At 40.1% G+C, this 72,089-nt stretch overlaps 1 protein-coding gene across 1 annotated transcript; it reads right to left on the bottom strand.

Moving 5' to 3' along the window:
• Positions 1-29,871: 29,871 nt before the first annotated feature.
• On the bottom strand, positions 29,872-43,656 carry LOC145444548 (ficolin-2-like). Its single transcript, XM_080322544.1, has 5 exons — positions 43,300-43,656; positions 43,148-43,244; positions 40,018-40,114; positions 37,875-37,942; positions 29,872-30,188 (listed from the first exon to the last, which is right to left on the bottom strand). Exons 1-5 carry the CDS (start codon positions 43,507-43,509, stop codon positions 29,932-29,934), a joined length of 729 nt encoding a protein of 242 aa, XP_080178670.1. The 5' UTR covers positions 43,510-43,656; the 3' UTR covers positions 29,872-29,931.
• Between the last annotated feature and the right edge of the window lie 28,433 nt (positions 43,657-72,089).

Here is a 72,089-nt window from a genome sequence, read left to right on the forward strand (position 1 = left end):
CACTATAATACGCGAATTAACAAGTCGTACAATCTGCTTAGAAAAATCCAAATCCAAATGTGTGTAATGTAGTATTTTTATGTCACGATTCTCACAAATGCATGAATCCATAATTACAAGATATAGTGAAAATTCACGTGTAATTTTTGTCCTGCACTGTTGATATTACCCTAAGTATTATCACTAGCATTGAGTAACATCTGAAACAATATGACCGTATGTCTCGCGCGTAACATGTTATCACGAATGTTCTAGATAAGTTGCATATAGCTATTCGCTTTACAATTGAATAGTATATTCATATTGAAATGAACCCGAATATTTTCGGCTGACACTCGTCAGGGGTAATCGTCAGCAACTAGTAGATTACCCCTGACAAGTTTCAGCCGACAATATTCTGGTTCATTTCAATATGAATATACTACTTAATTGTATGCTGAAGTTCTGTACCTCTATGAAGCTCTTCAAACATAAGAATTCGTATGGATATATTATTTGTGGCCAAGTCGTTGGTTCGTACTCGATGTGTTTCATAGTTACGGGAATTTCGAAGCAACCCGTTACAATAGAGACACTCGTAATGTGATGTGCGACCGTGCAAGTTCAAACGTAGCCGGATGTCTTGTAATGGACTTGCGCATTAGATTCAAAGCGAAATATAAAGCGATCGTCTATTTAGACGGAATGGAAATAGCGATTTGCTTGATGATATTCTTCTTGCATTACGTATTCTGAATCTCCGCTGGTGGGCTTTTTAGTGTTGACTTTGGTTTCGATTCTGAATATCAAATTGACCTAACATATTGAAAGCACGATCACAATGCGAACGATATTTTACGTTTCAATTAAGCTTCAGACGCAATATGTTCCTTGGTGGAGCGTGAGGTACGTTGGAAATACATTACCCGAAATCGTACAGCGCTTTTTATCGGATTATGCAACCGCCATTGATTTGAAAATTTCGGCAGTCCCGGCTCTTGAAAACTTCAATAGCTAATCGTATCCATGTCTAATTGTGTATGCGACATTTCTGCGACGAAACTTGCACCATGTAATGATGATACTATACTGCCATCGTAATCAAGATACAAAGCTATACGTAGTTTGTCAAAGCGAGTATTCTACTGACAGAAAAATATGCTCTATAGCAGTGGTTCTCAACCTTTTTCACCTCGCGGACCGGTAAAATTTCAAAAAAGGTCTGGCGGACCGGTGAACTTTCAAAATTGAAATGAAGCCAAAATGTGAAATATGCAACCGTTTTCTGCAATTATATGGTGCTAGTAAGTGACATTTAGAAGGTTTTGATCGTCATTAATTATCTTTATGATCGCATCCATGTGATTTTATGGTAGTGAGTCTTCTGAGTCGAGGTAAAATTGCCTTGTCCAGATAAACGTGCTACCGCCGAGAGTCTTTCGCGCCGAAAACCGTGGGTTAACCGATCACGCCAACTCAAATAATATATTTATCTCTTTGATAATATCGAGAGAAGAAGCGTTTCGGAGTCGAACCAAGCACCCTGTCGTGCTACGGCTTGCTCAATGCCCACTGACTCCATACGCTGGCTGCTCTGGCAACTACGAATACAATGCGTGCCGCCGAAACACACCATACTGCAGCTATACCAGCCATCCGCAAATCCGGGCCGAAAGAGCACTTCGTCAGTCCACCCCCACAAACGTTGGCCTTGGGCCCCCACAGGGCGATAAGCCAAACTTACGGTGACTTCACCTCCTGAAGGCACAGTTGGGTGGATATTTTCACAAGTACTTGCGATCACATTCATTCTACTCAGTGTAAGCAGAGAGTTCATGTCACTTAATCGCGCCAATGGCGAAAATTTTCGATCATTCATGACTGAATCGGTTTTCTCGCTACCGAATTTATGGAACACCTTTCGGAGTCCTATGTTAGCTTAATCTTCAATATGTGTTGGTACGTCGTGCCGCGGTAATGGCTGACGCCTAAATCCCTATTTCTATGCGTATTAATTAAATTAAATTATGCGTATTTCTCGGAGAAGGACACCTAATTAGCAAGACATTTGGTGACATTCGCAAAATAATTTTAGAACTTTTTGAAGCTCGGCTCCACTCCAATTGGGCGGTTTGGTGTGCTCAGTCACGGTCCTGCACAAAATGAATTAATCGAAAACGAACGATCGCACAAATTGCACTGTTTAGCGATGATTCAGCTCGTATCTGTACTTGTCGCTCGCATGTCGCTAAATGATACGTCTTGAACTTTAAGTCACATCGAACATGTTTCTAGCCCTAATGTTACCTCGCGAAGTTCTGAATCAGTTTAAAATTGGATGTTTTATTTATTTTATCAATGGACAAGCCTTTACCCTTACATCTGGAAATTAAGGTATAGAATTGTGATATACCTGGCGGACCGGCGGGAATGTCGTCGCGGACCGGCACCGGTACGCGGACCGGCGGTTGAGAACCACTGCTTTATAGTACCCATGCATTACATTATTTTAGTTTTCCAGAAATAATATATGAGGGGCGTATACAATCAAATGGCCGTGTCTCTGCAACAATGTGGCGCATGGTGTTGTTTTGGGGTAAAAATGTGGCGTGAATAATGTCTTCTTTGCGGTCGCTAGGTTAGCGGGTCTCATATACCACCATAAGGTGCTAGTAAGCAGTGGTGGCTTGTGGGGTGGGCGAGGTGGGCGGTCACCCAGCCCCCCCCCTAGTCGAAGGGCCCCCTATTTGGATGATGCTCTTTTTTCAAGGATAATAACGAATAAACATGGAAATACGTGTACCAAGCAAGAATATGATTCCGTACAGATGTGTCAATCATCATCAAATCTCTGCATTTGTTAGAAAAGTCCCGTATCCCGATAATCATCACGTCTCTGCATGCGGTAGAATTACTTGGTTTTGATGTAGTCTATCCTTGCACACCTGCAATAATAGACATGGCCGAATCAAGCACCTGACCGAACCATACCGTCGTGAAAGCTAGATAATAATAAAATATGGTAAGGAGGGTCTGGGGGGCATAGCCCCCCCGAAATTACGATAAGATGCTTATTGGGGGGGGAGGAAGTCTCGCCCAGCCCCCCTCGTTCTTTGGGCCACCACTGCTAGTAAGGTATGTTGTCAAGTATTGTTTACATTATGTAGGCTAGATTTCATAATGTGATCACTAGGGCAATGTTCAAAAAAAGTCAAAATTATATCAAGCGTTAGGTCAAAAAACGTCATAAATGTCAAAAATGTTTTTTACAACCTGCATTTCGTTTGTCTCGTACATTTTCCACTGTCGGGGAACTTATTATTTGACATTTTATAACTTGTAGCCTACTTTATAGGACTACCGTTGTGGACGGCCCATTGTCTGCTCATTATGAATCATAAATATTCAAATAAAACAAATAGGTTGACATGGTGTTATGCTCAATGTACCGCAATATCCTAATTGAAGCAAGACTGCGTGGGCATTGCATGGTTCTTATATGAAGAAGTGCATTATGAAAAATTGTGATGTGGTTTTGACGAAGTTGTGAAGTAGTGATGAAGTTTTTCATGACAAAATTTGTCAGTTTTTGAGTCTAAAAAGTTTTTTCAGGCCAAACTACTTCGTAAAAACAGACAGATCAAACCAGAAATTATGATATTTATTACAATTGTAACATTATGTGGGAAATCACGTGATTTGCATACGCAAGGTCAAAATTTGGTCAAAATTACGTTTTTTAAGGTAAAAAATGTCAATCTTTTGATTTTTTTAGGTCAAAATCATCCGTTTTTAGGTAAAAAAATTGCCCTACAGATCACTGTAGAATTTATTTGCATAAGAATAACGAGAGTGGAATACTAGTATTAGGGTTGCATTTAAAACAACAATCAATTTAAAACAAACATGTTTAAAACAAGGCGCTTGTTTAAAAAAAATGTTTTTAATATTTGTGTTTTTAAGCCATAACGTCACGAATATTCAATTGTGACGCCATCGGCATAGTGGATTGACATTGACAATTGAAATATATGATGAATATAGCTCCTTTGACGAAATATCTGTACCATTGCTGTTGAACCGACTATTTTGAGGGTTCCAACCATCCCATATCGATATACGTCGGCTATATCTGGTGGTAATTGTCCGTAGGCTTATACAACATGTTTTTTGGAAAGTATTTACGCAATTATGGCATAAATTTACAACTTGAAAAAAACATGATTTTTTTAAAAAGGCCTTTGTTTTAAACAAAATATTTTGAATAACCAATTGTTTTGAATGCAACCCTAACTAGTTTACTGTTAAGGTTGCCTTATGAGCATTGTACATTGTAGTAAATCATGTATCTCAATAGTAGACTAGGGTTAAAATTCTTGCTGAAACTCTACATGCGCGAGGGTCGTATTAAACTAAGCAACGTTTATCAGTTGCTGCAGACAATGCTTTATAAGTTACGAATTTAACCTTAATGAGTCACCGTGCGCCCCATTGTTTACGTAGTCCATTAATGAAAGCGGGTGGGGTACAACGTGATCGTCTGTACATCGGAAAATGGGTGTTCTTTCCGGATTCAGCTATCAGAAACCTTTTCTTGGAAGTGGATTGGTAAATACGTTTCACCGGTTCGGCGTCGTTTATTTCAAAATGTAATCGCCCCTTTATTTGATCCATTCGTTACGACATATATTTCATCGATATCGCGCTTTTGTACATATTGGAACCCCATTCGACTATCGCCACATTAGGAAAATTATGTCACGGTATCATACCCCACGATAAATGCGGCGAGGTCAGAAGTTTAGAACCATAGATCAATAGAGACACGAGATGATTAAATATGTTACAATGATAGAATATGAGCCATTCGAATGTCGGCATAAATCGCCACCTTTGTGATCTATCCGAATTCATTGTGTCCTTAGTGCCGCTGGCCCAGAATGCCATGCCGTAATGGTGGGTGGAAGAGGTCAACCTTGTCATATACCGAAAAAGTTATGAATCGTAAATCTTCATTTTTTAAAAATATTTGCCAAAGGTCTACTATACGGAGTAGGCTAGTGCAACTATGATAAGCACACTTACACAATACGCATGTACTTATAATCTTTCAATGCTTTAGTACGTGCAGTTTCCATTATGAGAGGAGAGGCTTGAGAATATAGTAGTCATTCCCAATTTCCAATAATACTTTGAGTACAAACTATTGCTTCTGGGTGAAAGTTATAAATGATGATTCTCCATGTGCTGGATTCAAGTGACTATGGTGTGTAGTTTGTTCAAAATCTTTATCCAATAATGCGCAAGGTGTCATAAACTCAACGAAACACAGTAATTTTGATTATAGTCAAATATAGGCCATCAAATATTGCGTTCGGTTCGAGGAAATATCTCTCATAGCAAAACGAACAGTGAAATACATAAAATATTCCATCCGTTTAGAAATGAACATTGGATGGAATTTATAAAATGAAGGAAATATATGGGGCAAAGTAGTGAACATACCCATTCTTTATTTTGATGATAAGCATCTTTATATTTGGGAGATATATTATAATTAGGACAAGTTTTTGTTGCAGTTAAATCCTTGGAAAGTTGCATTTATTTTTGAAAAAAGTTGCAGAAGTTGCATTTTGACCACATTTTGCTCGGTTAAATAAAAAAGAAGGTCAACTTCCCAGATTGACGAAAAAAAGTCAATTTTCCGGCTCAGCTCCCGAAATACCCGTAAAAGCGTTACTTCGGTGCTGATTCACGGTGTTTCAGTCGAATTTGGCCGTAGCTGTGTATTTCAGCAAAATCGAAAATACTTTCATGAAAAATCGAGAAAGTTGCAAAATGTTGCAACAAGTTGCATGAAAAAAATGGACAAAAGTTGCAAAAAAGTTCCACTATAAGATTCTTTCAAACAGCTTAAAACGGCATTCTACATATCTTACGAGTATTTAGGAAGCTGCCGGAAGCTGTAAAAAAAAGTTGCAAAAGTTTCAAAAACTTGCCCTAATTATACTCGTTGTTATTTCGTGTCGAAAATAGTAGACATTATACAGTTAGCGCATAGAATACCTCATACTTCATTACCTAATGCTAACTTGTCGGTATATTTGAAGCGGCAGAAACCAGCATGTCTTAATTTCATGAAGGTCAATCTGTTTCATAGCCAGCTTTGCATATTGCACCTGGTCAAAGGATCAAAATCGATAATTCGGATGCTACCATGTCGAATGAAGTTATCCCTGCTGTATGTGTAACAACTCTGCGGGGTACATATAGAATAATCTATACAGTCGTGCCGGAATGACAAGGGTTATTATTCTGATTATGCCGCGTAATAGGGTCTTACATTGTAATATTTAATTGAGAGCACGTGCTTGTAATGACGATTAGCTTCCGATTCTTACAAATGCGATACAATAATACTTGACCTTGTGCAAATGCATAATCCAGAGTTCAACGTCACCATATGACATTACACCATGCATATATTAATCTACATTTTATAGTTATGCAGTTGTGCTGCCAGCGACTTCATAAGTGTGGTGGCGAATAGCACAGTGGTATAGGATACGATTCACTGCTGCAACATCAGTGGCTTGGCGGTTCGTGTCCAAGCGAAGTAAACTCAAAACGCTCCTCACCGACATAATTGCTGCGCAGGCGGTGCTTTAGAAAAGCCCTGAACGAAAGCGGCCGTGTTATGGGCCGGTAACTCATGAGTAAGGCTTGGCACATTGAATTGAGAACCCGAAACTGGTTCGAGTATTGCTGCTTGTGATTCGAGTCGCGTAATATGACAGATGAGGTTTTGGATTATTGGAATTATAAGATTCTTGCAACTAAGAAATAATTCATCATCGACAAGTATAGCTTCTGACTGTGAATTTTCTGATACCTCGGTTGGCCATTCACATAGCAACCTACGAAACATGTATATCACAAAGCTTCACGTGTTAACGGAGAAGATACTTGCGAAATATGATCAAAACTACAAAATTAATGCGACGCAAAGCAGTTATTGCATTTTCTGTGGTCGTATAAAACGCACTTATACTATGTTTACCATACGTCCTCTTTGGAGAGGATTTGTCTTCTTTTTTTTCAATCAATTGAAATTGTCCTCAGCGGACGCCTACATGTCTTCTTTTATTGGAGTTTGACTTCTTTTTCAGAAGAGTATTAAAATGCAATCAGAAAGTCGACTTCGACGCTGCGAACGTCAGAGTTTCGTTAAAAGTCGGGTCAAACGGGTGTCAAGTCAAAGCGATGACCTTGATTTTAGGCAAAACACTACTATCGGTCGAAAAGTTTTCAAAATCACCGGTTTATTTTGCGGTGCTTGAGCTTTCAGAATTTTTGAAAAGTGCGCTCTTTTTCGGAACTCAAAATAGGTTAACCCTACTTATATGAACTTTCCACTGCGTTCTAAATGTTATGACGTCATAATGAGTGATACTCGTATACTCGACTAGACTCGAAACTTACTCGATTCGGATTCGAAACACTCAGGTACTCGATACTACCCAGCCCTACTCAGGAATCGCAATTACAGTATTGGTCACGACGACGTGTAATATGACCAATTGACCGTACATGACAATACACCAGTGTTGGGATCAAGTCATTACCTTCAAGTCACGAGTCATTTCGAGTCATTGCACAGTTTGACTCGAGTCAAGTCAAGTCAATCGATTTTCGAAGGTGACTCGAGTCAAGTCAAGTCAGTCGATTTTTGGAGGTGACTCGAGTCAAATCGAGTCAAGTCAAGTAAAGTCACGAGTCAAGTCACAATTCAAGTCAAATTGCATTTTCGAGGTATGAGGAGTGATTACGTCATTGTATTTTGCTTGCTGTCTGAAATACAGATTGAGTAGTCACTGATTTTGAACCGAAGAATGAATATAGAGTTAAATATACACGCAAGTAAGGCGCTGTATCGCTCACATATAAGTAGAACTAATAAACTACGTAAGTAATTTCACAGCCTCAGTTTTTAGTTACCAGCCAAAATAGAGAATAGAGAAACGAATTGATAAGATGCAATACATTACCCTTTTGCAAATTGATATGATACAATTCGAGCCTGCCCCAATGGTTGAGGACTATATAAACTATTTTCGAATTCAATTTCAATAAAACAAGAGGTTTGGTTAAGTTAAGAACACAGAACAGAAATACAAATTTTGCTATTAAATTACTTTACTATACTATAGTTTACGACAACGTAAGCTGTAAGCTTCGATCACTTCGTTTGTGATCAATATATTTGTGAGAGAACAATCGAGGCTCAGTAAAACGCACGATCATTGAATGATTGGTCGCTTTCACGAGTTACACCAGCGTAGCACGAACAATCCGAACATATGCAAGATACAGTGATTTTTATCGACATCGATTACTTGATGACTTGAAATTGACTCGTGAATTTTGCTCCAAGTCACGAGTCAATCCACATTTCTGATACGGCGAGTCAAGTCAAGTCAATTCATTTTAGCAAAGTGACTCGAGTCACGTCAAGTCATACGAAAAATTGACTCGAGTCTGACTCGAGTCAAGTCATGACTCGATTCACCCCAACACTGCAATACACCACGATTCATAGGATAAAATACAGCTCATGGTCACATTTTCAAACACACAATTGCGCCCGCTAACTTTTCAAACGTTGTCGCGCAAACACAGTTGTACACGAAACGTGGGCTACATCGGTAGCATAGTCGCAGACATAATGGTGCACTGACTAAAAGGTAATTTCGCACCAAGACATAAGAGCGCCTTTTGTAGTTTATCTTGTCAAAAAGTCCTGTAGCAAAATGTATGTTTATTCGTTGATTGCAAGAAGATTGTAGCTTATGTAGATTGTAGAAATATTTGTTGATACATTTCATGGGGTAGCCAGCACGTCATTATCCAGCCCTGCCGGCAGTTTGTTTGAGTCAGATACCGAGATAACATTTCGACTTAATAGCGATAGCAACATTTGATTCTCAGTCAAGTATGCCATTGATAAATTGTGGCTGTTATACAGCGGCTGCAATTGAAAACTTAATCGATCTCAGGAAATGACATTACTAGGGCAAGTTTTTGTTGCACTAAAATCGCGAGAATGTTGCATTTAATTTTAACAAAAGTTGTAGTAAAAAGTTGCATTTATAATTTCTGTTGAATTGTTAGGGTATGAGATACTCGAAAGATTACGTTGTATAACCTTGTTCCTCATGCAGAGCTGTAAAATTTGTTACTGCGCCATTTAACGGTCTGACGAAACCGCCAAAAATTACATTTTTTCCCGACACACAGCAAGAAAATTACACAATGCGGGAATAGCTTTCGCCCCAAAAGTCAAACAGCATAGCGATAACCACTCTCCTTAAAACAAGTCGAATAACACACCCTAAACCTCATAGGTCTGCAAATCTGACCCAAGGCATTTGATAATAACTCACTCTTAGCGACTTTAAAAAAATCAATTGCCTGAAAAAAGTGACCCAGTGAAAATGTAATTTTCGGCGGTCTCGCCTGGGCGTTTATGAAATGGGAAACTATTCAAAATTTAAACGACAAATTTTAAAAAGCGATCTATTTACATATTGTTCCGGCACGGTCGTGCATGGCAGGGGTAGTTGAACTTCTTGCTTACAAGCCATTGTGTCACAGATAACAGTGAGATGCAGGTAAATAATCATTTATCTCTTTGTTATGCTATCGAAGACAATAGAACCATACTAGAAATAGCTTATAGCGTGTTTTCAAATCACTCCTTTACATTTGTACGCAATATTTGATAAAAGTTGCAGTAAAAATTGGCAAGAAAAATAGTGAAAAGTTGCAAAATGTTGCACTGTAAGATCCCTCCAAACAGCATAAAACACCATAGTACATAGAATCGGATTATCTAGGAAGCTGTCGGAAGCTGTAAAAAAAGTTGCAAAAGTTGCAAAAACATGACCCAGACATTACTGATTAGTTTTTTTGCGTTCGTGATCATGATTATCAACTGTTTATGCATTAGTAGATATATTGCTATAACTTTCTGGTAATCATTGGCATATGGGATAATCATTGCCATATCGGATAATATCACACTTGAGTACAATTAACCGCAATTTACTTAACTCGCGGTATTGGTTTTAATATGTCAATAATAGATCCATTTTCATTCATATAATTAATTTGTCGCTATGAAATATTTAATCCGAGCGGAGTCCAGAAATCACGCATTTGTGAAGCATAATTCTGAATCAATATATATCCAACAGCTATTTCAGATGCTGAACTGATGGCATTTCATGATTATATCCTTCTGTACTCATGTTAATGACAGACCACACGGTGATACAACGTAGTTTCTTGCAGATACAGTCTCAATCCTGTCGCAAGAATTCATTCCAAATCTCAGGCAGAACTCGCTGCTCTAAATTGACACATCAGCGCCGCCGAGCGGTTCAAAGATGTCACTAAATAACTTATTCCCGATGATCCATTGTAACGTTATCGTTTTCGAATCAAAAACTACGTCAGATTCACTATAGTTTAAACCCCTAATTTGTTAATAAATCGAATGTCCTATAGGCAGACTTCTAATGTCGCATACCAGCTGAACTCCTGCGAATTGGAAATTTTAAGTGTCTTTGCTTAGAATTTGGATTATTTGCTTTCCGAGTTGAGTGAGTGCTGGGATCTCCACCGCACAGCACTTCAAAAAGCAACATTTGTTTGCCGTGTATTGTTTCTATTCTGGAAAAGGGTAAAAAGTGGTCACACCGCACAGTAGTCTCTCAATAAGACAATACGATTGATTTAGAAAGCAAACACTCCAATAACCACCAATTTGCCTTAAAAGTAGTTACTATGTGCCTGCATCGTGGCGTGTGTTCGACCGGCTGCAGATATAAAAAGTGTCGCACATCTGTGCCGACTTGAAGAGGCCTCGATTGGTGATATTGAACACAGAGCAACATACCTCTGTATTCAAACGCCAGAAACTTATTGCCATAGGGACTGGATTAAAATACAACTCGATAGGCTACACATCGAGGAATATTTATGCTCAAACAAAGTACATATGATAACGAGTCGGGCAATCCAAAATGTTACCTCTAAGAGTCTACATTAACTGATTCGTTTTTCATTATAGCATACGTTATTATCACGTGTCAAGAAACTATGCAATAGAAATGAGGAAAGCAGAATCCTTTCGTCGAGCTGCTTTCACAATTGAGATGAGATAGAACCGTTAGGTTATCGAGTTTGCACCACCAATTTCCCGTTCCACGCTATCGGGGATTGCCGTGGGCCTATCGGGGAGGCCCCAGTTTCTCTAACCAAGTCTTTGTTCTGACCCGACCGGTACCAAGAACTAACAATATAGTAACTGGGAGCTATGCCATTACGATATCTTGTCGAAATATTTCTAAATAGGGTCGATTTTCGCTGCATATATATTCCACAACAATTGAATTGGTAAAAATATATTCATTTTCCGATTGAATACGACTATAAATTATTACTCTGACACTGACTCACCACGATATGAATATGTATATTTCTACCCTCTTATTCTGTTACATGTGATGCATTGTGGATGCTGCTTATATGATGAGAGAAATACAAGCCACTTATCTGTAAAAGAGGGCAATTTTAATGTGGCTCAGAATTATTGTTTAAGAATAATAAATCATTTTTAGTTTTGCTGATATATAGGTCACAGTAACACACAAATGGAAACGCTGTATTTTTAGAGTCCTGGAGGAACTTCCATTTTCACACGTCTTACATCGTTTAAAAGTGCGTATTCGGTGACCAACCTGCATTGTCGGGTTGATTCATAGATGTCGAGTCTGGTTATATTGTAGTACGACCACATATAGTTGCTGCAATGGATTCTTTGAACACTGCAAGTTGCAGTGTTGGGATGACTCGAGTCATGACTTGACTCGAGTCAGACTCGAGTCACCTTTTTCGTATGACTTGACTTGACTCGAGTCACTTTGCTAAAATGACTTGACTTGACTTGACTCGGCGTATCAGAAATATGGATTGACTCGTGACTCGAAGCAAAATTCACGAGCCAATTTCAAGTCATCAAGTAATCAATGTCTATAGAAATCACTGAACCTTGTATATGTTCGGATTGTTCGCGAAACACTGATGTAACCCGTGAGAGCGACTAATCATTCAATGATCGTGCGTTTTACTGAGCCTCCATTGTTTTCTCACAAATATATTGACCACAAACGAATTGATCGAAGCTTACAGCTTATGTTGTCGAAAACTAATAGTAAAGTGATTTAATAGAATATTTGTTTATCTGTTCTCCGTTCTTACTTTACCCAAACCTCTTGTTTTATTGAAATTGAAATCAAATATAGTTGATACACTCTTCAGCCATTGGCGCAGATTCGAAGTGTATCATGTCAATATGTATAAATTGGTAATGTATTGCATCTTATCAATTCGTTTCTTTATTCTCTATTAAGGCTGGCAACTATAAACTGAGGGTATGCAATTACTTACGTAGTTTAACAGTTCTACGTATATGTGAGCGATAGAGCGCCTCATTTCGTGTATATTTAACTCTACATTCGTTCATCGGTGCAGAATCAATGACCTCTCAATCTATAATTCAGACAGCTAGCAAAATGCAATCATGTAATCATGCTTCATATATCGAAAAGGCAACTTGACTTGAAATGTGACTTGACTCGTGACTTGACTCGACTTGACTCGAGTCACATCCAAAAATCGAGTGACTTGACTTGACTCGAGTCACCTTTGAAAATCGATTGACTTGACTTGACTCGAGTCAAAATGTGCAATGACCCGAAATGACTCGTGACTCGAAGGTAGTGACTTGATCCCAACACTGGCAAGTTGTACGCAGAAGTTTTCCCTTGCAGTTTTTCCTCAGTGAAAATCTAGTTACTGGTTCACATTTCTGCGCGAACTCTGCACTCCGTACGGACGTTTAGCCATTATCGAAATTTGAAGCCGCAGCATTGACGCCGAACGGTTTTAAGGTGTGATAGGAACATATTCGCCATTTGAGGCGCCCTGCAGGACTACTAATGGAATCATTTATTAAAACTTAACTTTCGATATGAGTTGGAATATACTATCATGGTTGCATTCGGGGTCGTATTTAGTCATCTCATACTTATTTGTAGGCGGTATATAGATTGTATTCCAGTGTTCCGTAGTTAACGACAGAACACAAATGGATTAGAGAGTGGTGTTTTGGCGCGTTCTCGTAGGTCCACGAACTCTGTATTGATCATGTTAAGACGCTCGTATAGCTGTTGTATTGAAAGCAATTAAATCCAGAGCGATGCTTGAATCACTGTAGGCCTACCTAAACGTCGACTCCGACCTGCTCGAAATTTACCAATACTTAACATCACGATCACGCACTGAAGGTCATCAAATTAAGTAATCAATAATCATTGAGTATGCTACGCTAAAATAAAAGTGAAAAACATGAAATACTATACTAAAATATACAACTTTACTCTTAGATCTGGATGTCATGGAAGCCGAGTATCCTGATGCGCTTCTTCATTACTTTGTAAGATTAGAAATACAGACACAACCGCCACTGTTACGCTATGGCCCATGGGCATAATAGCACGTATCATAATTGCATGTGACACTGTGGAATTCGACACTGTGGCATTCGTCTCCTGAGCATCTTGGATAAAGTTAGGAAAAGGTAGGGTCGGACGAGGTTTAGGGTTAGGCATTGTGCACAGGTTAATTTCGTGGTTACGGTTGGAATGAATGTTTGATTCAAGTTTTGGGGTCATTACATCACATGCTCAAGTGTCGCATGCTCAATTATCCATTCTCATTGTGTCGCATGCTCAATTCACGGGCACATTTTCATTATGTGAATGATGCTTGCGTTATAATATGCGGAGATCAGTTTTGAAAACGTTATTACATGCCTATTTCAGACGGAAGACACCTATTAAACATGGATTCACACAGCTCATATGTATATAATGGAATACAGTTATGTAATCTCATTGTTATTCACTAAATATCGTGTGTTATTATACCAACGAAATCGATCGATGTGAAATTCTCGAAAGTGCCCAAATCCGGTGACTTACAGCAGATCAAATCACAAAAGCAACGTGCGTTCCCAGCAAATACCGATCAACTTAACTCTGCTATTCCGCGAACACGGCGATCGTAGTTAGCCAGCGAGGCATTAGCGAAGCGAAAGTTTTGGGATAACGGAAAGAGCCCTTGTCACCACTCACCCGCGATCCCATTCCATTCCGCCCATGTCTCGCTTGCGAGTCAATCTAATAACGAACGCGGAGACGGTTCGCTTTTGAGAGCGCCGCAGTGTTTGCCCAACTGCTCTCCAACTCCCTGGCAAGGCACTTGACCAAGTACTTTCTCGAACGAGAGCTCGGAATTCCGTTGGAAAATGTCTGTTTCTCGGACGAGTTGCGCGGGCTTCGCTTTCGTCGTTGCGGTGTGGTTTGAGGAAAGTGTATTAGATCGTTTTAAGGACCATGCCGTTGTCATGAATTGCGTCGCTCTTTTTTGGTATTTAAAGAATTATTCCTCTTTTATCCCGACGCGAAAATAATATGAATGATCATATATTTAACTAAGTATTTGATGGCTCAAAGGCCAGCGGAAATAATGCGATGGACGACATGGATAGAGAGAGAATCGTTATTGGTCAATCGATAATGTACCCAACAAAATGTAATTCGAAGAAATGCGATATACAGATCGACCTTTGGCATAAACCAGAGGCTCGATATGACAGAGTCATAAATGCTGAGCCATCCAGGCAGGGAGCATTTTTCACAGTCGTTACCCTGAACACTTTAGATTAACTAATAAGAAATAGCATAAAATAGAAAATATACTGAAAAAACAGCAACGAACAGCATCGCGAAAAAATAAAAATAAAACTTATTAAATCTAGGCCGCTGGAAACACGATTGAGCGGTATGTTGAGAGCAAAGAGTCGAAATATAACTTTTTTAACTCACATGAAAATAATTTACGGACAGAGATCCTAATACTTTACCGGTTACTGTTTTTCATGTAATGAATAACAATTAACCGGGGCAACGTTAATTATATTAAAGAAATGTTCCATTTCATTGTTAATATCCCATAAAAACGTATCTACAATTTACATTTACCTATATTAGTGTGGAAGAAGTAATAGCGTATTTGATGACTGATGATAAATCGAATGATCCAGACACCGCGTGGACAAGATGGGCAAATGGCGTATGCTGTTCCACACATGGTCGAGTGTGTGTCTTTTATTTGTTCCTTATCAACCTTTCGTAGCACCAAAGTTCGGGAAAATTAAATTTTATGTATCAACCGACTTGATAATACGTGTCAATTGTTGATTGTAAGAAACTTTTTACCACATGCAGAAGAGATGCATATAGTGAAGTTAAAAATTAACCTTACATACTATATTTGAGATTTGTTTGCACATGTATCCGCGAGCATCGCGAATATATAATCCTTACAATACCCTAAACGTGTATTCTGGGACCAAACGTGGTTGACATTCAGTCATGTCAATCTATACCCTCTTCCATATTTCGGGCTCTTTGATCGTCTTCAATACGCCCTTAAGTGGAAACGAAACAAGTGTTTATACGAATTACGAAGGCATATTAAAATATATTTACTAATCTCGCGCTTATGTTGTCCTTTCACTTAAAGTAGTGATCTGTCTACTTAGTGTAACATCGTCAAAACACTTAAAACTGCGAATCCACTCGACGACCGGTTTTGAACATACCGCCCGGTACCAGTCGACCCTCGCGGGGCGGACTCAACAGCGCGCAGCCGTCTCTTGACAACTTATATTGGCTTATGAAGCATTGCTACAAAGCATCTTGAGTCGTCTCCCACAAGTTATGATTGTGTGTCACGGCGCTAGTGCGCTGTGGCAATGGAAGGAGAAAGTCTCCTTGCTGAATAGAGTATACTATCTTTTCCGTATGTTCTAATGATATATTTACAATGAAAAGTATTAAAATCCAACCATTTCGAGTTGATACTGTTCAGCAATAAACGCCGGAAAATGAGGAATTTTAACAACTTTGACATAACTGCAATGCAAACAAAACCATTATGACGTTATGGCCACAAATGCAACACGGATCGTATACAGACAGAGAGAGCAGGTAGTAACGTATGCTATACACCAGGGGTGGGCAAACTTTTGAGCTCGCGGGCCGCATTCAACATAAGAATCCATTCGCGGGCCGCACTATATAAAAATGTCCCTAAATTTATCAGAACACGTTCATCACGCTCGGTGAAAAGCCCACCCTTGACTCATCCACTTAAGCTGGAGGCTGAGCGTTCAAAGGCCATAAATTCTGCCATTGGCAAACACCTGTTGGATACTCCAGCTCGTGCGAAAAATTATCGAGACGACAGATTTCGCGTCATCGGTAGGGATCGCTCACACTTTCACCTAGTTGCTTTCGATTACCCCTGACGAATGTCAGCCGAAAATATTCGGGTTCATTTCAATATTAATATACTATTCAATTGTAATTGAAGTTTTGTACCTTCAAGAAGCTCTTTAAAATTGGGATTATAAACCAAAACGCAATATTGGTATTTGATTATATGGTGAGGACATGAAGACAATATATAAGCTTATTTAAAACAAACCAAACATTGCTTTTATGATATCGTACACGCGTCAGAAATAGTGGCGAGATTTCATAGGCTGGTCAACCTCAATAACCAATTTGCCAAAACTATAGTGATGAATGTCGGTTGTCCCGATTCTTAGAACAAGATTGAAATTGAAATATGTGAGCAGCGATCTGTTCATAAGTTGACTTAGTCCACATTTGGTTCAGTTCCAGGACACACAATGCTGACAGCATCATAACCATGTTAGCTTCAAACACGCTTCTACTATGTGTAGATAAAATATACATACTCTAATTTACGCATACGGAGAACGAATCTACCTAAGACACGTGATAATCGTTTTTTATGAGCACATCACTGAACTAATTAAAACTGGACTTACCAATCTGAAATAACACTCGTGATCCCAATTATATCAATCTCGTTTAGGATTTCTGTGATATTTAGCAGTTGAAACCATTCAGACTGCGTGGGCTTGAGATCGGGCTGTCGCGCCAGAAATTAAACATAAAAAATATTATAGGAAGTAATGACCTTAGAACAGTGGTTCTCGAACTTTTTAAGACACGCCCCCTTATAGTGGCGAAAGATTTCGCGCCCCCCCTTATCATCATATCCCAAAAAGCAACCAGGATGCTAGCAAACCCAACGGATAGTTTGATGGCATGGAAGGTTACGACTGTGGATGAGAGATTTTTAAAAATGAAATTCAGACTGAACACATAGCAATAATTATGACTTGGATGTAAATCGCGACATGCGCGATAAAAATTTTCAGTTGAGCTCGGCTGTGTGCCCCCTTCAGATGCTTTCACGCCCTAAGTTTGAGAACCACTGCCTTAGAATTATCATGATGAAATATGCTAAGAAAAATTTAGTCAAGTCCCTGCATTAATTCGATCTTTAGTACGCATTTCACAATATTTTTAACAAGTTTCTTTAGACTCTCACGGGCCGCATGCGGCCCGCGGGCCGTAGTTTGCCCACCCCTGCTATACACTATACTGGATCTGCTGTGAAGCGTCATACATCTTCAGTTTCTCCCCACGCATCTTCAATAATTATAAACTGTGTAACGACTTTGTCATACATTAAATTTGTGAATTACCACGTTCGCTGTTTGGTAACCAATACGAAGAAATCGATACCGCATCAACACAAATGCTAATTTCGACAAAGTTTTTTCAAGGCAACAGCTAGGGTTGCCCGACATATGAGGATGCGACACAATGGAAACCGACAGTTCAGCATGGAACACATCAGAATGCGTTACTTCAGCATGTGACTGTATATAACCCAAAAACTTACCCTAACCCGAAACATAGCCCTGAAATTAACCCTTATATATATCCTAACCTAAAGCCTAACCCTAACCCAACCATAAATCCAACCCTAACCTACTTCTAACCCGTGATTTAACCCACATGCTCATGTGTCGCATGCCAAATTGTCGAATGCAAAAGTGTCACATACTGTAATGTCGCATGCTCATATGTCCACGGACCAACAGCTAGACCAGGCATAATCTACACAAGGGATGGGCAAACTTTTAGCTCGCGGGCCGCATTCAACATTTGAATCCATTCGCTGTATAAAATTCGGATACTAAGCCACAATTCAACATGTCAATAATATATATGTATTTGTATATTCCCCTGTCAGCACGGCAGCACTTTGGCGCAAGATAGCGGCCTTCACATCAAATCATCCAGAATCACCAGACATTCGGTAGTTCTGACGGAGATGCTATAAGTACAAACCACGTCGGAATCGAACGATGTGCAATCGACCCGAATCCCACCTACAACCAGTGTTGGGATCAAGTGACTACCTTCGAGGCAACTTTTGCAACTTATTGTTACAGCTACAAGGAGCTTCCTAAATACTTGGAATTTATATGGTGTGGAGTTTCAAGCTGTATGAAAACATTTTATATTACAACTTTTTGCAACTTTATCTATTTTCTTCATGCTACTTTTACTGCAACTTTTACCAAGTATTGGGCATATGATGCAGAGGAGTGATTCAAAAACATGCTACAAGACTATTTCAAGTACGGTTCTCTATTTTATTTGCTATAGCTATGTGATTGATCAACTGGCGGCGCAGGAATTTTTGCGATAGGTGCGTGTATTTTGTGATATGCCGACCCGTCATATGACGAGTTGAAGTCTTCAATCCATTTCTCGCGGCATATGGATGCCATGAGCGTTTTCACTTCTGAAATAGGCAGTTTGACCGGTTCTCCAATGTTATCTGCGTGATCCGTGGATGCAGCCGCTCTTGCTAATTGGTCAGCCGTTTCATTTTGTCCAACTCTCATATATTAGTTTGTTTGTTTGTTTTGGGGTATTCATGGTGGTTAGCGACTACTATGGTCATTTATAGCACGGCCCACCTCTACGCTTTTGTAAGACACCGCTGACGCGGATGAGGTGGCGAGGAGGAGCCTAGGTAAACCTCCAACACTTAGGCATCGGAATGCAGAAGTTGACCTTGGTCGGACTCGAACCCGCACCCATTGGTGTTGCAGCCGCGGATTATACCACTGCGCTATCTCGCCACATTCATATATTAGTATGTTATTAGTAGAACCAGTGGTAATGGCTGTAAGGCCACTTTCACTGTCCGATAGGATGGCGAGTTTTCGAGAACCTAGATTTTGTTTTGCCCATGTTAAGCCACGCAGAATCGCAACTAATTCGGATGAGAATACTGATGAATATTTACTGAGAGATTCGCTGAGAGAAAACGGAATTTCTTCGACTCCAGACTACGAAGGCTGCACCATATCGATGAATAGTTTTCGACCCATCGGTGTATATTTTGACATGGTTCGAGTACGTTTCTGTGATGTAACGATTACACTTTGACTTAGCAATTGTGGGTAGGTCAGACTCGACATTTCTTGATTTTAGGTGCATATCTATTCGACAACATATTTCCTGCCATGGCGGGCAAGGAACTACTTCATGGTTCTGTAGATTAATTTGCATGAGCTTCGCGTTTCTAGTTTTCAAATTAAAGGTCATAAATAACGCCGAGTCCGGGAAAGTTTCGTGCCAAGAATCATCAATTACTGTTGCGCACGGATGGTACCTGTACCCATACCCCCACGCCAGTATGTCGTTTGTGCGCAGTCGCAATAACGATGATGAAGGATAATCGTTATTTGGAAATGTCAAATACATATTTACCATCAACTGGTTCGGAAAAACGTAATTCCGTTATGAAACATATCGCATTGATGTATTAATCTTCCACTGCGTTTGCTCCGGTACCACGGTAGCAATTTGGCGCAAGATAGCGGTCTTCACATCAAATCATCTAGAATAGTGGTTCTCAACCGCCGGTCCGCGACGACTTTTCTGCCGGTACGCCAGGTATATAAAAATTTCATACCTTAATTTAACGATGCAAGATGTTGAAGGCTTGTCGATTGATAAAATAAATAAAACATCACATTTTAAACTGATTCCGAACTTCATGTGGTAAGATTAGGCCCGGAAACATGTTCGATTTGAATTAAAGTTCAAGCTGTCTCCGGTGACGATATGCGAGCGACAAATAGGCAGAGGTGGTCAAAGTAGTCAAGAAAGCTACTCAAGTAGAAGTAGAAGTAGCAACGAAAAAATCTACTCAAGTACAAGTAGAAGTACTTTTTCCATAAGCAACCTAAAACTACTTGAAGTAGAAGTAGAATTGACCGACTTTAAATCTACTCAAGTAAGTAAGTAGTTGTGAAAACGATCCTAATTCGTTCACATGGATTGTCAAAAGGTGCAAATTGAACTATGCGAAAGGTGCCGAGCTCGATCATGGGATGAAAATGATAGTATTCATACGGAAATGCGATACTAATTCTCTGTTTTCTCGAACAGTACGTTTTAAAAAATATCATGGTATGGAGCCCGCCGCCATATTACAAGGCCCGTAGTTAAGTCGAAGAGCAATACGGAGAAGTTGTATAGGGTACGGCGTAAACACTTGGCGCGATTAGTAAACGGTAATAAAAATATGGTGGACCGTGAAATTGCCATATTGTGTAGCTTTATTTACAGAAAATAAAGACATTACTACACTTGCTTTCATACTTCAACATGTATGTTATCCAGACAAAAGAACCGATATTAATTAGAACTCAAAGTATATGATACTGGGAATAAAAAGTGAGGTATAAATACTACTTCTAAAAGAAGAACATGTATTTCATGTCTTTAGTCCAGAAAGTTTCAAAGGTGGTATGCTAAAACAGCTCAAAAACTAAAAGAAAAGTCAGAGTCCACTTTTCCAGATTAGGACACACCATGGACAATTGGGCATGCTAGATTACGATATGATATGCTAGATTGCGAAACATCAGTTTCAAATGTTGAGATGAGCCATATATACTGTAATGAAATATTTCATATGGGCGAAGGGCGACAATGGGGTGTGAACGCAACCATGCCAACCCGCTACCTAAATTATATTCACCGATACTTTCGTGAAACCATAGTGGTCACACCATATCCATTGTGCGCGGAGCGCGACGAAAATTCTGGGCTCTACTCAACTTTTATGAAGATTAAATGTTAATACACCGTGAAAACTGCCCCGAAAGTCCTCAGGCTACCTTCCTGATTAGAGGATTGAACTACTTCTACTTGACAAACTTAAAATAGCGAAAAGTAAGTAAGTAGTTCACAAAATATTATGAAGTAGAAGTCGAAGTAGCGAAAATCAGATCCACTTGAGTAAGTACCAGAAGTAGAGGAAAACTACTTGAGTACTTCGAAAAAGTAGAAGTACTTCGTTACTGACCACCTCTGCAAATAGGCCTACGATTTGACTCGGTACGATGGTAGTGTGAAATGAGCAAGATAGCTCGACAAGGTGCTCAGCCCGACTCCAGAACGTATTATTCGAGTTGTCTCGGTCAGCCAATCCACGACCTGCTTCGCGAAAGTGGGTTTATCAATGCAATCTTTTCTCAACTTAGCAGACATAGGCCATAAACTCCGGCTTCGGCAAACATCTGTTGGATAATCCCATTTGTGCAAAAATTATCGAGACGACAGATTTCGCGTCATCGGAAGGGGCCTCTCACATCTTGATCTGTATGCCTTGGGGAAGCGAGTGCCAGCGTCACGACACCAATGGCAGTGGTTCGAATCCCGGTTCGGACCAACTTCTATGTGTCGGAGGTTTCTCTGGGCTCCTCATCGCCGACCTCACTGCAGTGCATTGAAAAAGCCCAGACTGAAAGTGAGCCGTGCTAGAAGTCGGCAGCAACGACCTCGACGGGGACGCATGGGTGCGGGAGAGACTGACGTCTGGATGTGCGAATGATTGAAGAAGTCGTCCCCAAGATTACCGAAAAGACAGAGACTCATGAACATTACAAATATTCGTGTCGTGGTGCACATAGCCTGAAAAAGGCGAGAAGCACCACTGTAAAAATGTGAAATAATAATAATAATAATCTGTATACCTTGGCGTCGACCTGTAACAAAATACATCAGCCCAAGCTTTGTCTATATACAGGAGTTCGTGTACGGGAGACGTGAAATAATCTGTGGGGCGTCCGGCGCGAGTAGCCTGAGAGAAATGAAGTTTGTGATCTAGGAATAGGTATAATTTGTGCCGTAACTTGCAAGTTTTAACAACCGCAATAATCCTAATTATATTGCGATTTTAAATGTCATAGTAGTGTCGTACTATCCATGCAACAATGATATATTTTGACGGATACCGAACCTTGCACCGATTAGAAGATGTCTCCGAATTAGGATTAGCTGGTGAATGAATTCGTGCAATAGCTGTTAGCTAATGCTTTTATGGTCTGTCTATCAGTCAAGCATCTGTGCTGAGTGCATATGAGGACAAAGTTACGGAGAAATAACATATTTGCTCATAAGGTCATGTCATAGCCTATACCATGTATAATATGCCTTTTGAATCAAAGAAACAAGGATTTACATCGAAGTGGATAACGTTGAAATAGCCACCCCGAGTATAGGCCTAGACTCAATTAGGACAAATTTTGTAGAATGCCTAGGGTTGCATTTGAAACAAAAATCACTTTAAAACAAACATGTTTAAAACAAGGCCCTAATGTAAAATATTTTTTTACATTTTTTCATGTTTTTTCAAAGTCATGCTGTCACGAATATTCAATTGTGACGTCATAGTGGATTGACAATTGAAAATATAGGGTAAAATAGCTCCTTAGACGAAATAATGTAGCCTACTATTGTTGTTGAACAGACTATTTTGAGGGTTTCAACCATCCGTTATCGATATACGTCGGCTATATCGGTTGGTAATTGTCCGTAGGCTCAAACAACATGTTTTTGTAAAGTATTTACACAATTACACAATTTTACAACTTAAAAAAACACAATTTTATTTTAAAAGGCCCTTTTTTAAAACACTGTTTAAAACATGTTTTAAACAAAGTCTTTTAAAACACCGTTTGTTTTAAATACATTCTGAATGCCACTCTTTAGAACCCAAAATAATCAATTGAATTATTCTCTTGCTGAACAACAGCAGCCAGAATGAAAAATTGTTGTCACGCAAAGAAGTGCCAAGTTTGAAGGGCGTGCGGTCCGTGCCATTCGTTGTTAATTTAGATTATGGTCAGGTACGTTTGAGCCAAGCAGAATTCGGGAAACAGAAGAGATTAGACAGCAAAATCGCAACAATATGTACTATATATGCTACGTGCTACCACCGTACATGATTATTGTTTTTGACAAAATATTCAATTAAAAGGATTTTCGCGCTACACGCGATTTGCTTGCAGCTCATGATTATTGCTTTTTGTACAGGCTAGTCCTGATTTTGCATTCGAGAGGTTGGTAACGTGTCACGCCATCATACTATGTGGTGGCCTGGTGCGATTGCGAACATGCTGGTTGCTATTTTTAACATTTTTTTTATATAACGGTCCCGGTAGGCTAAGGGGGCTCGAAATTTTTCACTATCATCAAGGAGGCGAGTTTTGTACAGAGGTGGTCAGTAACGAAGTACTTCTACTTTTTCGAAGTACTCAAGTAGTTTTCCTCTACTTCTGGTACTTACTCAAGCAGATCCTTCCTACGCTTCTTCTACTTCTACTTTGTAATATTTTGTGAACTACTTACTTACTTTTCGCTATTTTCAGTTTGTCAAGTAGAAGTAGTTTAATCCCCCAATAAGAAAGATAGCCAAAGGAATTTGAGGGCTGTTTTCACGTAGTACCAACATTTAATATTCATAAAAGCCATCTTATACCCAGGATTTTCGTTGCGCTTTGCGCACAGTAGATGTGGAGTGACAAATATGTCTTAACGAAAGCATCGCTGAATATAATTTAGATACCGGATTGCGTGGTTCTGTTCACACCGCATTGTCGCCTATATCAAATATTTCATCACAGTAAGTATGGCGCCCATAACGTGTGAAACCACCGTTTCGCAATCTAGCAATTATTTATTATCCCTAGCAGCCCATGACGTGTCCTAATCTGGAAAAGTGGACTTAGACTTTTTTAACGTGAGACCTGTTTTAGCAGACCACCGTTGAAACTTTCTGCACAAAAGACACGAAATATGTTTTCCGCTTGTTAGAAGTCTCATTTGTATTTTTCTTTCAATTACGAGTATTATACGTTGAGTTCTAATTATAGTTTCAATTCTTTTGTCTGGAGAACATACCTGTGGAAGTATAAAAGCAAGCGTAGTAATGTCTTATATTTTCCGAAAATAAAGCTATACACTATATGGCATTTTTACGATCTGCCATATTTTTAATTAACTTATACTAATCGCGCAAAGTGTTAAAGCCGTATCCGACATAACTTCTCCGTTTTTCTCTTCGACTGAACCAGGGGCCTTTATGATATGGGGGAGGGCGCCATGCCATAATATTCTCTAAAACAGTGTGTTTGAGTAAACAAAGGATTACTATCGCATTTTCATATCGCTACTGGTAGGTCGTGGGTTCGATCCCCGGCTGGGTCAGAACAAAGACCTGATAAGTAACACTGGCATCCATGACTTCCCTGCTTGGCGCTGATGCATTACTGAAAAAGCATGGAGTTGAAGGGGTGGTGCAAGACTTAGAAAGTCGTACAAGGCTATATCTGCACCTTCCTTGTCCAGCGGCATATGCACATCATGCACTGATGGTATGCATATGCACAGATCGTGTGTATGTCTATCATGAGTCGGTGTATATGCCGCAAAAGACATCAAGGGCAAAAATAAACTACGCCCTTTCCTTTTTTCAATAATATCTATCATTCACATCCGATGATGCGGACAACCGCTTATTCTGTCAAAAATTGACACCTCTTGAGATGTATTATTATGAATCAAGCTCTCTACACCATCCGCATAGCACCATTTTCAGCTTTTGACCGTCCATGCGAACGAATTACGATCGTTTTCACAACTACTTACTTACTTGAGTAGATTTAAAGTCGGTCAATTCTACTTCTACTTCAAGTAGTTTTAGGTGGCTTATGACAGAAGTACTTCTGCTCGTACTTGAGTAGATTTTTTCGTCGCTACTTCTACTCCTACTTGAGTAGCTTTCTTGACTACTTTGACCTCCTCTGGTTTTGTAACCACTGCTCTAGTGCCATACGTGCAGAAAAACGGCTGCATACTGTACATTTTGGGTCCACTGATCCGCCAAGTATCATTTGAAATTTTACCGGTCCGCGAGGTAAAAAAGGTTGAGAACCACTTATCTAGATTCTAGAATCACCAGACATTCGACAGTTTTGATGGAGATAGTCAAAGCACAGACCAAGTCGGAATCGAACCATGTGCAATGGACCCGAATTCAACCAAAAACCAGCGTTGGGATCAATAAAATGCAGTTTGCTGGCCGTATGATAGACACCCCAGCATGATCTAAATCAGTGGTTCTCAACCTTTTTCACCTCGCGGACCGGTAGAATTTCAAAAAATGTCTGGCGGACCGGTGAACTTTCAAAATTGAAATGAATCCAACATGTAAAGTATGCAACCGTTTTTGCAAATATGTGATGCTATAGAGAGTGATATTTAGAGGGTTTTGATCGTAATTAATTATCTTCATGATGGCATCCATGTGGTTTTATGGTAGTGAGTCTTCTTAGTCAAGGTAAAATTGCCTTGTCCAGTTAAACGTGCTATCACCCAGAGTCGTTTATAGTCTTTCGATCCGAAGGCCGTGGGTTTAACCGACCACGCCAACACGAATAATATTCTTGTATTGGTCAATATCGAGAGAAAAAGCGTCTCGGAGTAGAACCAAGCACCTTGTCGTGCTACCTTGCCCATTGCCCACTGCCACCAGACGCAGGCTACTCTGGCAACTACGAATACAACGCGTGCCGCAAGGAAACACCTTATACCGGTCATGCGCAAATCCGGGAATAAAAATTACTACGTTAGCCCACCCCCAAAAACGTTGGTCTTGGGCCCCCACAGGGCGATAAGCCAAACCTCCGGGGGATTCGCCCCCAAACCCTACAGTTGGGTGAATGTTCTCACCTGTAATTGTGAGCACATTCATTCTAGTCAGTGTAAGCAGAGAGTTTATGTAGCATAATCGCGCCACTAGCGAACATTTTCGATCATTCATGACTGAGTCCCATGTTAGCTTAAACATCATTATGTGTTGGTTCGTTGTGGCGCGGTAATGGCTGACGCCGAAATGCCTACTTCTATAAATCATGCGTAGGTTATTTCTCGAAGAAGGGCACGTATAAGCAAGGCATTTAGTGACACTAAATCGCGCAAAGCGCGAAAAGAAATTGAAAACTGTTGGAAAAAATTTCCAGAAAATACGCTATGATTTATGTTCACTTGCAACCTAGTTTTGGGCTCTTTTCAAGCTCGGCCCCTCTCCAATTGGGCGGATTGGGGTACCCCAGTTACGGTCCTCTTTAAAATGAATGTTTCGAAAACGAATGATCGCGCAAACTGCGTCAGTTCGTATCTGTTCTGTACTTGTCGCCTTCAACATTGTTTCTTGAAATTAAGGTTTAAAATTGTAATATACCTGGCGGACCGGCAGGAACCTAGTGGTTCTCATGCGGGGGTCTGCGAAGCACTTTCAGGGGGTGCGTGAAACATTTGAATTTGCAGAATAATTGATAACCTATACTTGTATGTACAGCAGGGCTGGCCAACCTTTTCGGCCAAAGGGCCACATTCGATTGAAGAACTTTTGCGCGGTCCACTATCCGTTCATAGGTAAATAATATTGTCACTTGACTATATTGCGGGCCTGCTGTATATCGCTGGGCTAAGATTGCGAGGACTGGACTATTCGGCGCATGGACAGATCGATATCGAAAGCTGTGACCAACATGCGTCAATCATTTCGTGCCTAGGTTTCATGGTCGACGGTCTTACTGCGAGCGCAAACGCAAGGTCGCATGTGTTGAACGACACTTTGTCTCGTAATCGCGAATATAGTTAGACTCAATCTGATACATTAGGTGTTCTTCCATTTTCACAAATGGGCAACAATATTAAAAACAAGAAATCGAGTGACAACATATTGCGCTAAGCTTGTAGAAAATTTTTACCTTTGATAAATCTATCGCAAATTATTCTGCTCTATTGTAGTGTACGAAGATATACCAATATGTGAATGGCTGATGGATCTGTCAATGCGTTGGAACTGATATTTTAGTCATCACATCTCAAGTATTGCAGCCAGACTAATCAAATTTTTGGTTGGCCTTGCAAGCTCAAAATCTGTGCAATCCATTTTTGATGATATTAGAAATTTCGGAAATTACCTCGCGGGCCACTCAAAACCTTCTCGCGGGCCACATGTGGCCCGCGGGCCACGGGTTGGCCGGCCCTGATGTACAGTGTACACGATACCTAGCGACGACTCGGGCCACCTAATGCCATAATGCTGAAGTACATACTGACGTTTTAAACGTCGCCAAATCTATCAACTGGAGCAATCAAATGATATGATAATCCCATAAAATCAATATCGTTCGTCGCTTTGCCAACAATTTCGACGAGGACTTTCATGGAAATATGAGCTGACGACTTAACGGTCTAGGCCAGATCGGACAATGTATTCGGCGTCTGAGTATTGCTATATTGATATTGAGCAGAATATAAAACGGGTTTTTATACTTGCTACCGATATTAGCTAATAATAAGTTATACACCAGTAGCCAACAACCCAATCGCACGGATTTTGTTTTTATGATACAATCAACGTATCGCCTGCAAGATATATTACATCAGACAACGACATCAATTTCATTGATTGCTAGAATAAGTCTCAGAAAATTACTGAACAGTCGTTTCAAATGGAAATTCCTGAAGTTCCTCTCATAATCTGGCCCAATAAAGGAATGAAAATCTCGCCACATAATTTATTTCTCCTGTAATATACATATTCACTATTCCAGAATAACTTGAAGGTGAGCTGGTACATATAAATTATTACCAAAGGCCAAAAGTATCATCGGAAGCGTTACGCGTAAATATAACATTCGACACCCCCATCTTCGTGGAAATGGATGGCCTCTCTAACTATACTCAGTTCGGACAAATTCTGTTGAACGCCACTCTTAGGAAGTGCACTTTAAAAAGTCGCAAGGTATAGGCCTACTCAATTGCAATATTCCCTTGCCGAACACCTGCGACCTGTAGAGAAAAAATTGTTTGTCCCGTGAAAAAGTTTCGAGTTTTAATGTCACGTGGTCCGCGCCATTGGTTGTTGATTTACCTGTGAGCTAAGCTCAAGTGGGGTAATATAAAGGATTAGACACCAAAATTGCTAAAATATCTATATGCTACGAGCTACGGTCAAATCGTATTTTTTTCGCGCTACGCCGCTTTTTACCTCTAACTTATGGTTATTGCTCCACATATTGTACGAATTTCATATTTGAGAATCCTGCAAACCGTCAAAATCCACCATGCTGTCACACTATGCGTTGAGATTGCATACATTCTGTTTTTAAAAATATTTTTAATATGACGATAAAGGAGGGAAGCGAAATTTTTCACTGTCATCAAGGGAGGCATGTCTAAAAAAGTTTGATAACCACCGAACTTGACACTGCAACTCTGAGTTAGTCTTCCAGATGCGCCCTAATGTTCAGTGTTTGTTTTTGATGAAGTTCGTGTACGAAAAGGCTGATTCACTACGACAAGTTGAACCAACATGCTTGCAACCTCCATAGCTGCTGCGCAATGTGCGCATACAGCACTGTACTTTTCCGTGTCAACAAGGCATGAAATGGTGGCGAGATAACGTTGTGGTATAATCCACAGCTGCAACACCAATGGGTTGCGGGTTCGAGTCCGACCGATGTCGACTACAGAATTCCCACCTAAGAGTTGGTGGTTTATCTAGGCCCCTCCTCGTCATCTCATCTGTGTGAGCGGTGTCTTATAAACGCCTGCTGCGGAATAAAAATGAAAACAACTGGCCTGGGGTAAATGATCATAGTAGTCGCCAAACACCATGAATACCACTAAAAGCACCAAAAGTTTTGTGCGGCCTGTTGGACTTTGAGGTGGAGGTCATTTTGTAGTGTTAAAATTTCAATCTCCAACTGTTCAGCCTCCAGGCTCAATAGATTTCATTATACCGGATAGCAGCAAGGATTACAGAAAGTTAGAAACATGGTACTAAACTGCGTTGAGTGTAAGAGAATCAAGCTGTGTCAAAAGTGTTTATATATATATGTATTGAGAGCTGAAAGAGCTGAATCAATTAATCTATAAGCCAACTCGTAAGCGCTGTAATTGGATCTATTTTTAGAACAAGCTCGCGGGCTACTCCTCTGGTCCTCGCGGGATACCTGGGGCCCGCGGGCACTACGTTGGTGACCTCTGGCTTACCCAAATTCTACATATAGTATGACGTTACTTTCAATAAAAGTCATTTTGTTGCCGCTTATCACTTGCTTACAGTTAATAATTGCACAAGACAGATGACGGTTGCATGATAATTGAGCTAAATTTCAACTAAAACTTGAGGCGTCCGTGGGGCCCGTGACTGTCCAAAAGGAATCCGCGAAGACAAAAAGGTTGAGCGCCACTGGCCCAAACTGTTACTTTCATTGTTCGTACAATACTCCCGTTTACGACTGCATCTGTTTGTATGAGTGATAATAATCTGTCTGAAGTGACCTTCGCAACACTACCCATTTACTTCACCGAAGCAGAATTCTAATTTCAAATCGCTGAAAGTCAAATCGCTAATAGCACAGTCAGAACGATTAATCTTTGTCAAATTACAACCCTGAAGCACGATGCCGTCCAATTATAGTGTTCAGGGCTTCAGTCTCATTTTCATTTCAGTGTACTTGAGAGAGTAATGGTATCCTCTGAAATTTTTCCAATTGACTCCGTCAGCGAAGGTGGAGTGCGATCCTCCCAAATATCGGCCGTTGAGATTCGAGTCATGGCAATGATTGTACCCATACCACCACGCCCCCTTGAACGATTCGGCGCAATCGTGTTGGGGTATCTGGTCATGATCGCGTTCTTGCGTAGAAAACATGACGTTCGATTTCTGTAAGTCGTTACCTGAAAAGTAATATAATACAGCTTGGCAATAATTTTCAACTTTCGTCGATAAAACCATGCCATCTATCGGCTGATTATAAATATTATTCTATTATTCAGCAGCCTATCAGCGTGTAAGTCAGGACCAGGTGTATAATTCCAGGCTTATATCACAAGACATTTTCATCTATAGTCGTCCGGAAGATGTGCCATTCGCAATGACGTTACACACCGGAAATATGCATTTAAAAAATGACATTTTTACCTTTCACGCGATCAGAGGTAAGTGAGGCCAGTTATACTTAGGCTACCAGAATAAATATATTCATATGTGCCAACAATAACAACCATATCGACGACTAAAGCGCTTCGTTACAATATCGCTATAAGCACAACACGCACGCTTTATAAACAGTGAACAACTGAACATGCGCAGCCGCATGCTACATCATGCCGACAGTGTGATAGAGCTAATCGGCTTTTCATGGCTTCCGTGGTGCTTAGAAACCATTGAAACGATAATTCCTATACTGACGAAATACTTGGTCGTCACTATAGGAAAGTATAGATATTAGTTAGGTGGGGTTTCCATATTTTGAAATCAGGAAAGGAGAACACTTTTTCAAAATTTTCGAACTTCGATTACCGGTGGAAAATCTTTAAAAAATGGTCAATTTTTCCATTTCGTGGTCGGTTGGCTAAAAACAGATCAACTTTCCGGCTCGGCTCCCGAAATAGAGCGTTACTTCCATGCTGATTTATTGTGTCTCAGTCGAATTTGTCCAACATTTACTCAAAATTCTCCAAAAAGAGGACAAAATCTAAAAAAAGGACATTTAGGCGTCATTGGAGGAAATTTTCAAATACCTGAAAAAGTAGAACAAATCCTCCTAGAGGATGTATGGTAACCAGAGTTGGATCAATTACAATATTTTGATTCAATTACAATTACAATCACAATTACTTCCTTGCATGTTTCAATTAAATTACAATTACAATTACTCAATGCTAAAAATATCAAATTACAATTACAATTACAATTACTGTTAAATATGTAATTAATTACAATTGTAATTACAATTACAATTACTTAACAGGTGATTGATTCAGTAAAGAGGTTTTCTTTGACAACCATAGCGACGTAATTAGCAACAATCTCAACCTATTCATGTTTCATTCCTGATATGTAGAATACCCGTTAATTAAAAAAAAAACTCGAACGTGTTCGAACTATTCCTAATCATGAGTACTGAAAACTACAAGCACATAAAATGTTTCAAGCGACTATTGAGAACCAAAGGTTTGAGCGACTAACAGCGAATAGGCTACAGGGCAGTCAATGAAATGTAACCAAACGATTAGGCTACTCAGAGCTGAGTCAGGATAATGAAATGTAATTGGTAAGGCGTCAGCAATAAGGATGATACCGATAAGGTGTGTAAAATTAAAATAAATGCAAGAGGAAAGAACCTCCTGATAGCTAAGAATTACAATATTTTGGTTCGCATTTACATTTTCACTTGCTCGGAAACTGTTAGATTGCATTTGATGAACATAAGGGTGCAAAAAGTTTCTGGCCAAGATTGGAGGTCAGATTGGGATAACATCCCTACAAATGCGTGGTCAAGTTGGAAGAAGCCTTGGTTGGAAACTTGATTTTTTTTTGCTATTGTTGCAACAAGCCTAGGCACTGGTCAGAGATTAAAATAAACTTTGACCGTGGTGTAGGAAATGGTTCAGTCCAGGTTTCAAAGGAATTTATTTGCTGTTCATCCATTTTTGAAATATTAAGATTTAGTTTAGCCCACTGGTTCTCTAACTTTTTTAGACACGCCCCCCTTTATGACAGTGAATATTTCGTGCCCCCCTTATCGTCATAGCACACAATGAAACCAGAAAGTTAGAAATCCTTACATATAGTTTGATGGTATGGAAGGTCATGACTGTTGATGAGAGAATTCTCCAATACGAAATTCAGACTATGCACCGAGCAATAACCATAAAACAGAGGTGAATCGGGCCAAGCGCCAGCGCGGAAAAGATTTCAGTTCACTGAAGCGTCGCGCCCCGTTCAGATGCTTTCACGCCGCCCAAGGGGGCACGCCCCCAGTTTGAGAACCACTGATTTAGCCTATATTTTAATTCACAAAGTTTTCTGTTGCTACTAAAGTATGGGAAACAGTTTAACGTGACTGAATTATCTAGTTATAACGCAGCACGCATAGAACACCGATGTAAATAGGCTAATTATTACATGTGGTGACTGTTTACAGGCCTTAAGGCCCCTCGTCGTCATCCAGGTTCGTACCGGATTTTCACTGGTGCAACGAATAAATGATTGATTGAATTATTATTTTATGTTGTGATTCTCAGGTTTCCATGAAAATGTAATTGAGATTGTAATTGAGCAAAATTTTGGTCAAATTACAATTACAATTACACAAAATAGAAATGCTTCAATTTCAATTACAATTACATGAAAAAATGTAATTAAATACATTCAGCTCAATTACAAATTACAATTGATCCAACTCTGATGGTAACCCTATATTAGTGCGTGGCAGGTCGACCAATCCCCTAGTTCGACTCCGATCCTGTTTCTTCGGAAATTGAATCCGGCTTCGATCCGACTACATTCGTTTCAAAAAGCACGAATCCGTCTCTTAACCGGCTCCGGCAAAAGATTTAAAGAACGAATATCCAGATATCCAGTCCATGGACTACCTAACCAATGTCTTTAGCGGAAATTAGACTCTTACTGCACAACTATAATACTTTCGAGTAATATTTGAATAACAACACAACACTAATGAACAACATGTTAACTAGGCTTACCATATTTTGGAAATCTAAAAAGAGGACACTTTTTCAGAAATTTCAGACTTGCAAAACCGGAGAAGAATTCTCAAAAACCGGTGAATTTTTTCCACTTTGTGATCGGTTGACTAAAAAAAAGGTCATCTTTCCGCTCAGATCTCAAAATACCGTTTTTCTCTCCACATTGCGAGGTGGATGACTAAAAAATGAAAATAAAAAAATACTAAATAAAAAAGAGGTCAAATCCTCTTAAAAGAGGACGTATGGTAAGCCTAATGTTAACATGCTGAAGTCAAATTTGAAAAACGCAAGACCATGGCAATTTTGACTCATCACATCAATCTCTAGATCAGGGGTGGGCAACTTGCGGCCGTAGAAGGGAATTTGTGCGGCCGTCGACACGGAATTCAATTAGCTTGTGTTGGCGACTGTCGACATGCAAATTGAAATTGCGAATACACAATCGTATTTTCGAAAGATTTTATTTAATCTTCAAATTTTCTTCGCGATCCGCGTGATTCAATGCGACTTCCTTTTTCGATTTCAATACAGTGGCGCCATTTGCAATCTAAATCGTGTGCTCCTCACGACAGAAATTTGTTTCTTGTTCTGGTACATTTGGGCGATTTCATTATATTTCTACTATACCAGGTACGGGCAACATACGGCCCGCGGGCCGGAACCGTCCCGCTAAGGGATTTTGACCGGCCCGCTGAGAGTTTCTACCCTGAAAGTGAGATTCTATTCTGAAAGTATTGACAAATATTATGCTTCACAGAATGAATTCAAGTTTATGAACCTGAGAAAGATGGATATGAAACTGCTTGCTATGTTCGGGTCTACATGTATTTGCGACCATGAACATTAACGAGACAAGGCTTCGTTCCAAAATAACTGATTTTCACGTTCAGTCTTTACTACGAGTTTCTACATACGGCATGCAGTTTAAAAACTTGATGACACCTTTGGCCGACCACAGATGTCTGATTGACTTCAACAGCTATTGATATTAAATTCAATAAATACTATTGATTCCTTGTATAGGTGGATGAATACGCGATTAATGTAAATATTCTGTAATCGGGCCCGCCAAGTACTTCATTTTCCCATATCAGGCCCGCCGATCGGAGAAGTTGCCCGCCCCCGCACTATACCGACAATCCTGAGAGGTGTAAAAAATAACAGCATGCAACCAAGTTATCAAGAACAATTTGCCCACATGAACATGCATGCATCATTTATCTCTTGCCCTACATTTTCGAAAGCACTCCCTCTATCATCTCTACCGTTGAATCTGGTCACATGGTCCGAGAAAGGATAAATATTTGATTGTAATATGTGATACTGCGACTATTAATGACGGAATCCATTCGTGAGTCTGAAAAATTTTCGCGCCTGGCGCGACGATACCCAGTTCCAGTAGCTGTTCATAACATTACCATTCGCGATTTACGTGCGAATAATATGCAGATATGAAAAGTAGAATAGCCCAGAGCTTCCCGGAAATGGACAGTTCAACATAGGCATTTTTCTCCAGTTAGTTCATTAAGATGTGCCCTGGAATGCGGCCGTAGGCTACATAAGTAATCGAAATGCGGCCGTGACTAGTAAAAAGGTTGCCCACACCTACTCTAGATACTATGTGCCACCAGGATCAGATAACGGACTGCAATCAAGACATTTGAAGAGACTTTTTGGGGTACAGAACTTTAATATACATTTTAATAATATATTCATGACAGAAATATAATAAAACCCGAAGCTTTTCGAGCTGACACTCTTCAGGGGCAATCGTCAGCGAATGGAGAATTTCAAAAACATGCATCTAGCTACATTGCATACAACCAATTATGACGTCATAGAAACAAACAACACGAAATGAAATACAGACAAACCGCGAGCGCAGCTAGTGGCCAATTTTTAGATTAACTACAAATTCCTTCTGCTGACACAAACGCGGTCGGTGGATTTTAATAAAAGTCGATTCCAGTGCAGACAGATGGAAATGAGTGCGGCCTCTTCCTAATATAGAGAATGTTTCATCGCGATAGGTTTTAGCGCAAGTTGCATTCTCAGCCAAATGCTTGCCGATAGCAGAGTTCATAGCCATGGCCTGATTACGTTTTAGAAATCGCAGATCAGCTACGGCTGCATCTTCGCGAGAGTCTAATGTGCGCGATCCAACAACGCTCGGAACATGTTGTTTAATGCGTTCCTGCAAGCGCTGAGTTGTTCTTCCCACGTACCGACAATCACAGTGGCACTTGAAATCATAGACTATATTGCTTTGTTAAGAAGCAGGAAGAACATCTTCTGTTCTGTTCTACGCTAGCGGTTTGCCTGTATTTCATTTCATGTTGTTTGCTTATATGACGTCATAATTGGTTGTATGCAATGTAGCTAGATGCATGTTTTTGAAATTCTCCATTCGCTGACGATTGCCCTTGCAGAATGTCAGCTCGAAAAGTTTCGGGTTTTAATATATTTCTGCCATGAATATATGATTAAAATGTAAATTAGGACATCGGAAAACAACTGAAAAACAATCAAGACCGCGCCAAAAATATGCAATGAGTTTTCATAGCATCGCGCTGTCGCTCTTGTTTTCATTTAACGTTCCAGAACAGCAGTTCTCAAACTTTTTTAGACACGCCCCCCCCTTATGATAGTGAAATATTTCGTCATATCTCACATTGAAACAAGAATGATAGCAATCCCAACGGATAGTATGATGCATGGAAGGTTAGCAATGTTTATGAGAGAATTTTCAAACTTGAAATTCGGACCATACATAAGGTATTAACTAGGGAATGAAGATGAATCGCGCAAGGCGCGAAAAAAAATTCAGTTGACCGCAGCTTCGCGCCTCCCTACAGATGCTTTCACGCCCCCCTCCCAGTTTAAGAACCACTGCTCTTGAATCAATCGATATGAAGCTGCGACAAACGATGACATGTCGCCAGAAGATCATCTCTGCATTCTGGCAATATTTCATTGGAGTTGTATTGTGATTTCGATTATTTTTTATAGATGAATTTATCTATGTACCGTAACGGTGCGTTTTTATATTTTATCGAAAGTATTGCGTCAATCGGAAAAAAATTCATACGTTTATACAACATTAATGAACCTCATATAATGACGTTTGTTACTTATCAAAGTCCGTCGAAAAGCTTGGTCTGGAGTAAACTTGGTAATATGAAGATATATGTTGTTGCGAAATCTAGGTAATTACCTGGCCATAACAGTCACTGCATTTAAAGTTCAAACATTCTTCGCAATACAAAAGGAGTTACAGTTGGAAGGATATTAGCATACTGCAATCAGTTTATAGAGGTTTATATCCAGGCCGTGTTATTTTTAGCATTTCAGGAGCCAGATGCCAAAACTGCCAAAAATAAAAATTTGAAAATGCCAAAAATAAGCAATTTATGGCATATGCCAAAAATAAAACGGCCTGCCAAATAGTGTATTTCGTTCATGGTGTTGTGTTAACAGGACCGCGTTACAAGCGAGCAGAGCGTTTGTGAAAGGCAGGTTTCTTAATCAGGGTCCAGCCCACCCATTAGGGGTGAAAGCATGGTGTCATAAATGGTGTGGGCATAGCGAGATTGAACGGCTGACTGCATTTGGTTTACGTCATACTTTCCATTTGTCCAAAGGCAATTTTACGACCATTTTTGACCGGCTTGTCTAGCGCTAAATTTGATAAAACGGGTATCAATGAGAAGCTGCCGCTGTACTGATTATTAAAATATAAATTATATTCTGCTCATGGAACTGGAACCCCCAAAATCAACCACGATTTTTGCATTGTGATCGAGTTGAACATTGTGACGCAACAAACTGTCTGGCTATTTCTGAGCTGAATAGTCTCGTTTTGCCAGACAGTCTTGTTGCGTCAATGTTCTTAAACAAGCTAACCTTCCCAGGACTCTTCCATGCGAGTTTGTAATATTAAAGCCACCTAAAGTGAATATATTAGTAGACTGAAGGAGAAATGCTATTCGGGCTACTAAATAGAATGTGTTGAGAGACAACACAGGAAACTCCTGGAAAAGGATCGGGAAGACAATTCTTTCCGCGACGAGATCGATGGCACTGGCGAAGTGATCTCATTTCATGATGCATGGAAGCCGGTTCGGCCCTCCAAAGATTTTGAAGCTCTGAAAACCTTTTGTGGATGACTGGCAACAATCTTTCCCTAAACGGCTACTGTTAAAGCCGACATTTCCCAGATTCTCTGGGCGAGAAATGAATTTAGGAGAAACTTAGCTGACCTGAGTTTGGAAGCACTGTTACAGTGCAAACGATTTAAGTCTATTCAACAGCTGTAACAATCAGCTGTTGAGCGTGTTTGTTAGGATTTTCTTTCTTTTTTTCGCTTATTGGCACCGATTCCGATGAATACTGCGCATTTTGTGGTTTTGTTTGATATTATTAACCTATGAAATCGTTAGGTTTTTTCTTCTTCCTATTGTTTGTTGGCACTGATTATAAGTGGATGCTGCACATTTTGTGGTGTCTTTTGACAAACTAGCCCAAATAAAGCGTTTTTGTGACTAATTCGAGGCTGAAACTATCTATTTAGAGGACGATGCCAAAACTGCCAAAATTAAAAATCGAAAAATGCCAAAAATAAGTTATTTTTGGCAGTTTTGGCATATGCCAAAAATAACACGTCCTGTTTATATCTCTTTAAGTGATCCCAAGTCAAAGAGTAATTGATCTGTAGCTAATTTTGATTGCGTCATAGCTCCGGCATCGCCAGTTTTTCTGATGTTATTGTCCTAATTCCGGATCTCGAAAGGTTCAAATGCAAAGGTGCTTTCTCGGAAATATATTTATTTCCTACGGGCCTAAGAAGGCGTTGCAAACCAAAGTGCCTACCTGCGTTTCCTTTGTAGCCGGAAGTAGTTAATGGAAAACTGTCATCTTCGCCCCCAACGTAGAAGTTGCTATATGAAGACGGATGTTCAATAATAGGCATGGGACGATGTTCTTACGACTATTCAGTACCAGAAACATATCTTTACAATTAGGGTTGCATTTAAAACAAAAATCAATTGAAAACATGTTGGTATTGCGTTTTTTGTTTGTTTTCTAAGCTATGACGTCATGAATATTCAATTGTGGCGTCATAGTGGAATGACATGGAAAATTGAAAATATAGGGTAAATATAGCTCCTTTGACGAAAAATGTATGTAGGTACTATAGCTGCTGAACCGACTATTTTAAGGGTTCAAACCATTCCATATCGCATACGTCAGCTCTCCGGCGGTAATCGTTCGTAAGCTCATAAAACATGTTTTTTGGAATGTATTTACACAATTATGGCTTGTTTTTACAACTTAAAAAGAAGTCAATTTTTTTAAAGCTGTCTGTTTAAAAGACTGTTAAAAACATGTTTCAGCAGTCAGTTGTTTTGAATGTAACCCTAGATACAATTAGTCGAAAAAAACAATAACATGCAAAATGTGCAAACATTTTAAGTTACTGTTACCGAAAAAGGAATTGCGTCACAAAAATGCTAACAGTTTGATCGTAAGCTACTGTATGTGTACACCAGGGAGGAGGCAAACTTTTTGACTCGAGGGAGGCATTCAATATATGGTATATCGTAAATAAAGAGGATATTGCTGAAGTAGAGTCAACGCAACATAATTTCCAGTAAATGTTTCAATAAAATCTGGTTTCAACTTCGGTGTACTAACTTTTATGACTTTTAGAAAGTATCCTCCTCTGCGGATTCCAGAATATGGTAAACCTACAATACGGCAAAACAAGTGTCGTGAGACATGGAGATTATAGCCTATATATTTGGAACAAATCAAGTATTGATTTAATGACAACGTACTCGCGTCATAAACATTAACGAGTTATTATAAGTTGGTCATGCTCAGTAGCCAATTCGTCAAAATTGTATATGAAAGCCGGCTGTGGCGGTTCTTAAAACAGGATAGAAATATGACAATACATTTACTGACTGTACCTTTGGTTTAACTTCAAGACACGCAATGCTGACAGCATCATAACCATGTTACCTTTAAATACAGTTCAACTAATACCTATCACTCTGTTACTATGTAAAACAGGCTTTCTTTGCGTACCTACGTGAATACGAAGATAAATTAGTGATGTCTAAAACATTTTATGAATTCGTTTGCAATAGTTACTTATTTAGCTGCTCATAATTTGACATCAGCAACGAATACATTATATGACAAGTCATACATCTTATGTTACCAAATACGCCCTGACTGAAATACTATTTAGTAGATTCATTGTTGAAAGCAAAGCATTTTAATTCAACTCCTCGCATCTTAGATTACTTTGCGCTGTGCTGTAATTAATGTATGAGCTGTGCCTAACTGCAAAGTACAACTGAAGAGGAGAATTCCACCTACCACACGCACGGATCGGTTATTCCAAGTACAGCAAATAAACGTGCCGGAGTTACCAGCCTAAAGTCACATTCGTGATACGAATCAAGTCATTTTAATTTGACTTCATGGGACGTTTAGGAAATCAAACCTTTCAACATGCGCGGGCCGCGAAGTTAGGCTATTGCATTATAATAAACACTCATTAGAGTAGCCTAACTTTGATCAAGTTGCTGCAATAATTAGATTTTTACAACGGACAAAAATGTAGGCCGCATGCGGCCCGCGGACCATAGTTTGCCCGACGCTGGACTACACTATCTATCGCTATGCGTGCCTAGTGGTGCTTCACTGCGTTGGGAGTGTTAGGCTCAGTGAAATCGCGCATAAATTTTCATTCCATTTTTCTTTGTCTTTCCTTCCTGTTTTGAAGTCTTCTAAAATTTATTCAAGACATTGAAATGGGCAGATATATGATGCAAATGGATGAGGAAAATCGTGCCTTGACTTTATCATAAAAGTGAAACTCTGCCATTGTTGTAGCCAGATATGTTGCGATCGCAAGAGAGCCAATTTACCAATTAAAAGGCCCGAGAACTTGCAAATGTAAAGAAGTCCTTTGCCTGCACTATACACATCGGCTACTCACTGATAATACGCATATCTCCAATTTCCGTCAAAGTCTTGCATGTCCACTCGAAGTTCATATTTACCAAGTTTCATCATCCTGGATATTTCTCGGAGCCCTGTCACGGAAAACGCGTGGAGTATACTCAATCTCATAGGATGATAAGGAAAATATAGCAAGGAAACGATGACAACTCTACCGTCAAACTATTTTAGAGTTATGTAGCTGCAACCATGGAAAACTATAAAAATCAACGTCATAACTGTCTATGTGAGAGTGCGTATTTGAATGATATATCATTGAACGTATTATACAGTAGTTTTGTTGATCAAAAGCATCATTATAAATGAACAGTACACTTCTCCAATTGTACACTCTAATCAGCTATTCTCAGAAAAATGTATACCTAATCGAACTCCACGTTGACGGGGGCCTACCAGCGACGCGGGTCATATATTTTCTCTTTAGATACACCCAATAATAGATGTCGGCAATGCAGTATTTACCAGTGTTGGGATGACTCGAGTCATGACTTGACTCGAGTCAGACTCGAATCAACTTTTTCGTATGACTTGACTTGACTCGAGTCACTTTGGAAAAATTACTTGACTTGACTCGGAGCTTCAAAAATGTGCGTTGACTCGTGACTCGGAGTAAAATTTACGAGTCAATTTCAAGTCATCATGTAAACGGTGCCGAATAAATCACTGTATCTTGTGTATGTTCGGATTGTTCGATATACGCAGAGGTGGTCAGTAACGAAGTACTTCTACTTTTTGGAAGTACTCAAGTAGTTTTCCTCTACTTCTGGTACTTACTCAAGTAGATCTGATTTTCTCTACTTATACTTCTACTTAGTAATATTTTGTGATCTACTTACATATTTTTCGCTATTTTCAGTTTGTCATGTAGAAGTAGTTTAATCCCCCAATACGAAAGATAGCCTGAGGAATTTCGGGGCTGTTTTTACGGAGTACCAACATTTAATATTCATCAAAGTCAAGTAAAGCCCAGAAATTTTGTTGCGCTGTGCGCATAGTAGTTATGGAGTGACGCATATGTTTTCATGGAAGTATCAGTGAATATAGTTTAGGTACCGGATTGCTTGGTTCCTCTCATACTGCATTGTCGCCCATATAAAATATTTCATCACAGTAAATATGGCCCACCATAACGTCTGAAGCTACCGTTTCGCAATCTAGCAATTACCTATCACATCGTAATCTAGCAGCCCATTACGTGTCTTGCTAATCAGGAAAATCCAGCTTTTTTAACGTTACACCTGTTTTAGCAGATCATCTTTGATGTTTTATGGACAAAAGACATGAAATATATTTTCCGCTTATTAGAAGTGGTATTTGTATTTTACTTTCAATTGCGAGTATCATACTTTTAGCTGAATGCTTTGTTTTAATTACTTTCAGTTCTTTTGTCTGCAGAACATACATGTTAAAGAATAAAAGCAAGTATAGTAATGCCTCTATTTTCGAAAATAAGTCTACACTAAATATAACTTTTACGATCCACAATATTTGTTGAAGTATACTAATCGCGTAAAGTGATGAAACCGTATCCGATACAACTTCTACTTATTGCTCATCGCATAAATTGAGGCCTTATAATATGGGGTAGGGCGTCATGCCATGATATTCTCTAACAACGGGGTCTTCTAGTAAACAAAGGGTTAGTATCGCATTTTCATATCAATACTATAATTTGCATCCCATGATGCGAAAAAATGCTTATTCTGTCAAAAATTGATACCTCCTGGGATGCATCAATACGAATCAAGCTGTCTGCACCTTCCGCATAGCTCAATTCGCAGCTTTTGGCAGTCCATGCGAACGAACTAAGACTGTTTTAAAAACTACTTACGTACTTGAGTAGATTTCAAGTCAGTCAATTCTACTTCTACTTCAAGTAGTTTTAGGTGGCTTATTCAAGAAGTACTTCTACTCGTACTTGAGTAGATTTTTTCGTCGCTACTTCTACTTGAGTACGTTTCTTGACTACTTTGACCATCTCTGGATATACGCCGGTGTCACTTGTGAGAGCAACCAGTCACTTACTGATTCTACGTTACACTGATCCTGAATTGTTAGGTCACAAATAAATCGACCGCAAACTAAACGATCACAGCTTATATTGTCGAAGTAGTAGTAGTAGAAGATTAATCTAAATATAGCAATGTGTCTCTGTTTCTTAGACGGCGCAATGCTTACTTTGCGCAGTGCCGACATTTACCAACCCTCTTGTATGATTTAAATCGAACAAATATAGTTTGGGCGTTTATATTCTCACGGATGTGCAGATGGGTAGTGTATAGGCTATCGTACCTTATCAATTTGTTGATTGCTCTGGCTGATAATAACGTACTGCAGCATGTAGCTTTACAGTTAAGTTACTCAAGTATTTTATTAGCAGTTCTAATTCTACGTATGCATGAGGGATACAACGTCCTTTTGCTATTCGGTATTTGATTCAAGATAAATGATCAATTAATCTGTCTTTCACAGTTGTGTGCAAAATGTAATGACTTTGAATCATCATTCATGGTTTAAAAATTCAATTTGACTTTAATTGTGACTTGACTCGTGACTTGACGTGACTTGACTCGACTTGACTCGAGTCACCTCCAAAAAACGAGTGACTTGACTTGACTCGAGTCACCCTTGAAAATCGATTGACTTGAGTTGACTTGAGTCAAAATGTGCAATGACTCGAGATGACTCGTGACTCGAAGGTAGTGACTTGATCCCAACACTGGTATTTACAACCTATAGCAACTTCACTATGATGAAAAGACATAATCAATACAGTGACTGATTACCAGAGATGAACCTAGGTATGGATTTGGATTTAAATAACAGCGAATTCGACGAAGATATCGGTCGAAGTATAGGATATCAATTTACATTGTTTTAATTTTGAATTAGGGTTTGCATTTGGCATGAATATCGAATAAATTAAAACATCCGTGCGACGTTTGAAAACAATTTCAGTCATTACCGGGCACGGATTGGACTTGTTGTTAACATAGCTAAATGTGTTCTGCATTTGGATTTTATTCTCGAATCCGCTGAATGGTAAGATCCAATGGAACCAGAATGGTGTTTCCTGCGTCGTACACGTAATAGGCCTATTTTGTTACCTAGCCAAAATTCGCCGCTTGGATCTCCAAAGCCGTTCGCATAATCTCCCCATCGGCGATAAAAATCGACGGAGCCATCCATCCTGCGCTGAAAAACCTAAATGCAAAATGATGTATATGCATATGCAATTACAGATTAATCTTAATCTCACCGTCCATCCAACCAGATCGGTGGGAAATAAATCCCTCTCCAAGTCATCCAATCGCATGGTTAACGCGTCGATCTGGTGCGATATTGCTGCGGGGTCAGCGCCCGCTCGACTCTCCTCCTCAGGTCCATAGACATATCGGGGAGCTGACTTGGCAGATGCGAGGAGAAACGTAACAAGAACGATTGTGCCTGCGACGCGAAACATTTTCATTCACTTTTGCTACAGGAAATGGACTTCGCGCAGTAGTTATGCGATGGATCTCTTCCTGAACATTCCTTTTATACACAGAGCTTACTAGGCAACATCATCAATATTTAGTGTACGCAATCTATACAAGCCCATACAAGCCTATTTACAATCGCATTGCTAGTATCGGTACTACTGAACACATAAAAATCATATGTCGAATTTCACATTATAGCGTTGGCAGGGAAGTATTATTAAGTCGATCGCCAGAACACATTTAGCATTGATAAACCACTAGAGATTGAATAAATCTAGTTGAGTTAGACCTCCTCTGAGTATGTAATTGAAGACTATGACTCTTACCCCTATGGGGCGACCTGGGTCCCGAAACTATCCGAGAATGCACTGTGAACCTTTTTCATAGATTACAATTTTCACTCCATTATAACATCTTTGATTGAAATTTGTAGCATTTCAACTGCGGGCCACTATATGCATGGCGCTGGCAGCATAAAAAATCAACACTAAACGAGCATGCACCTTGACAATCTCAAAGATTTTACTTGCTTTGTTACAACAGTTTGCTCGAATATTTAGTGACTGTGAGCTTGACCCGCAGTCACACAACATCAAAAGCTGAATACACTACATGTAGGTAGTCAGCGAATGATGCTTATTCAACCAATCATTGAAATTGATATCGTTGTGTGTTGTGAAAAATCTAGCAGACGTACGTGGTCAATCTTGATTTCATATGTTTATTGTATCATAAAAACCAGATCCGTGCGATTGGGGTGTTAGCTACTGCTGTATAACTTGTTAATGGGGGTATGTATGTATAAGGGGTTTTATGGTGCTCGACTACTAGGGTCTTGTGCACCAGGCCTGAGAGTGCTATAGTCGAATCAGATATGTCTACACAATACAACAAATTCTACGACCGCAATAACCATGTGCGGATCAGTTACCAGACATTCCAAGGTAAAGCTAACATTGCTACGTTCGGCTACGTTTTTTAAATATTGTCTCTGGTGATCGTATCGAGGACACGTCAGTAGAAAATGTTCGACAGATTCTGGTACGCTGCACGATTCGCAGAGACCACTTTCGCGACAACTCATGCGATGGAGGTGCGAGTTCAATATACAGTGTCCAGTTTGTAGTCGCAATATAATTGCTGATTCCCTTCGCGACAAATTTCGTGGACGGAGAATGCATGAGAACGGTGCGTGCATACGAAGGTACGCAGAGTCTGGATCGCTGCCATTTAATTCCGACACCCACTTCTCAGTACATAAGCCATTGGCGGATGACTTCATTTCAGGAAGTGACAGAATCATTTCGTTTTTGTCGTTGGATCCAGGTGTGCTTGCGGCCAGTTTTGCAAGTTTATCCGCCCTTTCATTGCCACGTATTCCTGTGTGAGCGGAAATCCAAGTGAACGTCACTTGTAGGCTACTCCATTGGTTACCAGGTCCCTGCAAAGTAAGATGATAGTTTCAATTAAACTATTCGAATTGCCATTGTTTTTGATTGACATCAAAGCGCTTTTACTGTCAGAGAATATCGCCAACTGTTTGGACGGCATACATGCGCTGCTCGCCCAATTTAGACTCATCATAATTGCGTATAATTCTGGGAACAATATTGATTGATTGGCGTTACGCGAGACCCAATGAGAATATTGAAATTCTTCAACTCAAAACGCTGCACCACCGCACGTATTTGTTTTCGAACCGTCGGTGTATACTTTCGTGTAAATACGATAGCGCGTCGCTATGTAACGTTCGCATTCCTGTTAATGGGGGTAATATCGGTAGCAAGCAGAGAAGGTCAAAGTAGTCAAGATATCTACTCAAGTGGAAGTAGAAGTAGCGACGAAAAAAATCTACTCAAGTACGAGTAGAAGTACTTCTTCCATAAGGCACCTAAAACTAATTGAAGCAGGAGTAGAATTGACTGACTTTTAATCTTCCCAAGTAAGTAACTAATTTTGAAAACTGTCTTAATTCGTTCGCGTGGAATGTCAAAAGCTGCAAATTGAGCTATGCGGAAGGTGTAGAGAGCTTGATTCGTATTGATGCATCCCAGGAGGTATCAGTTTTCGAAAGAATAAGCATTCTTTGGCATCATGGGATGCAAATTATATAGTCTTGATATAAAAATGCGATACTGAACCTTTGTTTACTAGAAGACCCTGTTTTAGAGAATATCATGACATGGCGCCCTACCCCATATTATAAGGCCCCAAGTTTGGGCGAAGAGCGATACGGAGAAGTTGTGTCGGATACGGTTTCAACACTTTGCGCGATTAGTATACGTTATTAACAAATATGACGCAAAATGCAGTAGGCCGTGATAGGTTGCCATGCTAACTAGGGCTGGGCAAAATCGAGTACCTGAGTGATTCGATTCTGAATCACGTATTATGCTTCGAGTCGAGTCGAGTATCACTCATTATGACGTCACAGCAAAATGTAGTAGGTATGTCAAAGTTCAAATATGTACCTTTTATGCCACCGCAAAGAATATATTGCCTGGTATCCATCACATTGAAGATACTTCAGTATTTCTCCGACCCTACACTGTTAAAAATATTCTATGCCAAATTACTGGTCTGGTCCTGGCAGCAGTTTTACGACTCTGAGACCAGTAAATTTGAAAATTATTTTCCCGTAAATATTATTGACCGTAATTTATTTTTACAAATACTGACTGTTAAAATTTTTACGGAATACTCCCGTTACTTGACGTAACGGAAAACGGCTGTAATACCAAGTTACTGGTCTAGTCCAGTGCAGCAGTTTTACGCTGATGAGACCAGTAAATTCGAAATAACTCTCCCCGTAATATGATTTTACATATGCTGACCGTAGGAAATGTTACGGAACATTTCCGTAACCTAAGGTAACAGAAATCTGCTGTAATATCAATATACTCGTCTGGTCCCTTGCAGCAGTTTTACGTTCCTGAGACCAGTAAATTTGAATCAGGTTTATTTGGTGCGGGAACACGTAAAAAAAGAGTAAGTGTGGATAATGACGGAAATCCAGTCTTTCTTGTGGAGATCATCGGTCAGCAACTGCCTGAATGAAGAGGGCTTCATCAAAACTTCAGCAGCAGTTGAAGGACTGTACTTTGGGCCATGCTCTTTTGTAGGTTCTTCTATAATCTGAACAAAGATTATGCTGTCATCAACACCGTTACAATTTGGAAACTTTGAGACGCTATAGTATGACATACTGCGACTTTTCATATTCTTGTCAATTTCTCAAATAATGATGGCCTAGGATAGCGATGTCGAACATAAGGCCAGCAGGCCGCATGCGGCCTGCGAAGCAATTCTGAGTAGTTTGAAAAAACCCTGTATTACCCAGCACATTTTCTAACAAATGTTGAGATATTATTGTAAGAAATGCTTCCCGCAAGGCCACAAATGTCAAGATCATAAACCGTAATATAATTATCCGACAGTGGTGTTATGGTTTTACTCTAGTCGTCATCAGGAACAAGTTGGTGATACTGACATCCAATTCCAAAAACTCAAAAAAGTGCACACTGAGTTCATATTTTTATGAAGAAATGAGCCAAAAAGTAGTTATTCGTGAAGTGAAAAAAAAACTGTTATATGCAGGTCGCATGGAGAATATAATAGTTATAAAAAATACAATTCAAATATATTTGGTCGCACTGCTGTATCACTTCTACTCAAAGGCCCCAGACAGACAGAGAAACCCGAATGACGATTAAGAATGAGCCAAATTCTAACGTCTGGTTTACAATTAAATCACTTGTGTTCCTCAAAGCGCATACGATGAGTTAACGGCAGTTTACGATTAAAACAAAGGGAGCATACAAATATGTCAGCGTATTCCGTGGTTAGAGTCAGTGTTTAAGCGGTTGAATTCAAACGATCAATCTTTGAATTTTTGCCAAACTTCCGTTGTTTGCGAGTAAAGGTGCTGCTAGAATATATCCATATGATATGATCGTGAATGTTATGTAATATACCAAAATGTATACAAGATTGATAATAAACTATTCAAGCGAAAAGTAAGGTCGGGCGTTTTGATGTACCGTAACATTTTGGAATGATTTGACTGATCCGGCCCGCGAGCGGTTTGAAAGTTTGAATCTGGCCAGCGACGCAAGTTGAGTTTGGCCTAGGACTTCGTACCTGAATCATCTTTTCCAGCGTGATTGCAAACTTTTCTGGCAATACTCCTTTGAATCGCACGTCCAATGTATTTCGCACGGCATCGTGCTAGAAGCGAGAGGCGAAATGATCCCTTTCTATCACATAAGCATTCGACGTCATGATTCATAATGCCATAACGCTTCCATTTTCGTGTAGTTCAATGTCAGAAAATGTAATACATTCTTATAAGCCATAGCTTCTGTTCACCATTAAACTGTAACGAAAATACATACGTCTTCAGAAACAGGACTGAGAATAACTTGCCAGATTTGAGCTCGGATACTGCTATACCTACAACAGGGGTTCTCAACCCGCGGCCCACAGACGATTATTTTGCGGCCCGCGACATCTTTCATTATAACGCAAGTAGCCTACTACTGACACAGTATTGTTACAAATTAATTTAGGTTCTTAGCACTTGTATCGTACCGTCTCTGTTTCTTTTGATTACTCATTCTTGAATGCAGTGGTTCTCAAACTGGGGCGCGCGCCCCCTTGGGGCGTGAAAGCATCTGAAGGGGGGCGCGAAAATGAGGTCGACTGACAAAAATGTTCGCGCTGCGCGCAATTTATCTCCAATTCATAGTTATTTCACTGTGTATAGTCTGGTTTCATATTTGAGAATTCTCCCATCAACAGCCATAACCTTCCATGCCATCAAACTAGCCGTTTGTATTCCTAGCATTCTGGTTGCATTTTGTTATATGACGTTAGGGGGTTCAAAATTGTTCCCTATCAAAAAGGTGGGCGTGTCTAAAAGAAATTGAGAACCACTGCTTTAATGGGGCGTTTCTTGAGATATGCTCGACTTCAGATTGTTATTGTTTTGAATCGGTATTAGGCTGGAATCGGATTCAAGAGAATCCCACTATGTAGTAGGCCTACACTTTTAAAGAGTGTTTGACGCAATGCGAACGGTTGTTGAGATTGCCGACTACGTTACAGGCGCATCGTTCAAAATTGCTTTGAATATGGCTAAACTCAAGAAAATCTGCTATAGAAGGTGTGATTTCAATAAAACCTAAACATTCTGTGCGAATATTTGCTGCTTCCGGAACTTAGCAGCAAGGGCAACATCACCTGACAAATTTCTAAGATACAGTCGTCCGATTCAATCGGGACCAGACGAGTAACATTAATGCCAGTCGATCTTTTATCGCATGTTCTGAAACACGTTGCCACGTATACTACTTTAACCCAGCCTCGGACGAATCCACCGACTTGGCATAATATATGCAGAAGAAATGCTGGCTGGGCAAACGTGGGGAGGGGACCAGCGAAAAATATCAACTTGGCAAAGCCGGCTTCTGCTCCAGGCATGGAAGGAAATGATAAGGGGTGATTGGTTTGCTCAGAAATGGCCCGGAACGCCACTTCTTCTCATATCACTCAGAGCGCAATGTGATAATGGCCTCTGTAACGCAAAAGTTAACGTAATTTATACTTGCTCGCTCACGCATTGAAACAGAGAGTTCGGTTCTCTGGTGGTAGGGTTTGAAGTTGCATATACCGACTTGGCAACGAATGCAATGCACCCTCCATGAGAAGATTTACTTGCGCTGCTAGAAGATAGGCCTACACTATATATTCTCACAACAAGCAGCAGCTGCAAACTTACGAACGCTGTCCGTTATTACTTTACAATGCATAAAAATGTACTAAATAACCGTATACGGCTGGTAAATAGGCTACAGTAGCCTAAATTTAATATTAGCCCACAAATACATGGTAATATTGTTCTGCGGCCCGCAGCGTCTTTTGCTGTTGAAATGCGGCCCGTTATACAAGGGAAGTTGAGAACCCCTGACCTACAATATCTGCTATCAACACCTGCGATATTCTAAAGCTAGAGTTAAGCTGTGGCTTCGAAACCCTCAATATCTTACAGCATGGAAAACTGAATTCATTCAGTTTTCCATGCTTACAGCAACGCATCTTGTTATTATCCAATACGAAAACATCGCGTCGATATAATATCTGTCTCGGAACATTCAGCCGCACGTGCTCAGGCTCAGATATGTCTGACGTCTGACGCCACATGTCTGGAATATGTATGACGTCACAATGTACTGTTCGCTCGAGCAGCTACGAATTCATGATCAAACAATTCACAAGGCCATTCGCAGGAAAAAGGTGAAGGACGTCTACTACTCTCGTCTCAATGGCAAAGAAGCATGGCGGCTAAACACCAGCTCCAGTGTTTCGATATATAGTTTGCATCATACATGCGTTAAGGAGTCTACAATGGTGGCAGAACTGGTCCAACAGATAATTACACAAAATATCATACCTGCAGTAAAACTACATAACATACCAAATTCGCTTGCCATGCTACTATTGCTAGACCTTGGTGTCTCAAAGGATACTATTTATAAAGCGATATAAACGATGGTATCTGCAATGCCCAAATGTTCGGATACCATTCACCGATTAGCAATCAGCACGGCCATCGATGTCGTAATTTGGTTGATGATTGAAACATGATGTAATTACGAAAATCATATATATATATGTCCATAAGACCGTAGCGTGTAAAATGATCGAATTGTGAGTTCAATAGCAATGTTGCAAATAATGATTATCCAGTAAATCGCTTTTACGAATGCAAAAGTAAATCCGGAATACTTATTATCCAGTAAATTGCTTTTACAAATCCAAAAGTAAATCTGAAATACTGATTATCCCGTAAATTGCTTCTACGAATTCAATCTGTAATTTTTTTACCCTCTAAAAACAAGTAAATTTACTTTTGACGTGCCCGTATATTTATTTAACGGGCATTTACCGTTAATATAACTGACGGGACAAATTTACCGGTATAATTTGGGTAAATCTACGAATATTTCTAAGAGTGTACCGCTTTCATTGCACTTTGTGACAATGTCGTGGGAGGATCATGACTTAGGAAATGCTTTTTTCCAGTAACCTTAGTAGCTTTGTACTGTGTTTCGTATGCTGCGATACGGTAAATCAAGGTTTCAGGGCTTCCGCAGTGGAAAATAGTATCAAAACCATAATTCTCGTTGATAAAATAACTTTCAGTAGCGAGGAGCGTATAATTCCAGTACTCGAAAAAAATCGTATTTTGCTATACTCGACTCGAATCATGAAAATAATTACTCGATTCAGATTCGAGTACTCGAATCATTGTGCCCAGCCCTAATGCTAACCGTGCTGCAACTCAGTGCCGTAGTAAACAAAACATAGCTTTAGCAATTTTTATATTGCTTATGGGTGATGATATCGACGTTTAGCAGTGTGCTTTTTATGCCGTCGTTTCATGGTAAAAGTACTGTAATTCATTACCTTATTGCCGCTGTAATGCGCAGTGCTATGTAATTTACATACATACATAGTTCTATATAAGCACGGTATCACGAACTGGTACCGTAATCATTACTGAAGTATGGATATTTTGGATATGCTTGATGACAATTCTGACGACGCGAGTACCATGGCTGTGACAAGGCATCACTTAGTAGACATATTGGATTCATCTCAAAAATACTCAGATAAGGAATTCGGTCAGCTATACAGATTTTCGACGAGAACTACGTTGATTTTATTGAATATGATCGAAGACAGCCCACGGTTGAACGTACGGTGCCACACTTTGCATCCATGATGTAATTAATCTGTGTACTGCGATTTTTTGCATCGAGTAATTTGCATCGAACCCATGCTGACTTGTTTGACATCAATCATACAACTTCAATACAAAGCATACACTGCACTGAAGTTCCCCATGTCATCATCAGTTCGCATTCATGGTACCCATATTCCGATAACATGACTATTGATGTGCATCTCGAATACTTTCAAATAACAAATACGAACTCCATCAGAAGAAATCCAATGGTATATTATGTTGGAAGACAGAGGCTACACCTGATGACTACATTAACGAACCCCCATCTACTAAAGAAGAACAACTATTATCGGAAGACTTGTACGCTAATGGAGCGATGTTTCGACATTTTAAAACAGTGCTTGCAGATCATATGCGAATTAAGAATTCCATTTCAGCAATCAGTGCAGTTTCACTACCAAAACCACTAAATCTGCCAGTACCTGGTATTGACTTTACTTCCAAGGAAACTACAGCGGTTCACATATGAAGTTGGATCCGCTTGCGCAAGAACTTATTCTGAAAATCCCATCAATATATATTCTAATAAGGTTCATTGGAAAATTAGAAGACAGTAATAATTTGCTGCCATGACAATAAAAAATGAAGAAAATATTTTGCATTACATAGCAAAGTCAGAATGGAAGAATTAACTCGCAAATTACGCCGCAGATAAATTATAAGGAAAGAAAAGGGTTCCCTATTTATTCAAATTGACCAAACTGTGTAATGAAATGTTACTATTTTAACTTGGCAAGGAGACGGAATAACATTCCTTTTCAAGTTCCAATCAATGTTTTCCATTTTTATCCCATGCTCTTCAATCTTCATCCTCAATCTGGGCCGGCATCAGATGAGATCCTATGCCATCGCAGCTCCTTTCACAAGGTTGAGATTTTCTGTCTGAATTGAAAGACGTTCATATTAATTCTATAATGAGCTACCTGCAATTCACTAAAAACTTGTACTCTGCAACCAGCTGATCACAAGGTGCAGAATTGGTAGTTTTCATTGTATTGTATACTAGAGCCCGACCGATATTGATTTTTGGGGCGCCGCCGATAAAACCGATATCTTACTTCTTCACCTATAACCCCTATATATTCACCCGATATTCAAAAGACGTGGAATCTACCTTAAAGGCGCATTTCAAAACTTCAGAACAGCTTCACAGCCATTTCTATACTTGATAGGATATAAACTAGAAATGCTGCGTCAGGACACCTGTGGAGTGTAAATCTATGTTAAACATATCAATATTCTCAGTCTAGCGGACAAAGATTAGAGTTTTTGGACTTCCTATCACCATGCTAGGACGTCACGAAAATTGCCGATATTTATTCACCTCCAATGGCCGATACCAATAATTCTTTCAAAGTGTGATATCGAGTCGGTCGGGATCTATTGTATACCATCTCATATCAATTGTTACAGGGTTGTAACTATGTGTATTGCACTGGTAATTAGTAGGGCAAGTTTTTGTAACTTTCGTAACTTTTTTTACAGCTTCTGGAAGCTTCGTAAATACTCATAATGTATGTAGTATGGTGTTATAATCTGTTTGGAGGAGTTTTATGTTGCAACTTTTTGCAACTTTTGTCTATATTTTTCATGCAACTTTTTTGTGCAACTTTTATCAAGTATTGCGCAAAATATTCTATAAAACTATAATAAAGACTAAATTAATGGACTTCAAGTGACAATACGGCCCACCATAGGCGCCGGACGCAGGTATACTCGGTATGCCGTGTTTACCTAGCATTTTTTTTCGGGTATGCGGCATACCCACTATTCCGTTATTCATGAAACTCCCTGAACTAACTGGTAAATTGTGCGAACCCTATGTAAATAAAAATGTAACCATGATCGATTGAATAGCGAAGGAAGAAACGGAACAAGCAGACACCATGCAAATTTTAAACTGCTGGAACCTTTCGAGTATCTCACACCCTCATGATTTCAAAAAAAATGTACAAATGCAACTTCTGCAACTTTTGTTAAAATTAAAAAAATAAATGCAACTTTCTCAGGTTTTAAGTGCAACAAAAACTTGCCCTAGTAATTAGCAATCTTTGGAGCAGTAAAACACTATCTCCCACACTATCGTCCGCAGATGCACTTCACAAAAAAATTCATTACAAGTGGGAATTATATACCTTACAATGGTGACGGCAGTGGAGTAAAAGTTTGCCATACTCTCAGAAACAGCAAGATGGGAGATTGCTTGTCTGAATGCTTCAGAAGGACTTGATGCTATACGCATGTTTACTCATGCACAATGCACATCTGCTAGCGATGTCGGAAAATACTGAAATTGATCGTTTTACGACTAGCTAAGAATTGCATCACAAAATCGCTGGAATGTATGAGAAGAACATTTGATAGCGTGAATGCATTTCCTTTTAATAAAAAACACTTGGTGAGACTTCGATATAATATACATCTACACTCGTACAATTGAGATTTTAGCAATAAGTAGTGATGAACATAACGAGATGAGTTTTCCCTGAGACGAACCGATCATCATCATGGGAACACTGCACGATGTTGACCATGTATCGAACAAGTTCTCATTACTCTCTCGCAATATAACCTACAGACAATACGGTTCGTGGTACAGAACTTGAATATAGCTTTTAATACAATATCCATTGTAAAATAATATTTATTGAACTCGAAGACTTTTCGAGTGCCTCTTTTCAAGAGTTAACGGGAGGGATTTAAACAGATTTAAAAGCAAAACCAAAAAGGCAAAGTATGACGTAACAATCAAAATCACAGACCATGAAATTCGCATCGTAACAATGGCAACAATAACAAACTATGAAGTATTCGGACATACTGGACATTTTTGGACTATGGCTATCCAGATCACATATTAAAATGCTCCATCTCTAGGGTTTTGAATAAATCGGACATAGCTCCCGAATACGGACCAGAAAAATGCCCGGCATTTTTACACCTACCTTGGCTAGGTAACGTGTCCAACCGTTTCGAAAAACTCATTAAATCGGCTGTTCACCGTTGTTATTACAGCGTAAACAGTCAAACACGCATGTGGTGTACACAACGAAACCCTTGTTGCCGAACTCTCGAAAAGATGTACTTCCTGCCTTTAATGCAAGTAATGTTGTTTACCAATACAAGTGCCACTGTCATAGTAGGTATGTAGGACGTACATCTCAAAGATTGGTTGAGCGTATTAAGCAACACATTCCAAAATTGATTCGGTCAAAAACATGCGCAAATGATCGCACGGAGCTTGCACGTCAGTGCAAATTGGCTGCCAAAACACACTGCTATGACGATTATCAAGCATATGCTTCGTCAATTGGTCAGCATTTGAGTGAAAACCTTGCCTGTGCACAGCACTATGATGACAATATGTTCACTGTCATTGCGCGTGGTAGGTCTTTGTTTCATCTAAAAGTGCTTGAGTCTACTATTATTCAATTGAACAAACCTATTTTATGTAGACAAAAAGATTTCCTCTATAACCTACAAATTTCCCATTAGTGCGTGTTGTATTTATGAATTGCGTTGCTACTATAGTACCGTATGTCCGAATACTTCATAGTTTGTTATTGTTGCCATTGTTACGATGCGAATTTCATGGTCTGTGATTTTGATTGTTACGTCATACTTCGCCTTTTTGGTTTTGCTTTTAAATCTGTTTAAATCCCTTTAGTGTGCCGTTAACTCTTGAAAAGAGGCACCCGAAAAGTCTTCGAGTTCAATAAATATTATTTTACAATGGATATTGTATTGAAAGACAATACGGTGGAATCACTTTCAAAATGTTGTTCAAGTTGCTGAATCTGTGCGGGTATGACAGCTATATCCATTAATCTACTGATATGCGCCATATTATGGATAAAATTTATATCTAAAAACTTACCTTGAAACAAAAAGTGCGATTGCCGGTTCAGATACCATATCTACAGTCACTTTTCCAATTGAATGTTCTGAAGACCATTTTCAGTTTTAGCACTTTCTCTTATTTTTGAAGCAATATTAAAATGCTGCTCTGTTCCATTGCCATGTTTGGTGATGTAGCATTTCACGGTTTGGTAAATTGTTTCCAATGCAAGAGGACGGATAAACTCATTCATTCCATACTTTTTATGCAATTTTCATCAAACAATCTGAAATAACATGATCATCAGAAATGAAGAGAAGCACAATTGAGTACCGGTAACAAAATATCGCCAACATGCCATCTTTAAAACGAACCTCAGATAAGCAAATCAAATCTACTATGTCCTAACATTACAAACTTCGCAAAATTTCTATACCTGTGTGCATTAATCCAGACTTTAATTCTGGTGGCGAACAGGATCAAGAAGCAGCAATCTATACTCTGTCAGTTCTGGCAGAATCTTACTAATCTAATTTTCTGGTCCACATAAAATCCAGCGAGGTGCAAAATCCCCAGATCTCTTACTTGATCTATATTTTGACCTCCACTAGAGATCTATCGACTACTCAGGACCAATCATCTGAAATGAATTGCCACAAGATATCCGTGAATTGCCTTATAATAGATTTAAAAAAGACCTACTTAATCACCTATTGTCGTTATATTAACACTGTTGTCCTACCTTGCCAGACATTGCTTTATTGATCATTTGCTACCATCGTTTACTTTTTATTTTCCTTTTTAAACCAACATCTTTCACAGCCTGACTGTATAGAGTCAAATGTACCTGTTTGATGCTGGTGTTATCAGACTAGTTGACCGTCACAGTCGTATCGATCATTCATATCTGATACCGAATACTGTGAATGCATTTTTTCTGTACCACCATCGTTGCCGTCTGATTTTCATGTATTTTGGTTGGATAAAAATAAAGACTCTCTCTCCCTCTCTCTGTGTGTGTGTCTCAGTCACTCCATAACTACTGTGCGCGAAGCGCAACAACATTTCTGGGCTTAAATTGACTTTTATGAATAATAAATGTTGGTACTCCGTGAAAATAGCTCCGAAATTCCTCGGGCTATCTTTCGTATTGGGAAATCTAACTACTTCTACTTGACAAACTGAAAATAGCGAAAAGTAAGAAAGTAGATCACAAAATATTACGAAGTAGAAGTAGAGAAAATCAGATATACTTGAGTAAGTACCAGAAGTAGAGGAAAACTACTTGAGCACTTCCAAATAGTAGAAGTACTTCGTTACAGACCACCTCTGGTAGCAAGTAATAAAACCCGTTTTACACTTTGCTCAATATCAACGTAGCAATACTCGGTCTCCGAATACATTGTCCCATCTGGCTAGACCGTTAAGGCGTAAGCTTATATTCCCTTGCACGTCTTCGTCGGAAATGTTGGTAAAGCGACGGAAGATATGGATTTTATGGGATTATCATATCATTTGATTGCCCCAGTTGATACACTTGGCGGCGTTTAAAACGTCAATACATATTTTAGCATCGTGGAATTATGTGGCCCAAGTCGTCGATGTACAAACGGGCACTGCGCTCTAAAAATAATGTGGTCTCAAATTGAGGGGCAAAACGAACAAAAATTTTTGGCCGAAGCCATTTTCTTCAGAACGCCACCGTAATGGAGCTGCAATTTCTTGAAATTTCCACAGGAACTTCACGCTCCAGCGGCTGCTTAACCCGTTACATGGCACGATGTCTTCATCGTCGCACTTGCTCGACGCGATAAGGCAGTCACGCAGAGAACGAACTTTAGACATATTACCTTCATAACATCGGCTGACAACTATCTAAATTTAATATAGGCTGTCACTTCACTGAAATGTAGTGTTGGAATTAGCAGACGTCATGAGGTTCGCGTTCGTGTTCACACAGAAGCTTTCTAAAAGGTTGGCGTTCACACGAGCCTGAACCTTTCAGAGGTTCACACCATCCCTAGAACGACGTTGTGATTACGAAGTTGAAACTTGACATTTTGTATTGAAATACACAAGTAGAACGGCCGAACAATAAGCAACATATTTTATACTGAATTTTTTAATTACCGTGTTGCTGAAAGATCACGCACTTCAGAAATTCTCCGAAGTGTAAGACTGATGAATGAATGCTGCAAAAGAAATACATCAACGGTTGACGTGCGACACAGCCAGACTAAATCATTTCCAATAGCTATAAACGTCATTGCATCAGGAAAGAACACAGTGCTAACCAGCTTTCTTTTGAATTAATTTGTTTTCCTCTATACAGCCGTGGTTCCCAACGGGTGGGGAATTCACTTGTCATGAGTTCAGGGTTTTCTGGTGGGTAACTGACGTACCTGCAAAATAACTACATACAGTATGTGCAGATGTACGGAGGCAAGAAAGCCATTACTATTACCAGTTCGCTGCTCTGGGCTGTATGTGTCGCTAATTCTGACGCGTTTTATTAAAAATAAACTCAGTGTGAATCCTAGAAAACCAATGTCACCGGGATGGATGCCGGAACACAAAAGTTTTATGGTTCAGTAAAAGTCAACTTTTTGTGTCTACTGTCAGATGTTCCAGGGATATTGAGTGCACTCAAAAACATCCGGCATATCATACTACTGAACTTATAGTTAAATAAAAATATAGTTAAGATGTAGCCTAATTACTACGGACGACAGAAATTACGACCATAGGTAACTGTAGACCTCGGATTCACGTTGATTGTTGGATTCATTACACGGGTCGTCACTATAAATCCGGGTGCGTCTTAACTCGGCCATTAAAAAGTCCTTATCAAATAAAATTATATTGCCAAATTGTATTGGAGGGAGGGTTGGATAGGGGGATTTTAGATTATGGGGGACGAAGACTCGAAAAATAGGATGTTGGAAATGAAGAAAAAGGTCGGGAACCACTGGTCAACGGTCCACACCAGGAGTAGGTACCAGACCGCTCCGTGATCGGGTTTTGATCAGCCCGCAGATACATTCGAATCGGAAAGCGTTGACAAATTTTATGCACCACTGAATGAATTCAAGTTTGCCAACCTGATCGAGAAAGATGAACCTTAAACTAATTGTTCTGTTTGGGTTTACATAGTTTGCGAGTAAACATCTTTAGCCATGAACATTAACAAGACAACGCCCCTGAGAGCACGCTGGTGTTACCGGGAAAAAGCCATATTATAAAGTGGTGATCGGTGGGAGTAAGCCTATGTGAGAATAAATCATCGTCACATTGGTCCCCGCTGCGACACTGAAATTAACCTGAGTATATAAATGTATATTGTATATTATCACGTGTTTTAGGAAATTTCAAAGCAAACCGCGGGCCGGAGAATTTGACCTAGCTGCCCACATACGGCTCGCGAGTTGATGACCCCTGCTTTATAGGATGTCGATTGGCTCGTTCGGTCGCGGGAATGGATATAGGCCTATTTTATATATATTGCGATGAACTATGAGAGATATGTCATGTTGTGCTGCTTTGTAATGAAACATCATTATTTACATTGCCAACGGAGTGTATAAGTTTGGAATAGGTCGCACAGTCATTTGAAACGACTGTAAACAACAATTTTCTGAGGTCATGAATCATGAGCTACTTTATCAAGTAATAGATTGGGTTCCCTACTTCAATAAAGTGTATTTGAAGTGTACATGTGAGACAGCTAGATATGTGTGTTAATACAGTCGAATTGCTGATACAAATGTGTACATTGTACGCAGAACAATTCCAGGAACTCAGCATTACAGGATCTGGCACATCGATTTCATAAGGATACTATCTTTTGAAGTGTTTACCTATTTCGCTGACTTGACGTGTGTGGTTTTGATTTGTACCGGGATATAGCAACTGTGAGATCGCGCTTCGTTGCAGCATTCCGTTTGCCGAGATGAAATTAGGAGAAATAGTATTTTCAACCAAATCGTGAAAGGATTTACCTGACAGGAAATCCTGAATGCAATATATCATACGACCGCCAAAGCCTAAGTTCGCGAACTTATGCTTCAGGCCATTACGCCATACAATATCGTAGTCCTGTTTAATATACAAGAAGATCGCGTCTACCGATTTATTGCAAATCAGCATGAATATTGCTGTTTCCTTTCCAATGCCAGTTCAGAATTGCAAGGTATAACGCATGAATTTTGCTGTTTCCTTTCCAATGCCAGTTCAGAATTGCAAGGTATAACGCAGGAAATTCTTACAGTATTGGTCAGTCGACACGCAGCAGCATGATACCAACTTCTCAATTGCAAAACAACTTTTAGATATTGCAGACAGAACTGGCATTACAAAAGAACCGGCTTTCGACTTTGAACCCCCCATCCCCACTGCACACACTACTGTACACGACGCACTACCACAACAAACCCAATTCCTCTACTGATCGGGCCTAATTACCTGCAACCAATGATGGCCAAGACGCCCCTATCATATGTGTGATTTGAGTGTGTGTCTTGGCCTCCAGAGACCTCTGAGACAGGCCCAGGGATTCCCCGCAGTTCCCCCAAACACCGCTTAACAGCCACCTCCATAAACCGATGAGTGGTGAACCCAATCGTGCGGTATGATTCTAGCGAGATTTGATATTGTCATTCTTTATCATTGGCACAGTCGTCGAGTGTACCCACTCCGATTGCTGTCTACCAAATTTCGAAGATTGGTTAAACAGATCCGACAGTGTCAAAAGGGCGGACCGTGTACTGTAGATCGTCGCTGGGGCATTAACGTAGGGTATGTCTATTTTACACATTTTGAGACAATTAACTTTATGGAAAGTTTTGCACGAGATCGTACGGATATGTGCAGTATGTTATACGTAATTCAGCGATGAGATCTACGATTCTAACACCTGAATTAAACGTTATCGCGAGCGAAATATATTACCATTTGCGACCCACTTACGGTCCCGACGCATACTTTTAGAATCACTGCCATAAACGAATTGCCCAGCTTGGCATGGTCATATAAAGAATGAATGAATATATAGTATCGCTAGTGGCACCGTGATCGCTAACGAGGCGCTCTCGTGATACATTCTAGCGAATTAATCGGAACACCTCATACTTTCCCATGAAACGGATTTCCGTTTGGAAGTATATCACAGTCATGTAATACGTACGCTTCCCCAGGATTTTCTCGGTACATGTAGACAATGAATGGGCAATTATATTTGTCATGAGGCCACATGATAAGCAGAAAATAGTTCGGACCGAACTATAAGTTCATACTATATTCAGCGGTGCGGATTCTCCGCGGTGACAGTTCGCCCTTACAGTATATATAGGAACATTCAAATGGTTATATATTCTCAAGGCATATTAGCGTGGCAGAATCCAAGAAGCATTTCTTCACAAACTCGCTATTCTAGAATGATTTAATTACTGTTGTTATGCATTTTGCGTGATGTTAAAATTCTGGTTGCTGTGTCCCGAGCTGTTTATAGCTTGGCAATGTTGCCTTGTTCTTTTGTTAGCTTCGCTTGGAAGTCTTCCGAAATGCACGCTCTCTCAGCCTTGGCCAAGTGTCTGTATTTATACCATCGCGTGTCTTTCTCACTACGTGGGAAGAACGTCAAGACGTCTGCAGGACCGCATAAACCAACATGTCCCCAGATTTATCAGAACACGTGCGTCACGCGATGTGAAAAGCTCACCCTTAACTCATCCACTTAAGATTGATGCTGATCGATCAAAAGCCATTAATTCTGCCATCGGCAAACATCTGTTGGATAATCCGATTTGTGCGAATAATTATCGAGACGACCGATTTCGAATCGTAGGTCGAGGCCGTTCACAATTCCATTTGTGTGCCTTGGAATCAACTTTTATCAAAATACACCAACCAAAACTCTGTCAACAAAAGGAGTTCGTGTATCACCTAAAAATAGTACATTGAACGCTCTCTCATTCGAAATTTCATGCTGGTGACGTCATATTTTGTGATACGATTGTTGATATACAATGTTCTTTCCAATTCTCTACTAGTTGCTGACGATTACCCCTGACGAGTGTCAGCCGAAAATATTCGGGTTCATTTCAATATGAATATACTATTTAATTGTATATTGAAGTTCTGTACCTCCAAGAAGCCCTTCATTATGTTCTGTAAAATGACAGCTGCTCACCACAAACTCCGGGACAGGCTTATCCTTGACTTGAGGATACAAATATTTATTGTACTAAATTTTCTTGCAAATGCGGCATTCGGAGTGAGTCTTTCTTTTTTGACACGGTCGTACATCATTAATGGATGACGATGACCGCTTATCTCGTGCATGGAGGTTTGAACTATGCTTTATCTGAAACTGTGACTTGTGAGTTCAATTGCTACGGCATGCCAAACCACATTTACGTTATTGTTTGTCTTAATTACGCATAATATGTTTGTCGGCTATGCCAACATAGATAAACAGGATTAACAAGGTAAACCCATTTCTGGGTCAGTTTATATATCTTAAGGTGTTAGCCCATGCTTTACCATTCAAAATTATGTCATATTTTTTAAATCCTGAGCAATTTTTTTCTCGCCGGTCGTATTGATGTAGACCAGTGGTTCCCAACGTGGGCTATATCGCCCCCCAGGGGCGATTTGGCGGTCTAGGGGGGCGAAAATAACGAAGGGGCAATAGGTGGCGAAAACGGACGAAGGGGGCGATAGGTGGCGAAAAAAACGAAGGGGACGATAGGGGGGCGATGGCACGTTAAGACGGCTATATTGTAGTCTGGACCGTAACTACCGCACCCCAAACCCCCAATTGGGGGCAAAAATATTTCGTGAATCAACAAAAATTGTGGTGTAATTTTTTAGAAATTCATGTACCTTTTTCCAAAAATTTTCGCGCTACGCCCGATTTTATATTTTCATATATTTTCACTTGAGGGTACCCGTCCCCCAACAAAAATACCCATGATTTATGGAAATGGGAGACTTTGGCGTCAGCCATTACTGCGCCACGACGCACCAAGACATATGAAGTTAGAGGTCATGTAACATGCGACTCCGAGAAATGTGCCAGAACGATCAGCAGCGAGAAGACCTTGGCCGAGAAGGAATGCCCTTGTGATGACCGAAAACTTCGATATGTATACTTATACATATAAGTTTAATTGTCCATATGTGCCTCAATGGCTGGCGTCGAATGTTTCTGTCCTGGCGACCATAACCCAATCAGGACAAATATCATCCCGCAAAGAAAAAATTATTTGCCAGTTAAGAAATACCAATTTGAAATCAAGTGCGTCTTTTAGTTTGGTACGTTTTAACGATTTCCATATCTGCTGACATACCAGATAAAGGAGGTCACGAGATAGCATCATGTAACGAAGTCAATATAACAACGATTCCGCCTAATTTCGTGGCAAAGCAAACAATGTGATGGGGGTCGGTTTATCATCCTATGGGAGCCCAAGGCCAAAGTTTTTGGGGGCCTGACGAAGTGCTGTTACATTCCTGCCAACGGGTATACGCCGGAAGATGTTTAATTATTATTTAGGGGTGCCCTACCTTTTCTTTTCCAACACACCACACTCAGATCTACCGGTAAATCTGATTACGTGAGAAGAAAGAGGATGAAAAAATTGGTAGCAAGATATATGCAATTCCCGACCATATTGACCGATTCAAACATGAATTATATAAATTTGTGGCGCTTCGCGCGTTTAGGTGAAATACGGTAACTTACCAAACAGTACATGAAATGGGTATAGCTGATATGTAGCGAAAAAAAACACTGGCTGACAGGGGGTCTGATGTGGCTTATAGCCCTATCGGGCCAAAGACCAACGTTTTAGGGGGGTGACGTAGTGCTGTTTTTCGGTTCCCAATATTTGGGGGGCGATGATCGGTGAAGACCTTCAAAAGGGGGCGATGAGTCGAAAAAGGTTGGGAGCCACTGATGTAGACGATCAAAGCGGCCTGGCGCAAGCCTTTCCATCACATCAAAGTCCAATCATCCTACTTTCCGTGATTATTACGAATATGGTCAGAGTTATATGACCACATGACTTGGATCAGACACGTTATATCGGGTCTAAAACCGGCCATACACCGACATATTCCCGTCCAAAATCGGCTCGCACCTGAAGGTATCGATTTCAGCCCTAAAACAGGTGTTCGATGCGAAACAGATGGCAATGCAATGACCCTGATCTGCATCCAAAATTCGAACCGCAAGTTTAATCCTGACATTATTTTAAGTTTAAGCAATGGAAAGAGAAATATAAGAACTAAACCTCGAACCTTAATCAAATTTAATGAGAAATTATTTTCGTTTTAGCATCAACGTTTACTTAAATATAGCTTGGTTTGTATGGTGACGTAGTTGGTTCATAATCCACCATCCAAAATGCTATTTGACTGCTCGAGCACGAGTGGCCTTTGCCATTGTAGCTTTCAACTTGTATGCCTAATCTGTCTGATATGCGATGCCCTTTGCCAAATATACCAAATAACGTGCACCCATGCGCAAATGCAATTGCAAATTACGGTAAATTCAAATCGGTAACAGCACATCAGAAACAATTGACGCTTGTCTAATTAGAAATTACATACTGAAGCACGATGCAGGCATTCTATAATTGTTCTGGGCTTCAGTCTCATTTTTATTTCAGTGTATTTTATAGAGTAATAATGTCCTCTGAAGCTGTGCCAATTGACTCCATCAGCGGCGGTTTAATGCGATCTTCTCAAATATTGGCCGTGAAGATACGACCGGTGGCAGAAATCGTACCCATACCATCACGCTCCCTAGAACAATTCGACGCAATCGTGTTGGATATCTGATCGTAATCACGGACTCTCGCACAAAACATGACATTTGATTTTTCCAAGTCGTTTCCTGGATGATAATAATATAACAGTTTGTTACTAATTTTCAACTTCCGTCGAATAAATTATGTCAAATGTAAATATATGTAAACAAATTTCAGTAGCGCTGACACGCTGAATGTCAAATCCGATGCTATGAAGGAAATATGTCGTACACGCCCTTATGTCCTAAGGAAATAGAATACACTAGGCCCGATTTTGACATAAATCTCCTCACTGAACATCTTCCGTTTAACGCAGTATCTATACCACCTTGGCGTGTACGACATATTTCCTTCATAAAATCGGCTGACAACGATATAAACTTCGATCTCTGCGTGACTGCTGGAGCGTTATGTTGCAATCGAAATTTCAATAAATTGCAGCTCCATTACGGTGGCGTTCTGAAGAAAACGGCTGCGGCCAAAATTTTTATTTCGTTTTTCCCTTCAATTTGAGACCACATCATTTTTAGAGTGCAGTGCCCCTTGAACGCACTGAATTTTCTGTTATTAATTATGTACAAAGCGTGTTGAAAAAGTTTCATTTTGAATTTTCAAAATTCAATTTATTTTCAAAAATCTGCTGTGAAGCACTGTAGGCCTACCTCAGAAGATGATTCAAATAAGTCAAACGACTATTAGCATGACCGTTGTGACCTTTCGAGGAAAGCGTAGACCAATTTGCTTGATAGAGCCTTATAGGTTTTATTAACTGAAATTCGGCTACGATCTAAACGGAACTAAGACATCCACTTCCAAGCATACAGACATAAGCGACTGAGGTACAAACAGAATGAACAGAGCTAAGTAAACTAATTACAGTAATCAGTAATCAACCAAGTGTCTCTAACAATCACCACATTCACTCCCACCAAGAAAAATAGGGACTCGCATCTACGAGGTCCCATGCCCGTAACGTTCGAGAGCGCGCCTTATGCGCGTGGATCGGCGTAGCGGACGTTCCTCTGTATCTCCGCTGCTACGGGACTGCGCGACTTCATCGCGACTCGGAGAATGGGGTTCACAAGCAGAGTTATCTCTCTCGCTTCTGGAGGACTTCGTAAGTTCATCGGGAGTCCTCTCAACTGTATCGCTGCTCGAGGAAACCTCTTCCTCCGTTCCTTCACGCGCCCCAGATGGCTTCTCAGAAACAGGGTATAGGGTGCGAGATTCTTAACCGAAACCGTGGATTCTACACCGTTCCTGTGTCGTATTAAAGCGTATTTAGGATTAGCATAGGGTTACCATATTCTTGTGAAGCAAATTCCGGACACGCTTTAGCGCCCACTAGCGGATTTAAAAACGAGGTGACATATTGTCTGTCAATATGACGTCACACTAGCAAAGCATTGGCCATCGACTGTATACAGCAGTGGTAATGTTACGCGAAGGTCTTCGAGGTGTTACACGAGTAGATTCTGTTTTTTTCGACCGAAGGGAGTTATTGGTTAAAGTCGGGTTGATTTTGAGTTTTCGAAGCAGCCGTCGTCGTGAAGGTCGTCGTCGTTGGTAGGGGCTATCGCGCAAGTGACGGCCTACGGTGAAGAGATCTAGTCGTAAAGCATTGGGTTTCTTACCTAACCAAATTTCGTTTAGTATATTTGACCACAAGAATTTGAAATGGATCCACTACAGAAATCATCTACTGCGCCATAAAATGCACCTCAACACGGTGGAAACATTTTTACCACATTCGGCACGCTTATCTTATGTAGGTGGTACGCGAGCACTGCATAAAAACTCGAAATGCTACTTGGTATACAGGAATGGAGAGGAACATACGTCATGGAATTGGGCCATCTGTAATGCGGGCTCTGGTGATTGCTACTTGCTAGGGTCTGCAATAGATATCTCCAAGGTCCGAATGAAATCGTCTAGCGGGCCGCGTCTGGCTTTTCAGGATTGTGTTAGGCAGCCCTGCTATGCTGTTAGGTCGGTGCGGCTATCTGGTTATGTGTTTTAATCAGGTCCGAAGCAACATCTTTTCTGTCCCCTTACGCCGACAAAAGAACACTGATCTTGGTCCCCACATCCTCCATAGAAAAGGGGTGGTTCTTGGAGCGGACAAAGTGATCAAGACGTCGAATTCCAGGGCGACTCAGCGCTTCATGTATCTCTTGGAGGCTCGTTTGTGGCATGGCCTAGAGTCAACAACACACCCGAGACAAAGTATCAGGTCCGACATTCTCGGATCCAGGGCGATGAATGATATGATACTTTAGCGGACTTAAGTCGAGTTTCCACAAAGTGAGCTTCGCATTTTTTATCTTACTCGGATGATCTTTGCAGAAAATGAAAGATAGTGCTTTTTGGTCCGTGATCAATTTAAATTCATTTCGGTTCAAGATATAACCCCATTTTCGAATAGACTCGACGATGGCCAGTGCTTCCTTTTCTACAGCAGGGTATTTCATTTCACATTTCGATAGCGTTCGAGACATGAACGCAACGGGCCTGCCCTTTTGGCTTAGAATAGACGCTATCGCGACGCGACATTCAACTTGAAACGGTTCGTCATCATAGATGCAGCTCAAACAAGCACGGAGTAGATTTTGTTTTAACGTTTCAAACGCATTTATCTGCTTATCAAGCAAGGGGAACACATCCTTTTCACATAGGGGTTTCACTTTGTCGGAGAAGGAGGGGATCCATTTTGAATAGTAGGAAAACATGCCCAAACAGCGTTTTAGACTACGAGTATCAATTGGAACAGGCATTTGCGTCAACGGTCGCAAATGATCTGGATCGGGTCGAGTATCATTGTGGGATATCAGATGGCCGAGCAGTGAGAGCTTCGAAACCCCAAAAGCACATTTATTTTTATTTAGCGTTAGGCCTGTTGAGTCGGCGGCCGACATGAACGAAAAGAGCCTCTAATCGTGCTCTTTTTGATTCCTTCCGTATATAGTTACATCTAAATAAGCTATCGTGCCTTTCAGGTGATGAACTTGTCAATGAAACGCTGGAATGCAGCAACTCCATTGGTGATGCCGAAGGGTAGGCGACGAAATTTATACAGGCGACCGTCAGTTTCAAATGCTGTGAAGGGTCTGTCAGCCGAAGAGAGCGGTACCTGGTGTTAGGCACACTTAGATCTATCGAGCTATAAACAACACCTTTTGCAACTTCGTTGACAATATCGTCAATTTTCGGTAACGGATAAGCGTCCAGAGGGGTGTATCGATTTATCGTTCGCGAGTAATCAACGACTAACCCTTTCTTATGACGAAGGTCTTTCGTTACCAAAAATTGAGCTCGCCAAGGAGATACCGATTGCTCTATAACGCCTTCGTCGAGGAGTTTCGAGACCTCGCTACGCACGAAAGATCGATCCTCTGAGCTATATTTCCTCGACTTCACAGCTACGAGCCATATTTTCTCGACTTCACAGCGACAGGCTTCACAGCTGGATCGAAGAACTTTAATATTTCAGGCGGCGCATTCACTTTGCCAGCAGCTACGACACAATGCTTGCGTCCTAACACGAGATCTCCTTTCGGTCCACGGAAGTTAAAGATGACTCTTTTATGCTGCTCGGGGAATTCCAAACCGATAATTACGTCGGCGCACAATTCATCCACGACGCAGAATTTAGTTACGCCGTAATCGTTATCTTCAATACGAAGTGTCGAGTTTACGTGACCAATGACCCGAGCAGAAGATGATTTTGATGCAAGGGTAATGGCATAGTCCCGAGGAGTAATAACGAGATTAAGAATTTTGGCGAATGATGAGCCAATGTAACATTCGTATGCTCCTGAATCTACCAGTACTTTAACCAACTTCTCAGCAACAAAGACTTCCAACGCCGATCTCTTCAAAGAGCTGGGTATACCGGCTAGCATTGCCAAATTGAATTCGCAAACTTTGGCGAAATGACCCAGTCGGCCACATCTCGAGCATTCGCTGTTTCGAGCTGGGCAGAACTGGCGAAGCATATTATGGAAAGCACAACAAAATATACATGTTTTGCTTTCGGAAGACTTATTCTGTAAAGCAGCCAATTCATAGCTGTGGAACAATGCAGGCAATTGTTCTGGCGGATGTGAAGTCTTCTGCAGTTCCTGATTTCCCGAAACCATGTTAGCGGTAGGAGGAGAGATTTCATAGGACGAGGAAAATGATTGTGCTCGTTCAAGAGAGTCGGCTATCTGCGTGGCTTTTTCGAGTATTAACTCATCATGTTCATGAAGACGCAATCTAATACCAGATGAGTGCAAGCCTGTAATTAGGGCATCTCGTACGGCCTCCATCTTGTGCTCTTCTGCAGTAACAGCTTCGAAATTGCAATCGCGCGATAGGGCGATCAACTTTTGAGAGAACTCAGCGACAGTCTCGATAGAGTCTTGCTTAGCAGTTGCTAGTAAATGTCTAGCATACATGATGTTCTTTTTTCAGTTAATTTCAGTTAATAAAATTGTTGTGACCTTTCGAGGAAGGCGTAGACGAATTTGCTTGATAGGGCTTTTTAGGTTTTTATTAACTGAAATTCGGCTACAATATAAAGATTCTAAACGGAGCTAAGACATGCGCTTCCACGCATACAGACATAAGCAACTGAGGTACAACAGACTGAACAGAGCTAAGTAAACTAATTAAAGTAATCAGTAATCAACCAAGTGTCTTTAACAATCACCACAATGACAATGGACCGAACTGTGTCCAGCCGAAAACCGCAATCGAATCATTTAGGACAAATATTGCAAACAGATTGACGATTTGTGTTGAAGAAATGTACCGGAATTTTACTATGAAAAAAGGAAGCAAATTGAAAGAGCATCTTCTCAGTAAAACAACACTAACAAGTGTCGGGTAAAATTAGAATTTAACATATTGGCGATATTTGCGGTTTACTCGTCACAGGAAAATGGAATAATGAGCAGTGAGCATGCATATTACGTTGCCTAGAAGTTTATAATCCAAAGTTTACTTGCTTACCATGCAATTTATTTTTGGATTCGGGCAAAAAGATTCGAGAACCTCTGCTTTATAGACTATACGCTTTGCGACTTCAGTTTATACCCGTTCCATTGTTTTCAACAAGATGACTGCAACAATACAACTGGTATATCGTTTAATTGTCAATCATCAGAGAGGATGAGATCTAGATGGTATTATTAGTATTTTATCATTTAAAAACACCAACATATAGTGATGCGATTAATGGATGGATAGGAAGGTATTGAAATGACATGAAGTCTTTCAACCAGTGAACAAGGCTGCTATTTTCCTAATGTAATAATATATCTAGAAAGGGTTCGTGTTGACTGCAGTCCAATCTATTGTAATTTTGGCGGTTAAATGACGAAATTAATAATGATCGAACCATTGCAGTTAGTGACAAGGATATAATCATAATTTCAAGACTTCCGTCACGAGGACATGACGCCAAGAAATAGCATCATTTTCGGCGGCTAACATCTATTTCATATCCATGTTGATGATTTATATTGATATGGATACTTTCACCATCCTCGATGTTCCCCAAGAGACGAAATTGGGTCCATGTTTAATCCAGTTCCATAGTAAACCATACTATGGGTTCTTAACTTCCCTTGTATAATGGGCCGCATTTTAAAAGCAAAATACTCTGCGGGCCGCAGAACATTATTATCATGTACTTATGGGCTAATAATAAATTTAGGCTACTTTAGCCTAATTACCAGTCGTGTACGGGCATTATTATGCATTCTAAAGTAATAATGGACAGCATTCGTAAGTTGGCAGTTGCTGTTTTTTGTGAGAATATGTATCTTCCAGCGGCCCAAGTCAATCCCTTCATGGCGGTTGCATTGCATCCGTTGCCAAGTCAGTATATGCATGCACCTTCAAACCCTTCCACCAGAGAACCGAACTCTCTGTTTTAATGCGTGAGCGAGCAAGTATAAAATTACGGTCACTTTTTCGTTACGGAGGCCATTATCAGTTTGAGCGCTCAGTGATGTGAGAAGTCTGGCGTTTGGGGTAATTTCTGAGCAAACCAATCAAACTTTATCCTTTCTTTCCATGACTGGAGCCCTGTACCAATATAGTTACAGAAGTCAGCTTTGTCAAGTTGTTGTTTTCCGCTGGTGCCCTCCCCGCGTTTGCCCTGCCAGAATTTCCTCTGCAAATATATGTCCACTCTGATAAAATGCACCCAGATAATTAGCGATGTAATGTATGTGGATTCGGTGAATTTGTCCAAATGCTAGGCTTAAGTAGGCTAATCTACGCGACAACGTGTTTCACAACATGCGATAAAAGATCGACTGACATTGCTGTTACTCTTCTGGAAACGGTTGAATCAGACACCTGTAGCTTCTAAATTTGTCATGTGATGTTGTCCTTGTTGCTAAGTTCCGGAAACAGGGAATATTCGCACAGTATGATAGAGTTTTATTGAAATACACCTTCTCTAGCAGATTTCTTGGGTTAAGCAATATTCCAAGCAATTTTGAACGATGCGTCTGTAACGTCGTCGGCAATTTTAACCTCGAATTTTTGCCTCGAAATATGGATTGCTGGCCTCGACAACTAGCTAGCAACGGATTTTTTCTAAAATCAGGCGATATGTATAACTCCAGAAGAAACTGTCATGGTATGGTTTTAAGCTTCTCCGCTTCGTTACGACAACTGTTATTCGACAAATATGACACATCAGCTTGCATTTATATCTGAGAAAGAAAATTCACTGTTCCACACAGAGATATGGACCCATTTTTTGACGTTTGATTTCCTCTTCCTTGCTCTTGTTTCTGTTCAAACCATTCGCGGCGAGTGTAACACTCTTCAAAAATGTTCTACGCCGCGGAATTCCACTTGAACCAGAGTCCAGCTGAATACCGATTCAAAACAATAGCAATCTAAATTTGAGCATATATCAAGAAACCAGAACTCATCAAAGAATGAGTAATCAAACGAAACGGAGACGGTGTGATAACAGAGCTAAGTATCTAAATTAATATGTAACAATACGGCGCCAGTAGTATTTGCTTTCAGAATAAAAGATATGGCGTGCAGCAAAATAAACGTCTGCGGCCGCCGGTTGAGAACCCCTGGCATGGAGCAACAAACAGATTTGGGTCGACTTGTCTTTATCGCCACCGCGTGTCCAAAATAAAGTGAAACTTCCCCATTGACCTTGGGTACAGTTCGATTGTAGCATTTGAGTGGCGATTTTCGCGACCTAGAATTTCCATGATTGATTGTTGATTTAGTTCCATTTTAGTTTTCATATCAATTATCTAGTTGTTGGCTTCTTTTTATAAAACTTTGGAAACAAAATTTCTATGAGAAAAACAGGTAATGTTAGAAAATACAAAAAGTGTTACAACTGTCCCCGGTCTCCCCTACACCGGACACAGCGGACAACGATTTGAAATTTTGTACTCGGCAAATTAAACATGATGATTTCGACTATGAAAGCGTGAGTTGTCACTAGAATCGGACCCGAAACAACACTTCGTCTTCCCCCAAACGGTTATCTTGGGACCTCCATAGGGTGACAAATAAAACTTCAGGCGAGCGAGGTACCTCAGACTCCATTTACGATCGGGCATTTCGCAACAACTGGAAAACACGTTTTTATTCGATATAGAGTCGCTGACAAGATGCGCCAAGCGCAAACAATTTTTCAAGTTCATGACTTCATTTCGTCTAGATTAGAACATTGGTGAATGCATATATTACTATTACATTTTTCGTCTCTCAGCCACCGTGGTCAGATTTACCGGTAGAGCTGGGGGAGGTGTTGTCTTCGAAAATTTAGGGCACGAAGTTCATGATTATAACATGTTCGGGCAGGTCCATGGTTATTATTACTTCATGTAGAGTCAAAAGATATCGGAGACCCCAAAATGTAGCGGACTATAAGAAAACTAAAAGAAAAACTTTCGTGAGTCGCAGACACAAATTGTCATTTCTTCACGGGCGCATCAATTTCGACAGTTGCTGCCCTTGGTGGCATTTGTATTGTAGGTCTCAGATTTAGAGGACATGACTATTCGTCGTGGCCATGGACAATCGATACGTACACAAAGTTTCGGCGAAGGTCTTTATTTGGTAGCA

Source organism: Botryllus schlosseri, chromosome 8, assembly GCF_051294905.1.
Source record: "Botryllus schlosseri isolate E-star chromosome 8, Bs_hap1, whole genome shotgun sequence".
Lineage (NCBI taxonomy): Eukaryota > Metazoa > Chordata > Ascidiacea > Stolidobranchia > Styelidae > Botryllus > Botryllus schlosseri.

What these genes read in the sequence shown, in the direction of transcription:
- LOC145444548 (XM_080322544.1), bottom strand. Translation starts at nt 43,509, where the DNA reads ATGAAAATGTTTCGCGTCGCAGGCACAATCGTTCTTGTTACGTTTCTC. An exon ending in AAGCGGCGAATTTTGGCTAG is followed by an intron (nt 40,115 to 43,147) that starts GTAACAAAATAG and finishes TTTCCGTGACAG; the next exon opens with GGCTCCGAGAAATATCCAGG. An exon ending in CGGCTACAAAGGAAACGCAG is followed by an intron (nt 30,189 to 37,874) that starts GTAGGCACTTTG and finishes ATTACTTTTCAG; the next exon opens with GTAACGACTTACAGAAATCG.